Source organism: Astyanax mexicanus, chromosome 18 (assembly GCF_023375975.1).
Source record: "Astyanax mexicanus isolate ESR-SI-001 chromosome 18, AstMex3_surface, whole genome shotgun sequence".
NCBI classification, from domain to species: domain Eukaryota; kingdom Metazoa; phylum Chordata; class Actinopteri; order Characiformes; family Acestrorhamphidae; genus Astyanax; species Astyanax mexicanus.
In genome coordinates, this window is record NC_064425.1 from 32,564,692 (window position 1) to 32,620,496 (window position 55,805).

General features: G+C 39.4%; 2 protein-coding genes and 1 long non-coding RNA gene across 3 annotated transcripts; all 3 read right to left on the bottom strand.

Moving 5' to 3' along the window:
* Positions 1-5,016: 5,016 nt before the first annotated feature.
* Positions 5,017-10,872, bottom strand: LOC125782686 (uncharacterized). Its single transcript, XM_049467449.1, has 2 exons — positions 5,474-10,872; positions 5,017-5,081 (listed from the first exon to the last, which is right to left on the bottom strand). The coding sequence occupies exon 1, from the start codon at positions 10,870-10,872 to the stop codon at positions 5,707-5,709; it is 5,166 nt and encodes a 1,721-aa protein (XP_049323406.1). The 3' UTR covers positions 5,017-5,081; positions 5,474-5,706.
* Positions 10,873-11,845: 973 nt separating this feature from the next.
* LOC125782561 (uncharacterized) lies at positions 11,846-12,478 on the bottom strand. Its single transcript, XR_007425275.1, has 2 exons — positions 12,303-12,478; positions 11,846-11,910 (listed from the first exon to the last, which is right to left on the bottom strand). It is a non-coding gene; the product is annotated as an uncharacterized LOC125782561 (long non-coding RNA).
* A 6,359-nt stretch (positions 12,479-18,837) lies between these two features.
* LOC103026350 (calcium-activated chloride channel regulator 1) lies at positions 18,838-43,787 on the bottom strand. The gene is made up of 14 exons (XM_022663401.2): positions 43,590-43,787; positions 36,373-36,507; positions 36,102-36,252; positions 35,902-36,007; positions 33,265-33,430; positions 31,782-32,012; positions 30,525-30,749; positions 30,213-30,393; positions 28,105-28,211; positions 27,803-28,018; positions 26,640-26,910; positions 23,101-23,265; positions 22,585-22,812; positions 18,838-21,595 (listed from the first exon to the last, which is right to left on the bottom strand). The coding sequence occupies exons 1-14, from the start codon at positions 43,737-43,739 to the stop codon at positions 21,204-21,206; spliced, it is 2,724 nt and encodes a 907-aa protein (XP_022519122.2). The 5' UTR covers positions 43,740-43,787; the 3' UTR covers positions 18,838-21,203.
* Between the last annotated feature and the right edge of the window lie 12,018 nt (positions 43,788-55,805).

Here is a 55,805-nt window from a genome sequence, read left to right on the forward strand (position 1 = left end):
TGGGGATAGCGCCCCCTTTAGTCCTTTAATATAATTGCACAAAATATTCACAGAAGTGAGAACTGTGGTTTTTTTTATGCACGTGCACACGGCTGACCCACAGACGGAGGAAGTGGTGAAGGTACAGGGCGCAGACAGTGTTGCACAATCTGGGAAATTTGGTGGCGGTAAGCAATCAGACACTGATATTTCCCCAGACAGATTTCTGCTGGGAAAGAAATCCTAATAAAGAACATTTACAGTAGTACCCCTGATAATTTTCCTGATTTTGCGAAATCATTGGTTGTTTGGATCAGCAACTTCAGTTAAATATATCATATAGCAGATGAGCACAGTGATATTTGAGAAGTGAAATGAAGTTTATAGGATTTACAGAAAGTGTGCAATAATTCTTTTAACAAAATTAGACAGGTGCTTAAATTCATGGGAACATTCCAAGAGAACAATGCCAGATGTGGCTCAGCTTTGTGCAGTTCTCCAAATATCATATCATCAACCCAAGAAATTGGGGGAAATTAATGCCACTCTAAATAGAAATGTTGTGGTGATGTTGTGATGTCACAGGAACTCATAATATTTTATAGGGGTAAATTGAATGGATTTATTTTGTTGGTAAAACGGGGCCTGTGTGTTAACATTGCAGTTTAATATACAACAAATTCATCTTTGAGAAAAAAAAAATGATTTCAAATTGACAAGTATATGGTTACGATAATAGCGTTAAACGAGTTTCACATTAATTGTGTTTTTATGTGTTTTTAATTGTGTTTTAATGGTCAGTGGGGACGTGCAAATATGTTTACTGTCTATTACTGGACAGCAAAATATTTTACATCATAATGCTAAGATGCTTTATTCTATTAAATGATGACTTTAAAATGCATTTATTGGATTACATTCATTGAAAATTGCTTTTAAAGACTATAAGTCAAGTGGACTTCAGAGAATCAGCCATATAAGTAAAGTCTAGTTGCAGGAAACATACAGAAAAAATACTAAAATGCAGAAGAAATACAGAAGTGTGAGTAATGAGTTACATAAACACTTAGCAGCATCATCCTGTTATGAAGATCGTGAACATCTGGAGCTGCAACAAGTAAGCGGTAAGGAAGTTCTGGGCACCGCTGAAGCCGACAGGGCCAACAGGTCGTCTTTATAAATGTGAGAGAGACGGGAAGAGGGACAGAAAAGGAAGGACAGAGGGGTTATAGTTACAGCTGTAAGCAAGAACTCCCTTCAAAGAACCTAAGTTCCAGTCTCTATTATCCTCATTCTGTTATTCAGAAATTGTTCACTAAAACAAACATGTACACCACAATTAACATATATTATTTAACAATGAATTTACTACCATCTGAAATAACGAAAGAGTGAGAAATATATTTTTCTATAACACATAAATGCATAACTGCAGCTTTAAAACGTGTTACATACCTTCCTTTAGTATTCCTCATGTAGATTTTATTTCATTTCTTAGTTGCAATACACCACTTAATGTACGATTTTCTCAAAACGTACCTCCTTAGAGTTAAAGCTGTTATAGCTGTAAAGGGTTTAGGATTCGAGGAGATTTTATTGTCATTCGCATGAGATGTGGTACATGAGGTGGAACGAAATTGTGATTTCACGATCCAGTTTACACCCAAGAGCTGTTGTTAAAAAAGATATATAAATAAAATAAATAAATAAATAAATAAAATAATACGATGAAATAGAATATACAAAATAGATCAAGATAAATACCAAAAAAATAAAAATAATTAGGGAGAGTAGACAGGTAGCAGCAACATGAAGTCCATAGTGCAAGTTTGCTATAGCAGCATGATATGGAATTAGAGCAGTAGAAGATAAAGTGTCTCAGTGCGGTTTAAAGTGACCATGTTTGTAAACAGTAATTTTCAAGGATGTAGCTACATCATATTAAACCCTATGGATTAGGAATGTGCTGAAGTGATGCATCCATTATGTCTAGTGCCTACCGTACAAGTCTGTGGGGGTGGAGCTATAAACTTAGGTTTCTGCAGTTGGTCAGGTCTAGGTTCAGCAATGTTACGTGCCCAGAAATGAGGTCAGCTGACTACCCCATTATACTAAACATAGACCAGGTTATTCCATCAATGGATTTTTTCTTCCCTGATGGCACAAGCATATTCCAAGATGACAATACCAGAAATTAATGGGGCTGGAATTGTGAAAGAGTGATTCAGGGAGCATGAGATCATCATTTTCACACATGGAGTCCAGACCTTAACCTCATTGAGAATCTTTGGGATGTGCTGTAGAAGACTATGTTCAGGGCTCCAAATCTCCCATCATTAATACAAGATAGTGTGGAGAAATTATTGCAGCTCTGGACAGAAATAAATGTTGTGGTGATATTGTGATGTCACAGGAACTCATAATCATTTTATATGAGGTAAACTGATTGGTGTGATGGGGTTGATAAAACTAGGACATGTGTGTTAAAATTGCAATTTAATTTATCTTTAAGAGAAAAAATCTATATGTTTATTTCAAATTGATAAATATATGGTTACATTAGTAGCAGATTTTGAAATCAATTGTAGTTTTAATTTGTCTGATAGTTATTGACCATTAGCCTCCTAATCCTTGTGGGAAGTCTTCCCAGGCTGTCATAGCTGTAAAGGGTGTAGCCACATCATATTAACGAAATCTCAAACTCATGGCCCGCGGGCCAATTGCGGCCTGCAGAACGATATTTTGTGGCCCGCTACTTGAAATCAAATTTTAGTGTTTCTTGCCATTAAGAAAGACGCACACTCTTCCCATTCACTAGCACAGCGCACCCTATTCATTTCAGTGGAGAGAGACGCTGCATGCCGAGGTGTATGCTGGTGTTCTGTGGAGTTGTGCTAACCCGTCAAACCATGCTCCCCTAGTGTATACAAAAGAAATACAAAAGATGTACTATATTTGAGTATGTTTTCAGAAGAAGTCACAGTAGATGAAGCATTAGTATATTTGGATAGCATAAATCACTGTATATTTATATTGTAATTTGATTATTGTATTTATTATTCATAATATCCATTTAAACTTGCGTTCAATGACAGTGAGTCCAGGTTGTTCAATGCACAAAAAAGAAACAAAAAAAGATTTATTGTAAAAAAAAACAGAACAATTAAAAAAATGTAGGTATGTGCATGCGCATTACCTATAGGAAGCACATATTGACAGGTAACACAACTCGACAGAACACTGGCTTGAGCTGCATTAAATGCAGCCCTGTCTTTCGGGGAAAAAGTTCAACAAAGCTCAACATTATTCAAATGAATCCAGCCGCCGCGCTGCGTCCAGCCAATCAGGGAACAGTAGGCAGCGACTTCACACACATATGAGCCTCACAAACACAGAATAGGCGTCTTTCAACCATGGAAGAGAAGCTGAAAATGGCAAAAAATGGATTTAAAGACCTATAGATCACAGTGAGGTTGATTAAAAAATTTAAATCTTAAACTTACGATTGACTACATATGTTGTTTAATTTGAATTCAAAAACGTCACAGATATGACTACATGGCAGGCCGAGAGATCCAGCATGGCAGAATGTGTTGAAGAAAAGTGTTACTGAACACATTCAGTGAGTCCTTGTCCTGATGCGGGCCAGCCTCAACCAGACTCTACCTCCAGCGGCCTTCAGATAAAATAAGTTTGAGACCACTGGTGTACAGTAAATTCTAAGCAATGTAGAAATCTTTGTGAAATAAAGAACTTGGGAATTTTGTGGTGCTGATAGAGGAAGCTTTCAGAAAAATCCCTTTCTGTCAACAGAGAATCAAATGAAACAAAAGAGTACAAAACAAAAACGAAAGAAGATCAGTGTACCAGCCTGTCAGCCAGCCTGCACCCACATACTTACATCAGAAACACACACAATACAAAGCCAGCTGAGATGCTGAGATGAGGGTCATGGTATAGTATTAACTATCCATTACATCCAGAGAGTATAAGAGAGTTTCAGCCTCTGCTTAACCCAACTGACCCCCAACATCCTGTCCAGAGAGCTGAACATGCTGTGTGGGGAAATTCAGATCATCAGTCCAATCAGTGGAAATGGAGATTTTCTGAGTTGACAATCAGGATAAAAGAGGGATTTCCCTAAAGTAGGAAAAGGAGGGATTTACAATAACCGAGGTACTGACAAATCCTCATAGGCAAGTCAGTTCACTCTGCGGCCATATTAGAAATGTGGACATTCATGCGAGACCAGCATCTGTTTGAATGGGGAAAGACTAAAATTTTGGCAACTAAATGTCTAATTACTGTTGAAACAACATATTTAAAATTACCAGAGACGTAAAGTAACAAAGTAGAAGTACTTCACTACTGTAATTAAGCAGTAAAATGCTGTATCTGTACTTTACTGGAGTATATTTTTTTCTCCTATTTCCACTTTCACTTCACTACATATTTTTACTGAGTTTATTACTTTTACTGCGATACATTTTTTAAAAGTCGTGGATTTTGGGTTGTTTTTCAAAATTAAGGGCCACATCCAGATTCAAGTGAAAAAAAAATAATGTAAAAAATAAATAAAAAACAATAAATAATATTTGATTGCTTAGTATGAACAGATGACCTGAAAAAAATTTCAATCTCCTAATCTGCTAAAAAGATGTTTAAAAAGGAAAACACCTGCCCCCTGTACACCATAGTTTGTGTGTGTGTGATTGATGCAGTGTGTGCTCAACACCCCTAAGCCTCTGATCCTAGAATCCCCCTCTGCTCATTAAAATTATAAAAATGTTAGAAATCATTCCAAAACCACATTATCACTAAAGCCAGAGCGGGAGATAGATGCTCTGTATCTTTGTCTCTGGGTTTGATGAAGGTGCTTTAATCTGTTGACCTTTGACAGCATTAGTTGATTTTACAAAAGTGATGGATCAACTAGTGACTTTTTATGCTGTATTTGTTCTGAAGTTTTTCAGTGAACTGGTTAATGAGGATCTTGGCCGCTACAGGGCTCCGATCAGAGAGCACAGAGTCATCAGGGATGATTTAATTAGTTTACTGATATAAATGAACAGCCTCAGTAGCATTGACAACAGTAGCATTTTCTGCAGATAAACACAGAAAACAAGTACATAAACACAACTGCAGTATTTCTAAATTATCATTACACAGTATTAGCTAAACTAATAAACTGACTTCAGAGAGGTAAGTGGGCAAAACTGTAGAAGCTGTTAATATAAACCCTCACAAGTTTCAGTAAGATCATAGCAACATGCTCCAGCAGGGGGAGGTAAAATCTAGCCACATATGCTGCAGTTAACTAACTAGTGAGCAGCCTCAAACTTGGCATATTATCCCTGTTTACTTCGCATATTCATGCTCCACATAACTACATATAGTACACACAAGAACTTGAGTACACTGTTTGGTCAACTGAATCCACCAAAACTCAATTTACAGCACAAATTAACAGTTTAAATGAGGAGCTGAAACTTACATCGTCTCTGACTGCTAACTGCTGCCTGTGACTCTAGCAGCAACAGGTACGTGCATCAAAATAAAAGTCCTCCTCTAAACATAAATGTCCATGAGGTACTGAGCAGAACAAGCACTGCAGATTGTAAGTAGCTAGACCAAACACTAATTATTTTACCAGTGAATGTCCAATATGAAGAATTCACAACAGCCGCCCCCACAGTTGAGAAGCAAATGTGCAATAGAGAGAATTCTTCAGAGATCGTCAGAACCATCCTCAATCTTTGGAAGCTGAATTAGGCGAGCAACTGGTCTTGTGTAGATCTTGCCTTTTACAAGGACGTCCGCTGTTCTGACACATCCATCCTGGCTAGTTATGGTCTTAGTGACCCTACCAATAGGCCACTGAGCTCGGGGTAGTTGTGGATCAACTATCATGACTACTGAGTCCACGGTCAGGTTTTCAGACTGCTTCTGCCACTTATGGCGAGTTTGGAGTGAGGGTAGATACTGACGTGCAAACTGAACCCAAAACTGGTCTACAATGTTCTGACAATGCCGCCATCTCCGCCGCCCCATATCAGCCGGTGCATAAGCAACTTGTGGCAGGGAGGCATCCCGCCGCCCCATGAGAAGCACATTAGGCGTAATGGGGTCAGGATCAGCGATATCCGTTGATGCATAGCCTAGTGGCTTTGAATTCAGGATGCCTTCCACCTCCACCAGCACAGTATGCAGAACATCCTCCGAGGTGGTTTGACTTCCAACAACCACTCTGAGAGCAGACTTTATAGAACGAACCTCTCTCTCCCACGTACCCCCAAAGTGTGGAGCACTTGGGGGATTGAATTTGAAGAGGATCTGGTAGTCAGCCAATTGTGCCTTGAGTTGTGGGTGAAGTGCAGCAAAGGCTTCACGAAGCTCACGGTCAGCCCCACGAAAATTTGTGCCACAATCTGAAAGAATTTCCTTTGGGCGCCCTCTCCTGGCTATGAAGCGCCGTAAGGACAGTAGGAAGGCATCTGCATCCATAGAACTGAGCAGTTCAATATGAACTGCTCGTGTAGTGAGACACTTAAAGATAGCACCCCAGCGTTTCTCAGTCCTCCTGCCAATCTTCACTAAGTATGGCCCAAAGCAATCAACTCCTGTGGAGAAGAAAGGTGGACAAAGTAGACGAAGACGCTCTGGTGGCAAGTCAGACATTTGAGGCACCTTTGGCTGAGCTCTCCATTTCCGACAGGTGGGGCAGTGAATCTGATGATGTCTAATGGCTTGACGACCCCTCAAGATCCAGTACTGCCTTCGAATCTCAGCATATACCCGTTCAGCTCCAGGGTGCAACAGACGTTCATCAAACTCTTTGATGAGTAGCTGTGTCACTGGATGTCGCGGATCTAGAACTATCGGATGGGCTTCGTCCATGTTGAGAGTCTGTAGTCTCCGCAGCCGTCCCCCAACTCTGATAATATTCATTGCAGAATCCCATTCAGGTGCTAGATTGCTCAACCTGCTGTGATTTGGCAGAGGTTTCCCTTCTCTGAGAGCAGCCAACTCATCTGGAAAGCTCTGAGTTTGACACTCTTTTAATATCAGTAACTCTGCATCTCGATAACTCACTGGCTGGTCAGTGGTCCCTAGTGACTCTGCAACTGCCCCATGACATGCCTTCTGGGTAGCGTCCACTAGCTCTTTCCATGTTCCGTATTCAGTTGCATCTGGAGTAATGCAGTTTCTCCCCAGTACCGTAAGGCAGCAGAGTGTTATGCCTTTCACCTCTGATAAGCTCTCCTGGGTCCCAGATTCAGGTTTCTTCGGCCAGTGCTCGATGCTTTGTTTGAGGAAAGAGGGTCCTTGGCTCCATCTGTTAGGTTGGGCCAGTGTTAAGAGTGGTTTCCCCCTAGTTATATCATCAGCGGGATTGTTGTGAGTGTCCACATACCGCCAAGCATTCCGATCTGTCATTTCTTGTATCTCCGATACTCGAGTGCCAACGAACACTTTGAACCTGCATGAGTCAGACTGAAGCCATTCCAGGACTGTCATAGAGTCTGACCAAAGAACTGTCTGGCGGATTGTCAATGTAAGTTCCGCCTGTACAAGTCTGGCTAATTGAGCTCCGGCCAAGGCAGCACAAAGCTCTAGCCGGGGTATGGACTGTTGTCTCTTCGGAGCAACTCTTGACCTAGCCATCACAAAGGTGGTATGGATGGTTTCCCCACTGTGTACTGCTAAATAGGCTACAGCCCCATAAGCCTTTTCAGAGGCATCGCAGAACACATGGAGGTCATACTCAAGACTTGCTTCCTGTGTAGAATCAGGTGAGTAGCATCGCGGAATGGATACTGCACTGAGCTGCTGCAACTCACTCTCCCAGCTCTCCCAGGCCTCCTTTAAGGAAGGAGGCAGATCAGGGTCATCCCACTCTCTTTGTCTAGACCACAGCTGTTGGATTAGCACTTTGGCTCGGGTGGTGTATGGAACTATAAACCCTAATGGGTCGTACTGGCTGGCTAGTACCTGGTAGGCTCTCCGCTTAGTCAGCACAGCATGCTCAATGGGTCGGTGCTGATAGCCCAGTGTGTCACCTGCGCAGTTCCATCTCAGACCCAAAGTGGGTTCCATCGGGCCACCTTGGTTCCGCCCTAGCCACTGCTCCGCAGTTGAGGACCTTGCTTCTGTAGGCAGATGAGCTATGACGGTAGGTTGGTTACTGGCCCACTGTCTGAGGTCAAACCCTCCTTCCAGCAGTAGGCTTCGCAGTTTATCTACCATTTCTTGAGCCGCAGCTATGGTAGGAAAGCTCTCCAAGTAGTTGTCCACATAAAAGCACTGCTGGACGGACTGAAGAGTGCCAGAATAGCTTTCTTGGTAATCAAGGGTGAGTTGCTGTAGAGCGAATATAGCACAGCAGGGACTGCTCGTCGTGCCAAATGGCAGTACCTCCCATTGATACACATCTGGTGGGTCCTCACATCGTAGGTCTCTCCAGATAAAACGCAGAAAGGGTCTATCTTCGGCTATGAGGCGGACCTGATGAAACATGCCCCGTATGTCTCCGCTAACAGCTATGCAGTGCTGTCTAAATCTTAAGAGAACACCTAGCAGTGATGGGCCCAGCACTGGTCCAGGCAAGAGTTGTTCGTTCAGAGAGATGCCCTGATGTCTGAAGGAGCAGTTGAAGACTAATCTTGGTTTACTGTTATGATGTACCAGATGGTGGGGAAGGTACCACTGCTCCTCCGATTTGTGCACTTCGTCAGGTTGTAGCTTGCTGATATGTCCTGCTTGAACAAGCTTATCTATTTCAGCTCTGTAGGTGCATTCTCTTTCATAATCTCGCTTGAGCCTCCTCTCGGTACTCCTCAGGTTTGCCATGACGGACTGGATGGAACCATTGAGCTTCGGTGTGCTGGACTTCCAGAGTAGAGGAGTTGCATATCGAAGAACTCCATTAACACTAACTCGTTTGGTTTTGTCCTCAAGAAGCTTAATAGCTTCTTGGTCTTCTCGTGAACGAACCACCAACTTCTCGTTACGATAAGGCAGGACATCAAGTTGCCACAGCCTTTCCACTTGTCGATAGAGGAGGTCATCAGAGTTAGCTGTTGAGAGCAGGAGACACTGGTGCACTGAGGACTGGTCTCGAATACAGCGTTCAGCTCCCTGTAGGGCCCATCCAAGAGCAGTGTGGATTGCAATGGGTCCACTTTGGTGCCCTTGACGCACTGGCTCGGTTGCTGTGATGAGATGAACGTTATCTGACCCAATCAGCACCAGTGGACGTGCATTATGGAAAGACTGTAGTGGGATACCTCTAAGGTGGGTGTACCTTTTCTGAAGGGTCTGAACAGGGTAGCTCTGCTCCATTAGGTCTAGTCCAGAGGCAGTAAAGGCTCCTTGTACTCTGAAACGCTTCTTAGGGTTATTTCTTGGAGAGATCTGAAAGGAGATCCTTGACCCAGTCAGGTTGGTGATATCAGATCGTACAGTGCGGAGGGCAAGAGTCTCACGTGTACCTTCTAGCTGTAGCTGTTGGACTGCTGCAGGCAGGATCATAGTTCGCTGTGCACCATCATCCAAGATGGCGAAGGTCTCCATAGTCTTGGACTTGTTATGTAGAAGGACCGGCACAACCTTCAAAAGTACCTTGCGTGAAGCTACAGAAGGTGTCAAGTACACTCGACTTTCTGAGGTGTTTGACTGGTGGTCGCTCAGGTGGCTTTGAGCTAGTCCATGAAGAACCTGGAGATGAATGCCACCGCAATCACAACATGGCTTCTTGAGGTTGCATGTGTCTGGTGCATGGGAACGTGCACACTTCCAGCAGCGATTTCCCTGTTTTATCCATTTGCTCAGCTCCCCCAAGGACAACTCTTTAATTTTACTGCAGCGACTGATATAGTGCTCTTTACTATTGCAAAAGAGACAGTGCACAGTTAGCTGTTTCTTTGTCTTGAGGTGACTGGGGGGATTACGGAAATTAGGTTCCACAGGTTCTGTACCATGATAGACTGCTGTGCTTTGTCCTCTAGGTTTAAGCACAGTCTTCTCCTTTCCACTGATCAGGAACCTTTCTTGTTGATAACGCTGCACCATCCGACTTGAGAGACGTTGCTGTTGGGCCTTGAGATGCAGCCAGCCATCAAAGTCCTGCAGATTGTAAGGGTTAAGACTTGCAGAATTAAGCTTCCCATGGAGCTGTAGGAATTCAACAAATCCATCTCTCAGATACTTAGGTAGTTTGCTAAGGAGACGGTCTACATGAGAGCAGCAGTTTAGCTCTGTACCATGGGGGCCTTCCAGAGAAATCAGCATACTGACTAGAAGGCGTACCCGTAAGGCGAAGCTCTGGAAACTAGGGGCATCGTTAGCTTTAACATCAGGTGTGGTGAGAATTGCTGCTATCTCACTCTGAGCTAGCTGATGGGGCTGGCCATACTGCAGCTGAAGGGCATACATTGTTGCTGAGTACGGATATTGGTGGTGGCGGCAGGACTGACCAATCATCTGAGCTTCAGGCAGCTTGAGGTGTTCCAGCAGTATGTGATATTTGTACTTTTCAGACAGCTCAGGGTGAGGTTCAAGCAAGTTGTCTAATGCTAGTTTCAGATTAGCAAATTCTTTTTCGCTATCAGAGCAGAAGTCAGGAATCTTAGGTTTTGGCACACTGTACGGTGGCTGTTGAGCTGTGTACAGATCTGGTGGGGCTACATGAGCAGTCACTTGTGAGGGGTGAGGGATGAAAGCTGGAGCACCTTGGCCTGAATCAAAGAACTGGGTTTTAGGTGGGACTGTCCATTGACCAGCAGAAGTATGAGGAAGTGGAGCGTAGCTTGTAGCTGGTGGTAGCTGAGAGTGGGGCCCAGAAGGATTGTAGCCAGGTACACTGTAACACCGTTTAATGGGAGCTGGAGCCATAAGCAACTGTTGCACTTGAGGCTGTACAGTTGGTTTAGAAGCTATAAAAGCATAATTCAACCTGTGAGGCTGTAGTGTGGGAGGCTCAAGCCTTGCATGTTCTTGCTGGTAGGGAGAGTTTATCATGCCAGAAGAAACTGATGAATATAAGGACTGTAGTGGGTTTGCAGGAGCTGACTGGATTGGCTTGAATGCTGACTTTGATTGTTGCTCTCCAGCTGTGGGGGTCAATACTCTTGCCTCTGAATGTTCCATGTCTTGTGTCCTTGGGTGATGTTCCTCATTGTGAATTTCTTTCACTGGTGAAGATGGATAATCACTTTGATGTGAAAAGGCAGAGTTTGGGCGTGTATTAGGCAACATCATAGTTGATTCAGTTTGCATATGAGGTGCTCCTAATAAACTTGGATGATCATCATTTGCTTCTTCACTCCTCAAGAATGACGTGATATGTTCCATCAGCTTTTGGCGACGGAGTTTACGCTGTTCATATTGATGTAGTTTGTTAGTAAGCTGAGCTAGTTGTGCGGTCTCTTCCCTCTGGGAATTGGAGATTGACTCAAGCAGTTCTCTCAAGGAACCTGCATCTAGTGGGTCTGTGGTCTTAGGGCTCTGAGCCACTGATCGTCCTCCTCGTTGGGGAGTCATACCTGCTTGACTACCACTCACTGCAGCTACTGCTCCTCTCTGCTCCTCTGGTTCGCTCTCGTTAGAGTGGGAGGAAAGGGCATGTTCAGATTGGTTATAGTCAAGGATATAATCTTCCAGATAGCGGGGGACATGACCATGCCTTGAGGGTCTTGCATGAACTTCAATATGAGGGTTGTTAACTGTTTCCTTTCCTGATGACATAATCTGCAGTAGACAAGAATCCGGCTCGAAGGACCGTTTTGTTCTGAAGTTTTTCAGTGAACTGGTTAATGAGGATCTTGGCCGCTACAGGGCTCCGATCAGAGAGCACAGAGTCATCAGGGATGATTTAATTAGTTTACTGATATAAATGAACAGCCTCAGTAGCATTGACAACAGTAGCATTTTCTGCAGATAAACACAGAAAACAAGTACATAAACACAACTGCAGTATTTCTAAATTATCATTACACAGTATTAGCTAAACTAATAAACTGACTTCAGAGAGGTAAGTGGGCAAAACTGTAGAAGCTGTTAATATAAACCCTCACAAGTTTCAGTAAGATCATAGCAACATGCTCCAGCAGGGGGAGGTAAAATCTAGCCACATATGCTGCAGTTAACTAACTAGTGAGCAGCCTCAAACTTGGCATATTATCCCTGTTTACTTCGCATATTCATGCTCCACATAACTACATATAGTACACACAAGAACTTGAGTACACTGTTTGGTCAACTGAATCCACCAAAACTCAATTTACAGCACAAATTAACAGTTTAAATGAGGAGCTGAAACTTACATCGTCTCTGACTGCTAACTGCTGCCTGTGACTCTAGCAGCAACAGGTACGTGCATCAAAATAAAAGTCCTCCTCTAAACATAAATGTCCATGAGGTACTGAGCAGAACAAGCACTGCAGATTGTAAGTAGCTAGACCAAACACTAATTATTTTACCAGTGAATGTCCAATATGAAGAATTCACAACAGTATTTGTTAAAGTACTCTAACGGCTTGCTGTTAAGTGTCTCTTTTTCCTGTTCTCGTTTTGTTGCCACAGCCAAAGGAATTTTGAGCATCCTTTAGCCTAAACATTTGAAATAATATAAACAATATGACACTTAAACTTTTGACTTTTTTCTGTAAAAATTACACAATACTTGTACTTTTACTTTCAGTACTTGAGTAGAACATTTTAGAATAAATTACTTGCAGTACTTAAGCAGATACAATGTTGAATATTTTAGTAGTTCTACTTAAATATGATGCTTAAATAAACTTTAACTTCTACTCAATCATTTTTTTTTTGACAGAGTACTTGAATCTTTACTCAAGTCTGAATCTCTAGTACTGTATACATGTCTGAAAATTACTGATAATTACATTTGGCTCCATAATGCTCAAAAAAGTAGATTTTCCAGCTTGGTGTGGCTACTTCACTTCTCCACTGCAGATCTCCACTTTGAGGTAAGGCTTCCCCTTAAGTACACTGACCCTCCCCTGCAAGCTGATTGACTTTGGGTAATTATTCTCTGGACTGACGTGACAAAAGTACAACTTTTTGGAAGGTGTGTGTCCCATTACATCTAGGTCTGGAAAAAAGCAAAAACAAAAGAAATCTGTATTCATGCATGAAATACTTTTCATGCCACTATAAATGGATTGGTTTTCATGAAAATACTCATATATGTTCTGAAGCATTTACATTTAAGTATAAATGATGCAAGATTAGTTGGCTTAATCATAGCAGATATTTTTCAGCTCTCCTAAAGTGACACTACATAATAAATACATAAACAGGGAACAGTATTCTATATTTAGCAGCGGATTAGATTATTCCGTTTGTTTCATAAACTGTCATTTTAAAATGAAATTATGAAATACAGTCTTTTCCCAGAACAGAACTTTCTCTTTTTAAAAGCAGGCCTCGCTTCCAGCAGTCAGGTCTATGAAGTTTAAATGAGGAACAGAAATAGCTGGCCAATAGTGACTTATTCTTCATTCTTAAACTGCAGTTACATGTAAAATATGTAGCAATGATAGCAATCTCTTGAGATGCACATATACAGCTCTGGAAAAGTACAAGAGACCAAATTGAAAACCTCTGGAATATAATGAAGAGGAAGATGGATGATCACAAGCCATCAAACCAAGCTGAACTGCTTGAATTTTTGCACCAGGAGTAAAGGCATAAAGTTATCCAAAAGCAGTGTGTAAGACTAGTTGAGGAGATCATGCCAAGATGCATGAAAACTGTGATTTAAAAACCAGGGTTATTCCACCAAATATTGATTTCTTAACTCTTAAAACTTTTAATGCATTATTTGAGGTTTGAAAGCTCTGCGTCTTTTTTGTTATTTCAGCCATTTCTCATTTTCTGCAAATAAATGCTCTAAATGACAAAATACTAATTGGAATTTGGAAGAAATGTTGTCTGTAGTTTATAGAATGAAACAACAATGTTTATTTTACTCTTTACCCTTTACTCTTTACTGCTGTCATTGATACATCATGCCATGTATTTCCACTGTCTGACCGTATAGACAGTGTGCAAGCCAGTCGGAGATTCTATATATTAAGGAATATGAAGGAGTTTGGGGTTGATAATAAACTCTCGGAGAAGTTGTATGTCAGTCTGATAGAGAGTGAACTGTTGTTGTTGATATCTGACATCACAAGTAAAAGCAAACTGTCTAGACTGATCAAGGTGGCAGGAAAAGGAATTAGTCAGCAACAAAAGCCAGTAGATAATTTTTTTTAACAGAGCAATATCTAGGAAAAACACAGTAATAGTTTTTGACCAATTTTGATGCTATTAGAGAGCCTTTGATGAATAAAAAGGTCTATAAAGGAGCATTTGCTTCCCACACCATCAAACACATTAACAAATTGCACTTCAAGTTGTATCTAGGTCTGTATATGTTTTAGTTATTTATTATATTTCTATTGTTATTTATTAATCTTTTGTCTATGTTGTGGCATACTGTGGATGTGCCTGTTATTTAACTGTCAATTTTATGGTGAAACCAAAGAAAAATGTCCTGCGTTCTGCAATGTCACAACATTTATTTCTGTCTTGAGCTGCATTAAGATCTTGTATTGATGATGGGGGATTTGGAGCCCTGCACAAAGCCTTCTCCAGCCCATTCCAAAGATTCTTAATGGGGTTAAGGTCTGGACTCTGTGTTGGAGAATCCATGTGTGAATATGATGATCTCATGCTCCCTGAATCATTTCCACTCACTGCTGCATGTGTTTCTCATTTGTTTACACTGTTTTAAGTTGTTTTCCTGTGTTGTTTTCACCTGTACTTTATTTAAAGTAAGACCTGACCTGGTGAAGCTACCGTTAGCTTAGCGGGTTAGCCAATTCACCTGTTAAGCTAAAAATGTTAGATTGATCAGATTTCTGAGTACCAAACACAGCTGGCGCAATAAGCCAGCCCCTGCTAGCATGCTAAGCTAACCCTGCTGGCGCCCCAGCAGCATCAGACAGTCGTACAGTGTGAAAGGTTGGACTATAAACTGCATTTTTTTACAATCTGAGCTTAAAAACAATCCTGGCATTGTCCTCACAGAATATACCATCATGAAATAACAAACACAATGATGGAATAACCTAGTGGTTCAGTATATTCGGGTAGTCAGCTGATTTCATTCTTTGGACACATAATATCTGCGTTGTATTCTGAAGGCAGCTGCCTAACTGGGCAGCATTTTTAAGCAGCATGTGTGCGCTCCAATTAGTGGGCAGCATATGATCCTTCATGTGCAGCATCCTTATTTTACCCCGATTCTTAAGGCAGGGTAAGATGTATCCTTTGCCAGAGTCAGCATTGCAGGGGGAGTTTCTGTACAAACGTTAGTAATTTTCTTCTGTATTTCCACTCACTGCTGCATGTGTTTCTCATTTGTTTACACTGTTTTAAGTTGTTTTCTTGTGTTGTTTTTACCTGTACTTTATTTAAAGTAAGACCTGACCTGGTGAAGCTACCGTTAGCTTAGCGGGTTAGCCAATTCACCTGTTAAGCTAAAAATGTTAGATTGATCAGATTTCTGAGTACCAAACACAGCTGGCGTGCTAAGCTAACCCCTGCTAGCATGCTAAGCTAACCCTGCTGGCGCCCCAGCAGCATCAGACAGTCGTACAGTGTAAAAGGTTTGACTGTAAACTGTAGATTAACCTGTAACTGATTGATTAAATGTGTAAATAGTGGATGTATGATCGAGTTCTCTATGAAGCGCTGTTACCAATCCGGATTATTTTGTCCCCAGGGATGAACACAATTTAAAAAAAAAAAATAACGGGGGAAATTAACTCTACTTGGACTGGCTGAAGGCAGAGTTAGCTCCTTTTATGAAAAGTTTTTCCTTTGTATTTAATACAATATTCTTTCTACATTATTCATTTTGCTTGTTGTCTTTTTATTGTCATTATGTTTATTGTAGTATTACTTCTGAACTAGTAGGTCTGAGTAAATTTCACACTTTTATTTGTGAATACATCAATTTATGAAGCATGATATGTTTTTGTTTAATGCAACTAAAATTTCAAAATAGATTTTCTGACTGTGTGAATTAGGGGTGTCTCATATTGTGTCGTACGTGATAATATCGCAAACATTTTTTAATAACGTGAATGATATTATACCCTGAAATATTGTGCCATATCACCCATCCCTAATCATCACATCAGGGTGCTTCTTTTTTGCTGTTTTTAGCAACAAAAAAAAAATTCTCATTTCCCATTATATATCTACTAGAGACAGATTATATCTGTCCAGTATCATTTATTTTACTTTAATCCTGGATATATGGAGATATTTGGAGTCCATTATTACTAGTATCATGACATTCTGGATCATTGACTTCTAAAATTCTTGTATTTTTTATAGCTCAGTTAGAGGAGCGTCATATCATATCGTATGCAATAATAAAATAACAATTTATTTTTGTTTCAGTAGTGTAATCTTTAAATATTTTTTTTATTTAGTGTTTTTGTCATATCGCATTATTGTGAAAATACCATGAAATATCGTAATATCATTTTAGGGCCATATCGACCACCCCTAGTATGAATGTATTATTGTAAGAAACGTAGATTAGTTTGATGATTTAACTTTGATGGCTTATACAAGCTCTTTATTATATGGTTGCATTACACATGCATTTCTACAAAGCATTTAATAATAAATACATAAAACTGACCATTCTCTGAGTATGAAGTGACAGAAAGTGTATAAATTAAAGTAAATCATAAATATTTAGGTTTATCTGTAATATTTGGATGAGTACATTGCTGTACATTAGTTGCTACTGAGATTTATAAGTAGAGGTAAGTGGTTAATAACTTAAATTTGTAAACAGATCCACGAGAACAACATGCTAGACGTGATGACGTATGCTGACTTCACAAGGTTGCTTATGGGCTTATGCTTTAAAGACAGTGACTTCCAAGACAGCTGCCTTCAGATTGGACCGTAGCTATTGTTGCTGAACCCAGACCTGACCAACTGCAACAACCCCAGACCATAGCTCCGCCCCCACAAGATGGATGCATCACTTCAGCTGCCTCTCTTTTTACCCTGATGCTTCATTACTCTGGAACAGGGTAAATCTGGACTCATCAGACCTTCTCATGACCTTCTTCCATTGCATTCCATTCGTCCAATCTTTATGCTTCATAGCAAACTGAAGCTGTGTTTGCCGGTTAGTTTCACTGATAAGTGCTTTTCTTAAAGCTGTTTAGTCCCTAAGTTCCCTTCAGGGCATTGTGTGTCCTACTTTCATTATTAAACATATCCCAGAGCTCTAGTGCTGTTTTTCTACCATTTGATTTAGACAAATTATTAAGTGATCACAACCAATAACAACTGTTGTAGAAAAGAAAATGTGAGATGGGCTACCCCCACCTCTCGTCCGGGGTACAACTCCCCTGCGTGTTCGTTTGATAGAGAGAGTCAGACAGTGGAGTGAAGTTGAAAGCAAACCAAGCATTTATTACAAAGTGCTGAATATTCAGGAGAACCCACACATGAAAGACCGTCTAACAGCCGTCCCAGCATAAGTTCTGACCCCCCTTCTAATCTGACTCCACGTTTATACCCCAAAATGACGTCAAGCCTGTTGATGAGGCGTTACTAACGATTAGCTCATGTTAATATGCATAATTTCACGTGTTAGTGCTCAAGTTTCACTTGTCTGACCGGACCACTAGTGTTTGGCCTTGACTGCGTTCCTCCAGAACGGAACCTCATGGCACTATCTGTGTGTGTGCGTCACCCCCCGCTTTGAAGCAGAGGTTTTTTAGGGAGGCACTCACTCACCAAAAGGCTGCTTTGATCTAATAGCCTTTTTTGTAGCAATTTAGCCCCGTACCAGTCGAATTAATGACCGTTAGTTAGGGTCCTGCAGTAAACAAAATACTTCAAGCCTGAGCTACATCTCATATGTTATATGTTAATGTGTTAGTAAATGTATCATGTGGGTTAATTTGTCATATAATAAAGTCTGTGTTAGTCACATGCCACATCAAACAATGTTCCACTATGTGTGCAAAGAATACATGGTGGCCATTGGCCAGTCCTCCATACAAATGCGTGCAAAACACACTGCGAGCAACAAAATGATCAAATATAGTGTGAGTATTGGTTAATGCATATAAAATACAAGGTTTCTTCATAAGTTTTCCCACACAACCGTTCAGGATTTTTTCCAACAACATTTTTGGACAGACAGTGTACAGTTTATACATACATTGTTGGTGTTTAATGAAAAACAAGTATCTCCATTTTTTTTTACTATTTTTAGTTTTCTACATAATTTGAACTCCAAAACTGTGCCTGTCCCCTTTTTCACTGTGTCAAAATCTCTTGATGGATGGACCAAAAGAAATTCTCCACAATTACCTGAAATAAACTCTTTTTATTGACTTCCACAAAAATTTTAGAAGGTTTTATCTCTCTCCTGTAAAATTGGAGATGTTTTTCTTTGTCAATATACAGTATATTGACTGATGTACTTTTTGTATATTAGAGACTTTCTTAAAATATAAAAATATAATAAACTAATTATGTTCTATAGTTTTATGCACCACTATGTTTATGTAACTACAGTCATGTGAAAAAAAAACATACAAAAAACCTAAACAAATGTATTCAAATGGGCATTTGAGCTTTATTGGAACAGCACTGAAAAATGACTCTTATTATGAAACATAAACTGCTGAAACAGAGACCCAATAGAGATAATCAGGAATTATATTAATGTTTAAAATGTGTATATCCTGATTCTTGTTATTTAAAAATAATAGTTTAATGATGCAACTGACAGCAATATTGAAAATCATTATTTTATTGTCTTCAGTGCATTGCAAATAATACATCCCCACCTTTTACCTGAACTTTATTAAACAAAATATGTTTATGATATTGATACAGAGGAAAGTATATTTGTATTTTTAAAAAGATACATATATCCTTCTGATTGACAATTATTCATTAGCAAGTAATTGTTACTGTAATTAAGTTTGACTTAAAGTTTGCAGAAAAGACTTATAACATATTTAATCATATATTATGAACAGTGTGATTGGTATTAATAAAGGCAGCATGGTCAGGGAGTAACAGCTGTATTGCCCTATAGAGAAACCCAGAGAAGGGGCGGGTCTAAGCAAATAAGTAGGGGAGTTCAGCTCTGTCTCAGTCCTGTACTGCACAGATTATTCCAGGTTTATTCCTGTAGAATATAAGGGAACAAACCATGGCCTCCACCTTTTTCTACAATGAACAGGACATTAATAGTGAGCGATTTTACTGCTTTATTTAATATTATTTCTTCCTTTTCTTCATTTTATTAAAGGCTCAATCCAAAAATGCTCATTTTACTAATAATGCATTATTAGATTAAAATGACCAGTTTGTTTATTGATACTCCTTGAACTTTCACGTTTCACATTTTGTCACCTTACAACCACAAACTTCAATCAATCACCTTTAGAAGTCACTTAATTAGATAAAAGGCCAGCTGTGTGTAATTTAGTCTCATTATAAACACCAATAGCAAGAAGAAAACCATTGTTGAAAGAAAGACAGAAAGAAAGAATTGACAATTGCAGTTTGTAGCCACAAGCAAACATGTGATGCTGTGGTCAGATGAGACCAAAGTTTAATTTTTTGGCCTAAATGCAAAGTGCACTGTGTGGTGAAAGAGTAACACTGCTTATCACCCTAAACACACCATCCCCACTGTGAAACACAGTGGTGGCTGCATCATGTTGTGGTGATGCTGTTCTTCAGCAAGGACAGGAAAGCTGGGGGAGATGGATGGAGCTAAATACAGGGCAATCCTAAAAAGAAAATTATGATGGAGGCTGCTAATGACTTAAAACCGGGTAAGAGATTTACCTTCCAACAAGACAATGACCCTAAACATACAATCAGAGCTACAGTGGAATGGTTAAGATCAAAGAATATTCATGTGTTAGAATGACCCAGTCAAAGTCCTGACCTTAATCTCACTGAGCTTCTGTGGCAAGATAATAAAATTTGCTGAGCTGGAGCTGTTTTGTAAAGAAGAATGGGGCAAAAATCCCAGTGTCTAGATGCACAAAGCTAATAGAGACAACCCAACCCCCCCCCATAAAAAATGTAATAGTTTTATTCCACTTTACAATTATGTGCTACTTTGTGTGGGTCTATCGCTTAAAATTTCAATAAAATCCATTTAAGTTTGTGGTTGTAAGTTAACAAAATGTAAAAAAGTTCAAGGGGTATGAATACTTTTGCAAACCACTGTACATAATTTTTTTAAGGCGTACTCACACTTGGCCCAAACCATGCTGGAGCACGATTATCCCTGCTCCCCCGCTGGCCTGACCTGTAAAATTTGCTGCATGTTATTATTTTTTTTGGAATGTAAGACTTTTCATTGTGCTGCAGCTCCTCCAAGCAACAGCCTTTACGTATTTGTTTTCTTTATGCAGGCCAGCACGAGATTGGCTGTCAACAATGGTGGATTAAGGTGATCGAGGCCCTTAGGCTACACTTTGAATGGGGCCCCCCATCTCAAACACTTCTACACACACATACACACAAAAATTTATTGATATTTATATAAGTGGTGTCAATCATTTAAACATTTAATTGTGGGGTTTCCGACTGGTTCAGCTGCCACTATGGTCGGGAGATCACTGGTTCGAATCCCGGCCTTGTCATCAGCAGCCAGAGTCCAAGAGAACACAGTTGGCCATACTTTCTCTAGGTGGGTAGATGGCGCTCTTTCCCCACATCACTCTCTACGTAATGTGGGTCAGCACAGACATCTGTGAGCTGATGTATAGGATGTACCATATGAAGTATGGTAATATGATAATGCTACGCTAGCAGCAGTAGGTAAAGAGGCGGTAGTTTATATGCATCAAAGGAGGCATGTGCTGGTCTTCACCCACCTGCTGTTGGGGCATTTCTGGTGATAGGGGGAATGCAGCCAAGTGGGAGGGGTAATCAGCATAGCTAAATTACAGGTGTAACAGAGCTTACCAGCACGCTGCAGGAGCAGGTTCACAGTACTGTATATGAGTACAGTTCACAATGATCACAATAGCTTTGGGAGGGAGCCGTGTCCAGACGTGGTACAGAGTGCCTAGTGTGAGTACGCCTTTAGTCACATTTATATCACTATCAATCAATTTTTCTCTTTAGATTTAAATGACTCCACTATTTCTCTGTCGTTTCTTTACGTATATGGCCACAGCAGCTATTAGGCACACCACCAGTGTTCCCACACAGACTGAAATGACCACAGCGCTCATGTTCAGGCCTGGATCTGGAGTTTCTGTAGATGTGGGACCTGGAACAAACTTCTTCACTCGAGCGATGTTAGACACATCAGACTTCACCGCCTCTTTGTCTTCTGAGCGAAGAGCGAAGAACAGGGTGGTGCCGTTTGGGATCGGGATATCGGGCAGGAAGTGATGCTGTTCAGATGAGCCCGCCTCTTGTGGTTGGAGAGCAGACGTGTTTAATACATTAGCACCACTGAAATTCTTCTGAAGCACCTCCAGATCCTCACTCCATTTAATTTCATAGGATCCAGCTGAAAAGAAAAGAGAAATAAAGGGAATGCTGGTTACACAAACTTTACTCACCATTAAACAAATGGTTGCACCCAGGATGATCTTAGATTGCAATGCTAATTTGAACAAATACAAAGAGTTCCAGAAACATAAAATAATAAACTGATATTACATTGATATTGGATTATTTGTTGAAGTACACATTCAGAAGTAACGTCTCTCAAATTGGGGTTTGAACGCTACATTTGCCAACACAAAATGCAAAGTCTCAGCATGTAGAGTTGTAGAGGTTCCTAATGTTCGTACTGTGATAATCCATCTCATGCAGCTCCAATATTCTCACACAGTTCCTGCAGATTGTGCGGTAGGAGTGAAGTGTGGATAGCACATAAAAGAAGATGCAGGGGGACATGGTATAGTATCTGTAGTGTCTTCAAGGTATGCTCTTGTTACACTGCAGCAGTATGTGGACGAGCACTGTCCTGCTGGAATAGTGCACCACAGTGTGCTTTCACTAAAGTTAGGGTCACTGGTGGCAGAACCTCATTAACGAAACGTTGGGCTGTTTAAATTCCTGTAATGAATACCAAATGTAAACTAGCTTTGTACAAAATTGCACCCCATGCTATCTTGGCACTAACCAAGTCTGTCCTTTGTACCAAGACAAATATGGGACTTGCCATATGTTTCATCATTGCGATCTATGTTTGTGGTGATGTGGTGTTCAAGGTAATGACTTTAATGGTGATGCATGTTGTCCTGTATATGCAGCCGTCTGATTCTAAACACTTTATATGAGGCTTAACACTTCACTTCAAAAGTGACACAACAGAACGAATGCAACACCTTAAAATGTCAATCAGGTACAGCGATAAGCCCTGCCTTGCTTATGTCAAAGGCACAGCTGAGCATGTTAATTTCTCCAATTCTGTTTGTTTCTGTCAGTTGATTATGAAAACAAGGTTTTAAATGTATGTGTACTGGACTTGGAATTATATATAATATATACCTGTTCCCTGATCAAGGTCCTCGCCCGGAGCTGTCCAGTTGAGAAGCACAGTGTCCTCCAGGATTTCAGCACTCAGATCTGTGACTTTGTTGGGAGGGAAGTTTGGTGGGGGGGCATTTGGGGGGACACTGACCACAAAGCTCTCTCCAGTGGCTATTCTGGTAAAGCTGCCCACGTCTGCCGGCTGCACATTTACAGGAGGTTTTGGAGGGTTTAGCTGTAATTCACCTGATAATAAAGAATAGAATCACAGTCTTCATGCTGCATTTTAAGAGATTAGACAAGAGATTAGATTTACACCAGTCCAAACCTGTCAGTTTATATTTTATTAAGGAGTCTAATTCAGCAGCACTGACTGGTTTAACCAGTACCAGTGCCAGACAACACACCCTTCACATCAATTATACACACTATACACTTCATCTTTCATGTATTGACTCTTTTTACTATAACATATCAATGTCCTAAAATTAATGTTCACATTATTATATGTAATGTGATGGAAGATCACCGTACCATCCACAATATATCCAGGGACATACAGTGAACCACCCTGTCTGCTGGGTGTAAAAGGAATGTTTCCACCTTCACGGGTCACCTGCACTTTCAGACTGTACCTTCCATTCTTTAGTTTGGTGAAATATCTAGAATAGACGCCATCATCCTTCAAAGTATCAGCGCCTGGAAACAAACAGCTAAGAATAGTGTGAAATATAAGTGCAGTTAAAGGAGAAATTAACTTTGGGTGTAGTAAAATATGATAAAGATTACTAAGCTTTGTTGACTAGCCCACCTTCTGTTCTCCTGCAGCTTTCCAAGATCCAGCATTTTTGGGCCTTTTGCCCAGCACTCTTTACAACAGGCGCTTCGAGGCATATTTTGTCCCTGATAAATCACTTTTTACATCTTTGCACCGGGGCTCGTGGTTGACTCCTCCAATATAGCATCCGGCTGCTACGCCATTAGGCAGGCTATGCAACATCTATGTGTATATGTCTATGGTCATGATCAGTACAGTGATGGCGGCACCCCGGATCTGCAGCTAACACTACGGGTTGAAGCTTCTTGTGCGCTTTTTAAGTTATTAATGCCTCATTTTAAATGTCAGGGCTCTCTGGATTCTACCAATGAGGTGTGGAGCTGCTTTGAGCCTGGATAACTGTGTATGAAGCGAATTGTCTTATTTCAAATTATAACATATGCCCAAGAGCACCGGTTGTAAAGAGTGCTGGGCAAAAAGCACAAAATTACTGGACCTCGGAAAGCTGCGGGAGAATGGAGGTGGGCTATTCAACTAAGGTTAGTACTCTTTATCATGTTTTACCACATCAAAGGTCAATGGTTTCTATGATATACCAGATGACTGTTATGGGGTTGCTTGTTTGTTGCTATAATGTAACTTAGTGGTTGCTAAGATGTGGCTATAGGTGGTTGCTAGGCAGTTGTTAGAATATCCCATTTGGACTCAGCATCAGCACCTTTGTTGTTGACTGTGTCAAGCACAGATAAATGTTCAAAAGAGATAAAAAGCACAGCCCCAAGCCTGGGGGAGTGATAAAAAGGGTATCATGGGCATTTCAGTTCAATTAACTGTTATTGTTATTATGCTAATACAATGTTGTACAGTGCAGTCTGTAAGTCTCTAGTGCTTAGAAGCTTTTTTTTTTTATAATTTTATTTCTAATTTTTCCCATTTTCTCCCCAATTTACACGGCCAATTACCCAACCCATTCATTAGGACTCCCCCTATCACTAGTGATACCTCAACACACCAGGAGGGTGAAGACTAACACATGCTTCCTCCGATACATGTGAAGTCAGCCACCGCTTCTTTTCGAGCTGCTGCCGATGCAGCATTGCCGAGCAGCCAATTTTGCTCCCTCTAACGCCGGCAGCTTGATGGCAAAGCTGCATGAGCTGGGGTTTGAACCGGCGACCTCCTGCTCATAGTGCCAGCGCTTTAGACCGCTGGACCACTCGGCGCCCCTGCTTAGAAGCTTTTAACAAAGCTCACCTCGGTTGATGATGTAGAGGCTTTCCTGTATACCTATAAGCAGACCATCAGAAAGAAGAATTTGGGGAAATTTGGAATTGTCTTAGTTTTTAACCCTCTATCTCACTGGAGAGGCTCAGTTGACCTACTGACTGCTGAAAGCTGAGATTTTGGTCAGAGTGGGTCAGTAAACAGCAGCTGCCACAGGTATCATAACTAGATCACAGTAGCCAATAAAAACTCTGCTCTGAAGCAAATCAGTGATCACCTGGTGTTTGCTCAGTCATGTGGTGTGCTAACACATGATGCTAAATATCTGACCCAGTTGACATCTGGGAGTCAAGAGCAGTAACTACCTACAGCCAATAGGATTACATAGAACGTAAGAACCTTGAGTACAAAACGCATCTCCCTCATGACCAGAGCTGTTTATGATTTAAGCCGTGAGATTCTCACTCATGAAGCTTCTTTAGGGCCAAGGACTCTGGTTAGAAGTTAGATGTCTTGGAGGCTGTTGGATGTTGCCAAGGAGACCTTACCCTTTTAGAAAAGTGGTTGACTATTTACAGAAGATGCAGGATCGACATTGAAAAAGTTGCCCTGCTACTTAAGGAGCATATGGAACAGGCTTAGCACACACTAGGGGCTTATAGGGACAGGAAGTTCCAACCAGGGGCCTGTGTCCTGATCCTGAGCACTGGAGCCTGGATCCATACACCATCACTGAGAGAGTCGTTACAGTTACACCCTCCTTTTTTGCCAGAGGTGGAGTTAAGGGGCCATAGAGCCTTCCAACAGCACCACCTCCATAGTGTATGTGCCCAAGCTTGATAGAAGCTGGATATTTTGAAAAGATCTCTGCCATCTCAAAAACATATCTAATTTTGACTCATACCTTCTACCTAAAAAACATGACCTTGTAGAGAGGCTGAGAAACGGCAGAGTTATCATTACCAAGTGCTACTGGGAATTATTAATTTTACACCACTTATGGTCATTGACAGTACTGATCTTTGTCCCTTATGGAGCTCCAGAAACTTTTCACTAGCTCATGCATGGGTTTCTAAATACCTGTAGAACCTTTGCAGTGGCCTATCTTGATGATGTAGTTATCTGTTCCACATTTAATCAGATATCTTAAGACGGCATGAACCTACAGCCAACCCTGCCGAATACCACCTAGGTCTGTCTTAGACGGGGTAGCTGGGTTATTCCACTCAAGGGAGAAAAGTGGCTGCCATCAAGGATTGCCCCCGACTTTTCCACCAAACCTATGTCCCTAACAGACATAAATAGCCACATGGACAGCGGTGACAGGGAAGTTCTCCAAACAACAGACATGTTCTAACCACCTGCACAACATTGGACTCCATGGCAGGTTCCAGCCAGCTGTACTTCCAAACAGGACCGACCTGAATCTGTTTGCCAACAAAGGGTTAGACAAAGAAAATACGCTGTGGAACTCTGAGTCTTGCGGAAAGCCAGGGCGCTATCAGCTAGCGGTTCATCCCATTAAGCTAGTGCTTAGCACGGTTAGCAGCAAATGCTAATACTGCTGTGGCACTGAACTAAAACTCCTGTGTAACGCTGAACTTCAGTGTAGTGGTTTTACTGCTCTTTACAACCTGATTGGTAAAATTTATGCATAAGGAGCATTGGATTATGACAATTTATGGGAAAATTAAAGGATTTTAAGTGCGCCATATAGTGTGAAAAATATGGTAGTTCTCCACAGAGCAGTACAATAACGATACTGATAAAGATTTTCTGCAGTGTTCTGCCTTGGTTTCAACATCTGCTGTATAGTTTTTTGTGGCTCATTAAGGCTCATTTTAACAGTTACACTAGAATTCACCATAAGAAAGGCATTTTTTCTTGATTTCAGGCCCAATTTATAGTGGTTGTTGCACTCAAAATGATAAATACCGCATATGCTCATATTATTAAAGGACATTTTTGAATATTAAAATCTGAAATTTTCTTAACATGTATGTAAATGTAGCATAGTTGAGGTGTCTGGATGATACATACAGTAAATGCACAGTGTTTTAAAGAGGTTTACCTGCTCCGTTATCCAGGAGGTGTAAGAGTTCTGAATGCCCAGTATCTGACTCCATGGTGGCCATGACCTTGGCCCCAAGCACAGGCATGCGATTCTGTTTGACCTCAGCATAAACCACCATCGGTTTACTTCCATCAGCAGATGGCTGGTTCATTTCGGCAGTAACAATGATTGGATTGACGTCATCGTGGGCTGCTCGGCTTGTCACTGTTAGAGACATAGTCTGAGCAGCTGCTCTTATGTTAAGAAAGCTATATTTCCAGTCTCCAGGCTGCCATGCAAAAAAGTGGAAAAAGAACTCAATAAATGCATTATATTTTATAGTATGTAATTTGTTTATATATTAAAGGGTCCATATTATGAAACATATTCATATAAGAACACTGTAAAGGGGCCAACACTGTCACGTCAGCTAAAGAGCTTACAGCTCTGTTTACACCAGCTAGTTAATGTTAGCTATCTTATTGTAAGTAACTACATGTTTACATCAGATCTCTGGTGGTTTCCGGCTTGACAAGGCAGCACAGCTCGGTCACAGCGGGCGCCGTTTGCGTCAGATTTTATGATATAGAGCGGACTCTGGGGCGACGTGGTGAAACTGCCCAAGCACCTAATCATCAAGTCTGAGGTAAGAGCGTCAGTTTAGCTGAAAGAAATGTTATCAATGGTGCGGGGAGAGCAGCATCGTTCGGCAGCACGGTGAGCAGCCACTACTCACCCCTCGGCCGAGCAACGCTGCTTACCTCGTTGAGCGACGCTAAGAGTCTTACGTTAAGTGAAGTTTAAGGGTTAAATTTTTGTTTGTTCTTTGAGTTTTAGAACTGCAAAATTTACTGTGGGAGAAGGCAGGTATGCTTCTCTGCTGCAGTGCTGTTAGCCAATCAGAGGCGATATATTTGCATGTATGAATATTCATGAGCAAGAGCCGAAATCCTGTCCTTCTTCAGAGACCACTAATTCAGTGAACTAAAGCAGGGTTATACAGAAACACCGTCTCAAATGACATTCATTCATACTAGAGACCACAACTTCACATTTTAAAATGATTAAAAAAACAATAGAATGAGACATTTAAAATGTTTTAAAAACTGTCACAATTCATTTTACACATTCATTTTTCATCTCCATATATTTTTAAAATAATAAAGGAAATTCTGTGATACCTCTGCAGTTCCAGGAATATTCAGAGTGATCGTTCTTGTTTCTTGGTGATTAGTGACATGAGCCTGATTGTAGACCCGCCCACTTGGTGCCTCTATGTGCACGGTGGGTATACTTTTTTCATAGATGACTGTGAAGGTGGTGCCGTTTCCTACAGTGCGGTCTATGGGCACTGTCCCATTGAACCAATCAGCAGTATTCTTTCCAATGCTGACAAGCTGTTTAGAAAATAAAGAAATCAGTGAAAGAGACTCACAAAAAAGTAAGTTTGACATAATTCAAAATGATTATATATTTATCTCACCTGGATTGCCTGTTTGGTGGGATCTCCGTCTGACAATATAAATGAAGTGAAGGCGTCCACAAGCTGGTTGGAAAGCAAACTCTGATCTGCTACAATGAACTTTCCATCTGTTAAAATGTTTAAATGGCATGGAAAACTCAATATTATGTTGCAAACAATAAAAAAGTGTATAACGCTAGTCATAGATGTAACTGAGGTCCTAAGATGCATAAACCTCCAGAGGGCGTTAAGGTAGTGGATGGTATCCTGTGCACAGCATGGACTGAGACTTTATATATCTACAAATCTTGTGACATCTCCCCACAATAAAAGAGATGTGCACACATAACTCATATTTCTGAGACCCTTCTCACAAAAGGTATCTACCTAAGTAATAAATTACAGCTGATAACCCCCATGCCATGAATAATCTCTTTATAGGGAACATTGACAGTGAATAAACAAAGAGGCTAGCTGGGCTTTTAAGATGAAACTCCCTTGGAGAAAATTCCTCAGTGGTTAGAGCCACAGAGGAGTTTGGTATCTGCTTTGGCTGCTGATGGATTTGTAGGGCTTTGAAATGAACAACACAGGCACAAAAACCATCCACTGTTTTGACAAGAGCCAAGTAAAGCTGGAGAGGCTTTAATTTGAACGTTTTCTTGAATATACAGTGGGGGGAAAAAGTATTTTATACGCTGCTGATTTTGCAGGTTTTCCAACCTACAAAGAATGTAGAGGTCTGTTTTTTTATTGTGGGTACACTTTAACTATGAGAAACCAGACAATCACATTGTATGATTGTTTTTTTATAATTAATTTACATGTTATTGCATGAAATAAGTATTTGATCACCAACAACCAGCAGGAATTCTCTCTTTCACAGACCTGTAAGTGTTTCCTTAAGAAGCTCCTCCTATTCTGTACTCATTACCTGTATTAAATGCAACTGCTTGAACTTGTTACCTGTATAAAACACACCTTTCCACAAATTCAACTAAACACTATGACCACGACCAAAGATCTGTCTAAGAACACCAGCGACTAAACTGTAGACCTGCACATGGCTGGAATAATCTACAGGACAATATGCAACAGCTTGAAGAGAAGCAACAACTGTAGTTCAATTAATAGAAAGTGAAGGAAACACAAGATGACAGTCAGTCTTCCTCGTTCTAGAGCTCTATGAAGAATCTCTCCTCGTGGGGTAAAGATGATTCTGAGAAGGCATGGGACATGGGAGGACCTGGTCAATGACCTGAAGAGATCTGACACAAGAGTCTCAAAGATTACCGTTAGTAACACACAACGCCGTCATGGATTAAAATCCTGCAGGGCACGCAAGATCCCTCTGATCACGCCATTACCATTAACTATCTGGATGATCCAGAAGAGGCATGGGAGAAGGTCATGTGGGCAGATAAGACCAACATAAAGCTTTCTGGTATCAACTCCATTTGCCATGTTTGCAGGAAGAAGAAAGATGAGTTCAACCCCATAGCACCAACCCAACCATGAAGCACTGGGATGGAAACATCAAACCTTGGGCTTGCTTTTCTGCAAAGGGGACAACTGCATTATACTGAAGGCAGGATAGATGGGGTCATGTATCGCAAGATTTTTGGCCAACAACCTCCTTTCCTCATTGAGAGCATTGAAGATGGGTTGTGGCTGGGTCTTCCAGCATGACAATGACCCGAAACACACAGCCAGAGCAACTGGCCTAGCCAGTATCCAGACCTGAACCCAATAGAATATTTTTGGAATGAGCTGAAACTCAATCTCAGATATGGAGAAGATCTGTATGGAGAAGTGGGCCAAAATCCCTGCTGCAGTGTGTAAAAAACTGGTCAAGAACAAAAGTTTCTGTATGTTAAGTTCAAATGTTAAGTTCTTATTTTATATAGTATCAAAAAATTATTTCATGCAATAAAATGCAGACTAATTATTTAAAAAGTATACAATGTCTACGATTCAAATTACATACCTCTACATTCTATGTAGGTGGAAAAACAAGATGGGCAGAGAGTGTTCATCCACTACCACACCACCCTCTGGCTGTCAGAAGGTGTGAAACAGAGTTTGTTGATATGGTTAGCTTTAGTGACATTTTTTACATTGTTACCTACTTGTTAGATTGGCCATGGTTATCAGCACGGAAGAGGCACTTGGCCCGAGTGCTATAGTGTTAACGATGGCACCACTGTCCACCACCGACTGTAGACAATCCTCAACTTTATCTGTCGCTTCCCCATCTGTTAGAAAAATCAAATCATCTCCTTTTGTGCTTCCATCGTCTTTCTTAAGCACCTGTAAAAAGCAATAAACCTTTTACATAGTGAAAGCTTAAACAGCATGCCAACCTAATATTCAGATTAAGGCTAAATAAGATTTCAATACAGAATGAATGCAACACATTCTATATTAAGAGTGAGCCTTACCTCAAAGCCTAGATTAAGTCCGTTGCACATATTTGTAGATCCATCTACAGTTTTGGGTAAGTGTCTGATTAAACCGTCTCTGGACTCTTTACCCTGTAGTGTTGTCAGGGGGCTCACAATTTCAGCGTTGGTACTAAACTTAACGATGCCCACTTGCGCTCCCTCCTCCACAATCTCGCTCAGGAACAGTGTAGCAGCCTGCTGTAGCCGAAGAATTCTTTCACCCTTTAAACAAACAACAATATTAATAACTTTTATGACCAGAATCATCGTCCCCACGGGTCTATTTATACTCAGTAGTTCAGTTCCTACTAGTCTGGATCCTACTAGTCATTGCTGCATTTTTTTTTTTTGTGTACACAAACTGATATATTTTACTCTGAATCAAAAGATGATCAAAAAAAATAATTGAAAAAAAAATAATAATATTGTTTGGACTACTTATTCAATTTATAAGATTACAGACTAGATATTAGTCACATGTTCCAATTTAATCTCTTTCTTAATCACTTATGTGCAATGTTTATTTCCTGTCATGCATTGATGAAAACGTGGTTGACCTAGAACTGCCCAAAATTGTCTTAATTCTTAACAACACTTAAAGAGACAGTAGACAACGTCTGTTGACTTTAATTCTGTATATGTTCATATAAAACTAAACAAATGACATTTTTATTACAAAATAATTATTTTGATAGTTTACTATGACAGATTGGACAGCTTAAGCCATATCTTTTTAAGCTCTTTAAAGAGAAAATATGAAAAATATTTAGTGAAATTAATATTATTAATTTCTGAACATACAGGAAGTGTGAACAGTGTGAACGGGTTGTGATATCACTGATGATGTCAAAGGTTACTTTACTAAAGTGAGGGTGTTACATATTGTATACACTGTAAGTAAACACACATTTTTTTACATTTTACAAATTGTTGCTATTTAAACATGGAATTATTAAACTTCACAGAAAACTGTATAAAATACAACACAAAGTTCTTTAAAAATGACAGTTAACATGATTCCTCTATATGTGTATTTATCCATTTATTTCAAGCAAATATTGTGTTTAATGTATTGTTTGTATGAAATTTAAATAACTATGATACAAATACAAAAGTCATGTTTTATTAATATTAAACCCTCCTGAGTGTGTTGAGATATTAACTCCAGGCTTTGGCCTTTCATTCTTTCATTTTATCTCTAATATTTATCATGTAAATATTGTTTTATTAAATGTTTAAAGCACAGTAAAATACCTTCATGCTCCCAGAGACATCGAGGATGAGGCAGATGACCCGATGTTGCCTCTGGATCACGGTGAACGTTGGGGGCGGTGGTGGGGACGGTAGAGGTTGTAAGGTGTTAAGGGCGTCACTGTCGACTGAACTTTCAAAAATGACCGAACTGGTAGATCTGTAGTCACATTTCTTGTTCTGCATGTTCGGTGCTTCATAGTTGTGATCCATAAAGCCACAGAATGCCTTTACCTAAAGTGAGAGTCTCCATATTATACAGTGCATCAGCCTAAACAAACACTGACTCAACTATATACTGTCAAAGTGACAGCCTTCAGAAAAGAACTGTGGACAAAAAAATGGTTGGTACCCCTAAAAATGATTTCTTGGTTGTGAAATTCTGTGACACTGACACCAATAAATCCATAATTGCTGGTATTTAATTATTTAGGATTATTTTATCCTCTTCAGCAACACAGATACCGTGAAGTATCTTGTGATATATCGATTATCACACAATCACTGTCCCGTGATATCATTGTTATAGTGGGCAACATATGGTTCAGAAATCACTTGATTTTAGTTTCAAAAAGTGCAACCTTTGCAACAAAATATCAAGTTGAAGGCAACATTAATTTTGTCCAGAAAATTCCATTAGTTTTTTCCAAATTATTCTGTTGAACCTCATTTCGAGAGCAATGTTTGATTTTACATTCCCCTTCAAAAATATTAAACAGTGAGTTTTGTGTCTTCTTTAACATTAATGCACTGTGCTTCTGTCATCAACTGCTGTGGGTTTCCTTGGTCTACCTGTTTATCATCTGTTACTTAATACACCAGTGATGACTTTCTCTGGATGATGTGTTCGTGTACATTGGTACGCAGACACATCGCAATATGCAGATCAGTCTTTCAATAATACCGCCCCCCTGCTGACGTTCAACCATCTGCGCCTCACCGCTTTTAGAGGCACACTGCTGCTGCGGCTCAGCCAATCAGCTCTCTCTCCTGCCCTGCCTCTAAACCCATACATCACCCAGTGCCCCTCCCAATCTATTTCAAAATTTGAGCTTTAGATATTTTGTGAAAATGGATTAAAATTAATTTCTAATAATCAAACAAATAACATAAAAGCTCATAGACTCGCTGATTAATACCTGTGCTTAAGATATAACATATTACAATAATATTCAATTTTCTAATTTACATACTTTATGAAAACATACATAAAATATACTCTTTGTTTTTGCAGAAATTGTATTTTAAAGTACACAATAGAGAATGTGTTAATAGAGAATACTCATACTTTTTAGTCATACTAAAAAGTATGTTCCAATTAGAAATATTTGTAATTATGTGAAATGAAATAAATATTTGGAATGTCTCCACATTACAGTAGATTTAGTATCTATTTAATTATTTTTTTTCATGAACTTCAGTCGGCCACACCCTCTACTCTACATACCCACAGCTAGGAATAAGCTCAGCGATTCCACCCACTTACAGAGTCCAGGCTTTGCATGTACATGATCGATGCACTATTTTCTTGCTCTCTGTCTGGAAAGAACTGGCATCCCTTAATGGGTAAACCCGTTGCCACATCAGTGGGGCAGTGCACATGTTTTCCATTGGTCACTTTATAATTTCTGCCACGTATGTCCTTAATACATCTGAAGAAACAAATACACAATATGTTGATGTGTTTAAAACGATAATATTATACATGTTTATGATATGGATAGCAGTTTATTAACAGCACAGTATATACCTAGTGTTTAATAGGTACAAATTGGTCCACAGTACATACTAGTGTATGTACCTAGTAATTGGATTAATATATAGTGGCAAATATAAAGTAGATATAAAGTAAATCCATTGAGTCTGTCTGCAGAGCTCCACTGTAAGCGGACACAAGAAAGCTGATGGAAAAGAGGCGGAGTCTGACTTCACATGTATCGGAGGAGGCATGTGCTAGTCTTCAGTCTCCTTGTTTTGTGGCATCACTAGTGATGGTTGGTGGGGGATATACAGCGGGACAATTGGCAAAAAAAACAAGTAAATTAGAAAAAAAAAGTACCATTTTATCCTTTTCTGTCTTGACAGTTAATTACACATATTGCGGTTATTCACATATAGATGCATGTTTTTTTTTAAATTGTAAGTAAATGAAACCATAGCATGTATAAAATGCCATTAAATAAATATTATAAACGTTGTTATCAATATCAGACGCATCATCACTTTTGAAGAAAAAGCTCCTAATCTCAAATTCTGTCTGCCGCATATGATACTGTGAATCACCGCCTCCTCCTGAAAAAGATCTTAGAGATGACAAAAGACCTGGCGATCACAGACCTCATCAGAGCCATCCTCAAAGATAGGCGCTTCTATGTTGTCCTTAACAACAAACAAAGTCGCTGGCGACAACAGCAGAATGGCTTGCCTCAAGGTAGTGTACTGGCTCCACTACTGTATAACATCTACACCAACGACCAACCAACAGATCCGAACACTGAGCGATTCATCTATGCTGAAGACCTCTGTGTAACATCTCAGGAGAGTACATTTGAAGCTGTAGAAACAAATCTCACCTCAGCCCTATATGAGTTAAACCTCTACTACGAGCACAACCACCTACACATGAACCCTGCGAAGACCCAAGTCTGTGCGTTCCATCTAAGGAACAGAAATGCAAATCGCAATCGCGGAATATGCATGTCCTGTCTGGGAGAGATCATCCCATGCCAAAAATCTAGACCCAGTATTGAACAACACCTGCCGTTTGATTACTGGTTGCCTGAAGCCCACCAACACAAACAATCTGCACATCCTCGCTGACATTGCTCCTGCTGATGTGAGACAGGAAGTAGCCAGCCGAGTAGAGATGACTAAGGCAACCAATGATGAACGCCACGCTCTTCACGGACGTCTACCCCTGGCCCAGCGGCTGAAGTCCAGGAGAAGCTTTCTTAGCCATGTCCAGCCCCTATAAGCATCACAGGAAGAAACCATACTCCAATCCAGTCCGAGACCCCCCTCCCTTTAACATGTGTATTCACCCATCTGAAGCCCTCCCTCCGGGCTCAGAAGCTCCGTGGGTCCAGTGGAAGACTCTCAATCGCCTGAGAACAGGAACAGGGCGATCAAAAGCTGCCATGGCTAGATGGGGCTACAAAGTTGGCCAAACCACCTGTGAATGTGGAGAGGACAACACAATGCAGCACTGCCTTGTTTGCCCCCTACTACACAATCAGTGCAGCTTAAACGATCTTGCCATATTCAATAAAAATGCAAAAGACTATGTAAAGAAAACAATCAAAGGGAAACAATCATATAACCAACAAGCTTCAAGACACGAAAAGAAGAAGAAGATCTCACATTTTGATCAAATTTGATTTATCTCACATATTATGTTTACTTTTGCATTGTTATTTTCTATGCTTTTTCAGTGTTGCTGTATAAAAAGCAAAATCATTTAATATCTGTATCTCAAAAACCTTAAAATTTTAACATCTGTAAATTTGCCAAAATACTTTACAATGCTTTATACTTCTGCTTTTTTAATCACACAACAACAGCTAACCATGCTAATGTAGGTTATATTGGTAATCATTAGTTAGCAAAATATATTTATTAGACTTTGATTTTCAAAGACTTCAGTAACCTCACACTGGAGATCTGAAGCCAGAGTAGAGTACAGCTAAACCGAACTGGTAGTTCTTACAGATTACTGTGGACCAGAAATCTTCTTGATGACTTGAAGACAAAGCATCAATGTATTATTTTTAAGAACTAGAGATTTACCATTACCTGCTGTACATCCCCCATCACGGTGAAATTATTATTATTATTATTAGTATTATTATTATAACTTTACTAAATAAATAAAATAGCAGCAATTGTATATAGGAAAATGTAATAAAGTAATGTAATAAAGTGTCCCATCATAAGTTAGGATAATGTGCCCTCTAGACCTGTTGATAATGTGTGATAACGAGTGCCATCTTTTGGACCCTTCTATCTTTCCGAGTAGAAAGGGGTACCTTTCTACTGGTACTATGTACCTATTAAATACTAGATATTTATCATGGATTGTGTAACAGAAAGATGAGAAGTTGGAAAAAAACCAAGCTGATCTGACCGTGTAGGCTCTATGTTGTTGCCAAACAAGTAGAACGGCTCCTCCTCACTGTACTCATCAAACACCCCCCATCTGAGATGAGCCCATTCATGAACAAAGACCTTTTCTAAAAAAAAAAAAAACAGTTTATATCACATTATTATATGTTGGATTGAAAATGTTTGTTCATGTGTGGCCATAAAGCTCTACTGATCCCTCACCTCTCGTCCCATACGCATCGAGGAGGTCATCATCCAGGAGGAAATCTGGGGTGAAATGAATGTACTCCCCCTCTTCCCCACAGCCTTTCATCTGCTTAGTGTACGGCTCATCACCGAAAATTGGGTTCGGGCGATCAATAAAGACACTGGCCTATCATTGGAACATGCAGCACATTATAAATAACATTAGAAATAACAATAATCAATAGTTTCAATAATAAGTGATATTTTAAATAAAAACACATAAAGACAAACTGATCAAATTGCGTACCTTATCGTAGGTTTCTCTTTTGGCTCTCTCGTAATTTCCCTTCCAGGTTGGTGGAACTAGAATTTTCACCTCCTTGAAGAACACCTTATCTTCTACAGCATGAAAAAGATATTGTGACCCACTGGTGATCATATCCTGATATAAAAAAAGAGCAGAATGATACTTAATGTTACTTTCACATATCTGTGCAAATCTTTAAAATAAATATGAATAATATTATTTTCTGATTTTGTTTACTCTCTTTGATGATGTTACTTTCAGCTAGCATCTTTATGAGATTTCTAATAATGTGAGCCATTATAAAGCCATTATAAAGCTGTAGAAAAACATCTGAATGTAAACCTGACATGCTGAAGGAAATTAACTGTTATTTACAGTGGTGAGCTGCCATGGATCAAACTTGTCCCAGCATATCCTGCAGATCATTGATAAGATAAGAGTTCTGGGGGATTTCAAGTGGAGGAAACTTCAGCTCTTTATGACAATATATAACACACAATATTAATCACGGTCAGTTTGTAACCTTATGAAATTTCCAAGGCATGTAATTTGTAATAATATGTATGATTTTATTGTCAACTAAACACCATGGTTGGCCTAATATGTACCCACACATGCAATACATCAGTCTGAACTTTCATATAAAATTATACATTTTACTGCATGTTCTCTGTGGTTCCTACCAAATTAATCATCAATTTTAAGTAAATTCTTAAGAATTTGTTTCTATTTATTCATTATTAATTTCTATACAGTAATTAATAAGCAAAATAATAAAAACTAGCATTTATTACCTATCCCCACTGTCTAACTATAAACTATCATGAAATATAACTTCTAAAATCCTTCAGAAATTTATATTTTTTGCATTTTTGTCTGACCCCAAATCCCATTTATGCTATAATTTTTTTTTTCATAAGAAATCCAAAGTATTTAAAATAATACATATAAAATACAAATTTTAGTTTTCACTGGGTTTCACTTAGTCCTGTTAGCATAACACATTACCCCATCCAAAATATCTGGAACATTCTAAAAGGTAAATCTACAACAGGAAGTGACATCAGCTGGTTCTTCTGAAGATCATGGGAAGACCAAATTTAAGTTCCCTCATTAGTTTTTTCTGTATATTTGATCTTGTTGTAACTATAACTGATGAGGTCCTCCTAATGCCAGGTTCACACTACATGACTTTTTGAGTCTTCAGTCATTGTGCTGTTCACACTACACGACTGGTTGTGCTGTAATCACGAGTCCTTCAGTTGTTGAGACTTTCACACTACATGACTGATCAGGGACACGGGGTCACAAATTACACAATTTCTCACTGTGGGAAATCACTGAATCACCTGGCTGCTCTCCAGAAACAAATTTCGTCACGAGAACACACCTGAACTAAACACACACGAGAATTAGTGATGCCATGGCAGATAATCTCTGAACATCAGATAAGGAGAATTACAAAATTAACAGGTTCATTTGAAACAACTGAGCAACATCAGGATTTATAAATGTCTGATCAGTTTTATACTGAAATATGTACTTATGTCCTCAACACAGAACTATAGACCACTGAAGTCGTGTCGTCATTTTGTAGTCGGCGCCATGTTGTTTATGCCCATATTTGGGACTTCTTTGGGGTTCTGTGTCTAAGCGGTTCAAGTCAATACGGGATTTGAATGGGCTTTTCAAAAACTGGCCTCTGTCACATTCTGTGGTAAATAAATATGTTCAGAACCCTGTACGTTTTTTTCTGTGTAAATTTACCTCCTAAATATCACTGGATCCTCTGAATTTCGAAATCGTTTAAGGGGAGTAATCAGAAAAATGCTAACTTTAAGCTAATGCTTAACTGACGTCACAGCACCGCGGCTGGAAAATGACTCAGGCTGGATTCTGCACAACACCAGTGAACTCCCATCAGAAAGCGTTTTGGATTATTATGCTTCTTCACAGAGGATCATTAAAGCATTTAAACAGGTGAAAACTCTTTCAGTAATGGTGAGCAGTGTGATGTTAAGCAGTGTAGTCTGTGTTACAGCTTTAAAAAGCAGATAATAAGAGAAAATGGCTCTCAGTTCAGCATTAGTATTTAATTACGGTCATTAGTTTATACTAATTACAACACCTGACCCAAATAATCAACTAACAACTAACTAATCAACTAATCAACTAACTACCTGTCCTCACTGAGGCGACAACCAACCAGAAACACCCATTTATTTCACTGCATAATAAAGACGGTAAATGTTAAAAAGTGTTACAGCTGGTTCTGGAGTATCACTGACCTGTTTTAGTGATGTAATGCTGTGACACTCTCAGCTCTCCTCAGTAAGCGCAGTTAGTTCATTAGTTTGATCAGCTTGTGTGTAAAAAGCTCCTAACTTACGGCCGGAGTTCTCTGGTGTTGCGCCGAAAAGAGTCCCCTGCTAATCTCTGCAGCAGCGCCAGGAGTTCAGTTCACTGCGCTGTGGTATTAGCTTAAAGTTAGCATTTTTCTCATTCCACTCTTAAACGATCTCGAAATTCAGAGGATCCAGTGATGTTCAGGAGGTAAATGTACACAGAATAAAACGTACAGGGGACTGAACAGATTTATTTACCACAGAATGTGACAGAGGCAGGTTTTTGAAAAGCCCATTCATTTTTCTCATAGGGAAAAAACGCTTAGACACAGAATGACGCACGACTTCAGTGGTTTATATCAAATCAATAACCAGCTCACAGTAGCAGTAATGCTAGTGCTTTACAGCAGTGACGTGCAGACGCTATGGCCCAATGTGCTTGGGCAACTGCCCTTTTGCCGTCCTTGGCTGATATTGCCCTTCTGAGAGAGGGGAAAAAATAATATAGGCAAATATGATTTCATATTTCAACAAGATTTTCTTTATAATTCGTAATTTTGATTGAAGTTTCGTAAAACAAAGTTTTCAGAGTCAATCATTCAGATTCAGACACCTCGAGAGATAGACAAAAGGGAGGGGCGCGGGCGTAGCGGGGGACACGCAGCACGCTTCACTAGAAAAAAAAAAAAAGCGCAGCACACGACCGGGCGGCGCTTCAGCCGTATAGCAGAGACCCACGAGGAGTTTGAAGATGCCGTGGAAGTAGAGCGACTGCCATGAAGGTGAGCTTGAAATGTAGCCTTCACAGTATTACAAGACATGATTACAATCAACTTCTCTAAAATCCGATGTCGTCGAGTTTAGGACGTTTAGTGATCCTAAATAGTCTGACAACCACCTACTGTGCCACGTTTAGGTAGCAAAAAAACCCGACAGCCAGCTAGCTTGCAGTCAATGTTTTACATGGCTCAGGTTGTTTTGTGGGAGGCTAAGCAAACTAAGTTACATGCAGCTGATAACATTTCATTTTATCAACCAAGATGAATGACGGACATAAAGCACTATTCGAATTATTCACATGCACGTTGTGTTAATGCAGAAAATTCGAAATGCCCACAGAAAAGAGACAAATACAGGAGAGAGAGTCTCTTTTTTTTGCCCTTTCTTCAGGTTAGAGCAACTGCCCTTCAAGATTCTTGTGCACGTCCCTGCTTTACAGTGTAAAACCTGTTTTCTTAAGATGAAATATACAGGCATGCTTTCTTAGTTTTTTTTTAGTAAAATACATTATTCTACTTTCTAAAATTAAAGAAATATTCAGAAAAAGTAGTTCATAATTTTTTTTAATTTAAGGTTTTTAACATTTAGCTCCATTCACCACTATTCATAGAGGACTTACTCACAGGCTCCTTCTACAGTCATTTACTGATATAACAGGAGGATGGTAGGGTGGTCAGACTCTCCATAAACAGCTCTGATGTGTTTTGGACTCTTGGTTCTCTTTCTGTGATCTCATTGGCTGTATGTAGATGCTGCTCCTGACTTCTAGTCGCTGACTGAGTCAGATATTAAATATGTTGAATATTTGCCGGCTGTCTGCGACTCATCGGTGATCAGCTATTTTTCAGGTTTTTGTTCATTTTATGCTAAAAACTCATTCCTGTAACTTTAATTACTGTTATTCAAAACATAAAAACATAACAATATCAGGAATGAGTGCTAGTAACAGGAGTGAGTTCCAGTAGCCAGTATATGATTTTCCTTGTCATAAATATCAATTATTTGAACATGGGGTCAAACATTTATTTAAAATAAAGACTGTCTTGAAAAAAAAAAAAATCAAATGAATGAGTGGACTTGCTTTTAAACATGTTTTTTCAATATCACATTAGTTTTGTGACCATCTTCCGATTAGAAACCTTGTAAAAATTAAGTGAAACTGCTTGAGTTTGGCCAGTACATGTTTTGAATAGTTAACTATATGTTTTATTAGATTCAGAGTTAAAAATATATTATATGGTATATAAATAATTACAGTACACAACTAGGTTTTAGACTTTAAGACTTCTGAAGCGTCACTGTGTCATCTGGCACCACTGTATTGTACCATAAGATTTTTTTTTAACACTGAGGAATGATGGCCTCTGTGACAGTGTTAATTTTGACAACAAATTTGGATTTAGTTTTAGTCATAGTCTTGTGACGAAAATGGCATTTAGTTTTAGTCATAATTTAGTCATCTGAAATGTTTTTAGTTTTAGTCTAGTTTTAGTCAACTAAATATCATAAGAATATAGTAAAGTAAAGGGTGTAAATGTAAATGCTTTTCCATCAGTGCCCTTGAATTATTAACTATACACTTATAAAAAATAAACACATATTAACCACTTGTGTAATATTGTTAATGTTTGAATGTGAAATATATTTATATATGATTTAATGTATATTATTATTGTAGGTATGTGACTATAAATATTTTGCATTAAAAATTTTGTTCTAGAAATCAGATCATAAAACATCTGAATGGTTAAATTATAGTTTAAACAGAGCTGTAGACGTAAAAACACAGCTTCTAGTTTTATCTCCAGCACACCTACTGTAGCTACATTCTATAAATGAGCTCTAAAAACACACGTTCTCACACTGTCCTCTAGAGATGCTCTCAGGATGTACTGAAAGACTTCATGAGTTAAAGTGAGAAACTTATGAGAAAGTGCTGTAAGGAATTTTACACAGACTTTTTGGTTCATAGACTCACTTATTTTATTGTTATATTTTCGCTACATATTTTTCCTTTCTGAGCTGTTCCTGCTTTAACACTAGCTATATGGTTCCCACTGTGAAACTAAACAGATGATCTGATCTTAATGAGTCCTGTATCAGTAACATTAACTTTACAGAACAGAAGTGGTGTATGTTAGTACACAGTCGAGTTAAACACACCATCAGCTCATGAAATAACATCAGCATTAAAACACGGATCTCTGCATGGAGATCTGAGTGACTCTGGTCTGCAGAAGCTGAAAGATTAGTGGTGTTTTTACCGGCGATGGAGTCGCTCCACACGGTTTTTACACGTTATCTTGTTTTTTTTCGCGACATCAAAGGAGAAATATATAATCTCTCCTCTTCCTCTCTGCTGACTGTCGCGTTAACTTGCAGTCGAGCTCCGTAAATAATGACAGTTCACAGGCGAGTCTGTCCTCCCGGCTTTTGGATCTGCGCGCTGCTGCAGGAGAGACGGACTGATTGGTTGATTAACCCGCTTGTCCCGCCTCGCCACCTTCCCTAAAGTAGTAGTGATTGGATCTCTTCCTAACTGGTCCCTACCTTTCACAAAACTCAAAACTTTTCACCAAAAGCATGTTTAAATATGTTTTTTTTCTAGCAATTTAACGTTTAAATATTCACTAGGGTAGTATGGTTTGACAGGGTAGCAAAACTCTACAGAACACCGGATGGAAGCCTAGTTCAAATCCCAGTCGTGGTTTTATTCTCTTAATGTTTTTTTTCATAATGGCAATTAATGTTCTTATTCTTAAAAAATATCTATTAATGTAGCCTACATATTTCTACATATTTCCTGTGATATATACTATATTATTTAACAAAGACTAATTGATAACATTTGTATAGGCCTAGAAACACAGAAGTTGTAGTGACATAAATAACATGATATACAGCCAGGCTAAAATGTAAAGCAATAAAACAAAGAGATAAATATTAGAATGATTAAATATAAACACAATAAAAAAACAGAGGACTAAAATTACACCAAAATTATTAAAAAGTTAATTGATGGAACTAAAATGAATAAATAATAATAATAACCACATTAATAATAATAATAATAATAATAATAATAATAATAATAATAATAACCACATTAATAATAATAACAATAATAATAATAATAATAATAATAATAATAATAATAATAATAATAATAATAATAATTAAGAAAGTATAAACAATAAAGGGACAAAATAAATGAAATAAATATTTTTTAGTTAAATTAAATTAAATTAAATTTAAGTTAAATAAACTTCCCCTTTAGTTGTAATAACTTGATGTTAAGTTATGCTAACTTATGTTTTTATTACCCATTACCTAACCTTTTTAAGGCTAACAGGTTTGCTAAAAAAATCATTAAATTTAACTTATCCAGGGTTAGTGCAAGTTTTGCATAGAAATAAATCAAAATGTAACTCCTGGTTGCCTGGCTCCATTTTAATTAAAGCTGCTATACAGTATTTACAGTATTTACCATATAAAAAACAGCAACTTACTTGTCTTGATAAATTTAGAGAAGACAGGCATTACAGGTAAATACTGAGCCCTTATACTATGTGATTTTCATTTTATCCTGTGTGCATAAACACACAAAGCAATAAAATATTTGATGACAAGATCTAGTGTAGAGATAAAAACTGCAGGAAGTTTAATAGATTACAGGGTGAATGTGTTTTTAGAACAGTAAATACTGTTTTTTTTAACAAATAAACAGTATATAAACAGTATTTAATACTGTAGAATAGCAAGAATTAAAATGGACCCAGGCCACCAGGGGTTAGGCTATATTTTTATTTATTTATATATACAGTATTAACACCAGATAATGGCCCTACAAATAGGGTTGTAACCGCTTATCTATGATTTTAAGCATTCATAACCTAATTAATAACTATTAATAAACTTGTGGTCTAAATTTAAAGTACAATTTCTCCCAAGGTGTTCCACAATTAGCACTGGAAGTTTAATTAATCTAAAGCATTCAGATAATCATTTATTGCACATATTAAACAAGCACTGCTGGTATGAGGCTAAATGAACATTGCACAAATGTATTATATATTATATATAAATAGATACCTTGATTTGATTGATGAGCTTATCATTCTGAGGTACAGCTGGGTTGATAGCTATAAGAAGGTCGGTGTATCCATTTCCATCCAGTTTGATTCCTATAGCAGCTCCCAGAGCGCTGAGGACCAGCGACACCACAGCAACCACTCTCACCATGACTGCAGAACTAACTGAAACACAGAGCACGGAGTGGGAGCTTTATGAGAGACGTTGCCTCACTCCCTTTTTTTTTTTTTACACAGAGATAAGAAGGAAGTGGTCTGAATTTATTGAAATACCCCTTCTGTGTGTGGGTGTGTGGGTGTGTGTGTCTGTAAATGTTTTGGCACCTTATGTACATCCTGCTTCTTGTGTTTTTACTAGGGTTCCACCTTTCAGAAATGAAAATAAGGGACGTGAAAATTAAGTCTGTTCAGGTAAATTTCTGATGTATTGCTATCTTGGTGGCAGAAAACACAGGTGCCCCACTGACAGCTCTTATAAAGTGCTGTTAATTTACTCTTAAAAGAAATCTGTTTGTGTGGAGTGAGCAACAGTAAACTTTTAAAATAGAGAACTCTATTATGAACTCTGTGGACATTGTTACTTAAAGAAGCCTAAACGGACTAAAAGAAGCCTAAACGGACAAAAACACTTACTAACTTAAATTAACTCCCTTAAAAATATTTATTGATTTATTCATGAACTGTTAATCAATTAATATGATTAATTCTTTAAATTGCTATATATAATATTTGTATTGGCTAATACTACTTTATATTAAACAAATAATCATTAATTTGACTCAACATCCCAAACAATCCATCAAACCACAATAGTATACTAAAATAAGCCACAATCCTCACTGACATCGTCTGGTCAAAGCACAACCAGATATGAAATCAGTCATAACATAATGACTCATACCTTATTAATGTCAGGAAATGATTGGGGTATGAGAAACTGTGACTCAGGGCTTCTGTGTTCTTACATGTCTGCAGTGTCATTTATGTAAAAATATTTTACAAGCAATACTTCAAGTTTTATCTGCTCAAGTGTCATTCAATTTTTTTTTGCAGTTCAGACCCAAAACATATTCCAAAAAACTGTGAATGGGGCAATTCAAAGGTAATAATGAGGTAAAACCTAAATAAGGATAATGATTTTAAACAGGTGATTGTAATCATGATTTGGTATAAAAGCAGTATCCAGTAAACAGCCCATAAATAATTAAACCATTGAAGGAATGTGGAGGAGTTTTAGTGTGTAAAGGGTAAGAGCACAAGCCTAAGCTAAACCCTCATATCTTCAACCCTTTAGACGCACTGCATCAAGAACTATCATTCAACAACAACTGATAGAACCACATGAAAAAGATATTACTTTATTAACCATGTTCTTCAGACCAAACATGAAAAGGAGCATTAAGACTGTTCTCAGCAAAAGTCCAAAAGCTGTCAGGTTCTGTCATGGTTAGGGGGGTAGCTTATTTGATGCAGCATTAATCAGAGGTGTCAAGTAACGAAGTACAAATATTTCGCTACCTTACTTAAGTAGAAATTTAGGGTATCTATAGTTTAGTGGAGTAATTAATTTTTAGACGACTTTTTACTTCTACTCCTTACTTTTTTACACAGTTATCGGTAATTTCTACTCCTTACATTTTAAAAATAGCTTCGTTCATCATATTTAATTCTGGCTTGTTTTGATTCCAGCTTTTGGTTGGATAACAAGTATAAACATATACTATTCAGATCCTCTATTGATTAGAATTTGATCCATCCCACCTGCACGTCACGTCAAACTCCAGATTCATGTAGCCTTGTGGAAGAGACTGGAGAGATATTTCGCACTCCAACTAAGCCCCAGTGAAAAAGTTGGTAGCAAGGAAGACCCCAATTATGCGTTGCCAGCTGCAGCGAGTGCATTCGGAATGCCTGGATGCAATAACAACTCTTTTTGCTCCAAACACCACAAGCTAATGGCTTTCAAAAATACATTACCTAATTTGAAAAAGCATATTGCGGTAAACTGAGTGTTCCCTACAGTCAATTGTTGACAAGACATTATAGTAACCTACTGATGCACTAATGGTGTATTTGTAATGTTTGCCATGGCTTGGTACATGCCAAGACATGCCAAGGATTGCTTTCTAGGTCTAGGCTATGATTCAGGGTTGTAAGTTTGTTTGGAGAGCGTGTGTGAGCTTTTAATTTTATGAGTTTAGGTGTAGAGGTGTAAAAACCCATCCCAGGATATTGGTGAGCCGTCAACATTGCGGCTTGATTTAGCTACGCAAATAGCACGTTGTGACTGCTCAAAGAGCAGCCCTCTTTTCAGAGAATGTGGACATTCTCATCTTCTTAAAGAAAAACTTGAAAATATAAAAATACCAGTTGTTTTGTCTAGCCTCAAATATGTTAATAGTTTTGGTATCTTAAGAAGCATCTTTCTCTCAGATAAACTTAATAATATATCTTTATTAAAGAAAAAAAATTGTCAATCTCAGTGACCGAGTCTTATTTTTTATGTTTAACTGTTATAGTAGAATAGAGTTCAGTTTGTTAAGGCTCTAATTGTTTTATTATTTTGTACATGACTGTTCCTGTATTCTTTTATTATTTATTTTGTTATGTTGCACATTGCTGTTTTAATAGTGCACACTGCTGCTACCAAAAAAAGCCACTAGATGGCATTACATATATATCTTAATTAAATGATTTAAATTTGACCATTAGTGCCTAATGTGGTGTATTACAGATCCCTTTGCATCACTTATATCAAAACCACCTTTTGAAATAAGATATTGTTAATTTGATGAATTAAACCAATGACTGACCATAGACTAATCTAAAACTGGCATAGGCCTCTCTGCTGTAAAAAAAAGAAAATCGAAAATCGAATCGAATCGTGACCCTAAAATCGGAAATAAAATCGAAACGAGGATTTAGAGAATCGTGACACCCCTAGAAATAGTACACTTTGCATGGAAACGCACAAAAGGCATTTATTAATTCTTGTGAAATAAACAAATCAGTGGTGGGTTGCTATTTTAACTGCACAGCTACCTGCCATGTCCAACGCTTCTCAGGGAACTGATCAGCTCATTCACGACGTGAAGGTGCGCCAGCAGCTCATTTGCCGTAACAGCAATGTTATTTTTGTATTTAGTATTCTGTTTGTTGTTGCTGTAAAATTTGGGTTTGTTCTGCTGTGTGTTCATGTTTGTGTAATAAGCGGGGACGTACGCTCGGAACGCTTGTGTTTCCATAACGGCAATAAACTTCTGACTGTTGTTTAAATTGGTCAAATTGGTTAAATGCTTTACTGTCTCAACTTAAATTGGATAGATTGCAGGCCTCAAATGCAGGAATGTTCAGTGTCTGACAAAAGTGTGTACAGTGTACAGTTGTATACCAGTACAGATTTACAGTCCCCTGAAAATAACTCACACACAGACTGAATGTATACATATCTGCAACACAAGTAAGACTAAACATGGAGAAGCAACAGTTAGATAATTTGCAGCTGTTAAATCGAATCTTCTAACAGAGAGCTGTGGAAGAGTTCGGCCACTGGACAGTTTTAAATCCAGGCTGAAAACTCTTCACCCTTTTCACCCCATTTGTATCTTGACTTTTCTTTCTTTTAAATATACTGTTTTATCGTTTGTATTACTATCTTTTTAAAATTATTTAATACATTGTATTTTATTTTGAAGCTGATTTAGCGTGCCTTTGGCACCGTCAGAGGTGCGTCAGGCGGAAACGCCCTGCAGGTAGCCCTTACCTGTGCTTATATTTATTTAATTAATTATGAGTGTTTTTTGGGCTTAATAATAAACCAATCAGTGTGTCACTTGCCATTGCCTTTAAGAGTCAGGTGCACTCTGACTCTGGTGGATTGCTGTTTGAACGGCACAGCTACCTGGACGTGTCCAACGCTGTGAAGATGCACCAGCAGCACATTTATGGGAACAGCAGTGTAATTTTATTTAGTATTCTGTTTATTATTGACATAAAAGTTGGGTTTGTGCTGCTGTCTCTTCATGTGTGTGTAATAAGTGTGCCTGAGTCGCCAAGATAGCAATGAACGTCTGACTGGTGACTGTTGTCAGGGTTCTAATCAGTCAACAGAGCACCTGTGTTTTCCGCTGCCAAAATAGCAATATGCCAGAAATTTACTAGACCACCACGCCCATTGGTGTAGATATAGTCACAAGCACTGTTGGTATTTTATGGAGCAGGTGGAAGGCGTGATAATAGACTGATGGCAGGGTGTAAGATTGGGTCCTTAGATTTTTTTCCTTGTTAATGTAAAGTAGACTTAGTCATGGTCCCTAATTTTATAGATATTTCAGTCATGGTCTCTGATTGTGTACAGTGAATATCTACAGGTTTATGGCGTGTGATTATTGTTCTTGAAGCATTTATATTTCCTCACATTAAAAAAATTGTGGTCTCAATTAATTAAAACATGTATTTAGATTAATCACAACAATATTCTGTGATTAGTCATGCAATTAATCACACTTGTTCTTTTTAAGACGTTTTTATAGTGGATATTTAAATGTAATGAAAGAATGAATGTAAGACATGTAAAATGTAATTGAATGAATAAAGAATGCATGATAAACTGGATGGAGGAATTCTTTACTATACTGTTCGCATCTCAGCTTGGTTGTAAGGATTTCTAATTTGATGAACAGAAGATGAAATTTACAGTCAACCAAGTAAAGAACACTTACAGAATAACGTCTGTAAACAGCTGTAAAACTAAATGTAAACAGCCAGCCATTAAACTGCAAATCAACTCCCCTAAAGAATGCTACAGTGAGAATAGCTATTAAAGAAACGATATAATTTTCTGAAGAGACAAAGTGAACAGTCCCTTTTTACACTAGTTGAATAAGAATTTAAATATGACAGACTGGCACAATTGCAAACACTGCAGGAACCATGCTAAAGTAAGGTGACGTCCCTATCTTCCTCGTTTAATTTTTTAATAAATACAATTATTAGGAGTCTGTTTAAGGAATTTTATTGCATTTGCTATATGGGTGTAATTTAGGTTACCTTAGGTTAACTTGCAATATTGTGATAATGTTACTCATTGTTTTTAATAGGCAAGGAGAGTCCATTAATGTAGCTTCACTTAAAACAGTTTGTTGTAGAAAAGAAAATGAAAGGTGGGCTACCCCCACCTCTCGTCCGGGGAACAACTCCCCTACGTGTTCGCTTGATAGAGAGAGAGTCAGACCGGTGGAGTGAAGTTGAAAGCAAACCAAGTATTTATTAAAAAAAAACTGAATATTCAGGAGAACCCACACATGAAAGACCGTCTAACAGCCGTCTCAGCATAAGTTCTGACCCCCCTCTGATCTGACTCCATGTTTATACCCCAAATGACGTGAAACCTGCTGATGAGGCGTTGCTAAAATCATCTCATGTTAGTAGGCATATTCTCACGTGTTAGTGTTCAAGTCTCACAGGTCTGACCGGACCACTAATGTTTGGCCTTGACTGTATCTAGCTGGACAGTGTGGTATTGTCTCAGGACTGGACTGGATCCAGTTCAAACAGTGTGATATTGTTTTAATAATTACACAGTGCGTGCTCTCATCCCGCTTTGGGAGATGAAAAACAACGCACACACAGAGTGTAAGGCTGCACTGTTTGTCCCTAAAGTCTCTTTTGTATCAATCCAGTTCGCACAGAGTGCACTTAGCTGATGATTGATTGTTAGTCAGAAACATGCAGTAAAATAAATGCTTCAGGCGTAAGCTGTGTGCGTACCACAATGGGTTCTATATGTTATATGTTACTGTGTTAGCAGCGCGTGGTTAGTCCGCCATATAATAGATCCTATGTGTTAATATACGCCTTATGTATCATGTGGGTTAATTTGTCATAATAAGGGTGGTGTTAATCACATGCTTGATCAAACAGTGTTTTACTATATATGTAAAGAGTATATTGTGATTATTGGTTAATCTTTTATATAAATGCGTGTAAAATACACTGTGAGTAATACAAATGATCAAATACAATGTGAGTATTGGTTATGCATATTGAATACAAGGTTTCACACAATGATTATGTCATTACAGATACTAAGATAAGTAATCATTAACTGAAAGATATTTGTCAATAAACCCAACGTATAATAAACAGTTACTCCTCAATTCCCGCTTTTGACGTATCAACCAGATACGTCAACACATCGTAATTCCTCCAAATATGTATAATTACATATGTTCAACACTTGATCAACATGTGAGTGAACATTGTACTAACGGTGGGAGCGAAAACCTGTTCTGGCAGCCTTCCAACCAATTTTTGACAGGAAAAATTCTCCCACAGCCCCTCTGCCACCAGGCGGCTAATAATTCGAACTCTATCAAAGGAGGAAGTGACATCATTGCCTTAAAGTCATCCCCAAGACTGGTTGGTTTACAGCATTTCCTCCTGCTGTTCCTCACACTCCAGTATAGGTAAAATACATGGTGGTTTATAGTCTTTATTATCATTATACCCATTAGGGCAACGGTTATTATTATCTGGAGCCATATTGGAATAGCTAGAGGAAATGCTGGTTGGTTATAGTGTCCGTACTTTTACCTGTCCCACCCCCTTTTTCCGTACCAAGCCATTATTAAACCATAAATGTGTTTTCCCTGTAAGTTTCCCACTATTTAGTAAACTTGTTACCTATAGCCCTATATGTGTAAGTGTTAAGGTTACAGAGTGTATATATATATATATATATATATATATATATATATATATATTTTTTTTTTTTTTTTTTTTTTTTTTACAATTTCGTTTTTTCAAGAGTCTTTCGGCCACCTGTAAAGGAAAGCAATGTTCAGGACAACCTGTAAAGGAAAAATAATGTGTTTCCCCCCCTAATTTAGCAAATCACAGTTTATAACCCTATATGTGTAAATGTTAAAGTTGCAATGCGTGTTGTTCTTTTCTTCTTTCTTCTTGCTTCAGGGTTCTGAAGGTAGACTACCTCAGCCCCACGTACGAAGAGCTTTATTCTGGCTCTTGATGTCTGCAATATCAGTGAATGAAAAGTATGAGTTGATGTGTGATAAGACTATGTGTGTTCTTTAATGAGATGTGTTTAAGGGTCTCTGTATGTAGTGTACTTTGACGCAATCGAAACGTTGTTGAATGAGTCACTCCCTCAATTCCTCTACTTGGTCACAGCCAGGCTGTGTGCTGTCTGCTGCTGTGCTCTTGAGAAATCTTTTCTCTGCTGTGGCCAGGCCAGGCCCGTGCTGCGGGGGTTCTGCTGCCCCTCCTTCCTGCTGCGGGCCTCCATCTGAGTCAGACGATTCAGCTGTTGTTTTCACCTCTCCTTCTGGCTCTGTGAGCGATCTCTGGGCTGGGTGGCTGCACACTGGCTCCAGTTGCACCATGTCGAACACTCGCCTTTCAGTTGATCTGCGTGCATTGTTCTCTCTGTCACCCGGAAATGCTCAATCCAGCCATGCTCGTTCCCCTTTCGTGCGTAATGGCGGAGGAGCACCCACTCTGTGTCTGGACTGGTCCACCTTTGCACCACGTTCTCCTTCTCCCCCTGTGTAAACAGATCTGAAACGAGACTTTTGTATTCGTTATAATCATGTTTAAGGTTCTCTATTCATTTTGGAAGTCTTTTAGGGGTCCTCCGTGTCTCCTTCCTGCAAGTTAAAATACATGGTCAAAATACATTTATCACACTTAACTTGAGCTCTAATTTCCCCTTGGAAGTTAATTATTTCATATTTAAATTTTGTCTGTGCACAGATTTCAGCCCAATTTTTGTTTTCTTACCTTAAATAATAACTTCCGGCGCCGTGCTGAGCGGCAGCCTTTCCAGTAGCTCCGTCTTTTGTGTACGTTTTAGCCTTTTTTCCTTAGTTTTACTTTATTTTAGACGCTTTTATCACTCGTGTAGTGATTACTTGTATGTCCTATGGACATGGAATCCACTTTCGTGAGCGCACGGGGAACTAACCTTGTTTACACGAGGGAAGAGCTGCTAGCGCTGCGAACAAAGGAACACGCCGGCCAGACGCATCACATCCCGGCGGAGCTCCGCCGACCCTACCGCGGGTGTAGAGCTGGAGCCAAGCTAAAAGCTAAGCGCATGGAGAAATGCTGGAGGTTTAAACCATCTGTTCCTTCCGTGGTGATGGGGAATGTGAACGCTCTGACCAACAAGACGGATGAACTGGCAGCGTTGGTTAGTACCCAGCGGTTGTATCGGGAGTGTAGCATTTTATGCTTCACGGAAACGTGGCTAACCAGCAACATTCCGGATGCTAACGTGGCTATCCCCAGCTTCACCTCCGTGAGAGCGGACAGAGACCCCAAACGGAGCGGCAAAAACAAAGGTGGGGGTCTCATGCTGTTTGTGAACATCAGATGGTGTAACCCAGGACATGTAACTGTGAAGGAGATCATCTGCTGTCGGGATGTTGAACTGTTGGCGGTGAGTCTCCGACCCTATTACATGCCCAGAGAGCTTTCCCACGCCATTGTTGTTTGTGTTTACATCCATCCTCGTGCTGATGCCGAGACCGCATGTGACGTCATTCATACAACCATCGCGAGACTTCAGACACAGCATCCTGAAGCTTTCATTGCCATCTTGGGGGACTTTAACAACGTCACGCTGGACTCAGTACTCCCTGCTTTTCACCAGTATGTGAACTGTCCCACCAGGAAGAACAGAACTATTGATCTCCTTTACTCCAACGTAAAGGATGCATACACTGCCACACCTCTGCCCCCTCTGGGAAAATCGGATCACAACCTGATCTACCTGCAACCCCAGTACAAGCCCCAGGTCCGTAGACAACCTGCATCTACACGCTCCTTCAGGAAATGGTCTCCTGGTGCTGAAGCAGCTCTCAGGGACTGTTTTGAGTCCACTGAATGGAGTGTATTGCAGGAGCCATATGGGGATGACATTGAGGGGGCTACACATTGCATGACGGACTACATGAACTTTTGCATGGACATTGTTGTTCCTGTGAAAACTGTGCGTTGCTTTGCTAACAACAAGCCCTGGATAACCAGCAACGTTAAAGGCCTTCTAAACAAGAAGAAGAGGGCCTTTAAAGATAACAACCAGGAGGAGCTTAGGAGCGTACAGAGGGAGCTCAAAGTCCATTTGCGAGAGGCCAAGGAGTCCTACAGGAAGAAGGTGGAGCAGAAGCTGAGGGAAAATGACATGAGGGAGGTATGGAATGGAATGAAGACAATCACTGGCTGTAAGCAGAGGATGGACAGTGCCGCAGATGGTGAAATAGAGAGAGTCAATGAGTTCAACACCTTCTACAACCGGTTTGACTGCCCTGTTCAAGACCCTACAGCTCTGGCAGACACCTCCTCCACACCCCCCCTCATCTCATCAAGCAACTCAGCCCCCGCTCCCCCCTCCTCCCCACACTCAGCTGTCCTGACCACCAGCACCACTGTAGTCCCCCCTCCTCCTCCCCCTCTGCACACCTTCACTGCTGACCAGGTTAGAGGTGAACTAAGGAGACTCCACCCAAGAAAGGCAGCTGGGCCGGACAAAGTGTGTCCCAGACTACTAAAGTCCTGTGCAGCTGAGCTGGGGGCTCCCCTGCAGCACATCTTTAACCTGAGTCTGCGTTTGGGGAGGGTCCCCACGCTGTGGAAGACATCATGCCTGGTTCCAGTACCCAAGAAGACGCACCCCAGTGAGCTCAATGACTTCAGGCCTGTCGCCCTTACATCACATATCATGAAGACCCTGGAACGTCTGCTTCTACACCACCTCAGACCCCAGGTTCAACATGCAATGGACCCCTTGCAATTTGCCTACAGAGAGAAAGTGGGAGTGGATGATGCCATACTGTACTTTCTCCACCGGACCCACTCTCATCTGGACAGAGGAGGCAGCACTGTGAGAGTCATGTTCTTTGATTTTTCCAGTGCTTTCAACACCATTCAGCCTCTCCTACTGAAAGACAAGCTGGTGGGGATGCAGGTGGATTCATATTTGGTCTCCTGGATCACAGACTACCTCACTGACAGACCTCAGTATGTCAGATTGAAGGACTGTACATCAGAGACTGTGGTCTGCAGCACAGGAGCACCACAGGGGACTGTGCTCTCCCCGTTCCTGTTCACACTCTACACCTCAGACTTCCAGTACAACTCTGAGACATGCCACATGCAGAAGTTTTCAGACGACGCTGCCATTGTGGCCTGTATACGGGGAGGAAAGGAGGAGGAGTACAGACACCTGGTGAAAGACTTTGTGGCGTGGTGCAATAGAAACAACCTGCTGTTGAACACCTCCAAGACCAAGGAGATGGTGGTGGACTTCCGCAGGGCCAGGCCACCCATACAGCCAGTATCCATTGTGGGAGTTGATGTGGAGATGGTGAAGACCTACAGGTATCTCGGACTGCATCTGGATGATAAGATGGACTGGTCAGCCAACACAGACATCCTGTACAAGAAGGGGCAGAGCCGGCTCTACTTCCTGAGGAGGCTGGGGTCTTTTAACATCTGTCGGAAGCTCCTGCTGATGTTTTATCAGACTGTGGTGTCCAGCTGTCTTTTCTATGCTGTGGTGTGCTGGGGAGGAAGCATGAAGAAGAGAGACGAGATGCGTCTGGACAAGCTCATATCTATGACTGATTACTTTCACACTTTGTATAGTTTTTTTTGTATTTATATATATATTTTTAAGTCTCAGTTTATAATTTTATAGTTTAGAGTCTTATATTCCTCACTGTGCTCTCTTATTTTATTTTACAATACTTATTGTTTGTTTCTACTGTGTACTGTTTGTTTCGACTGTGTTGTGTAACTGCTACTGGCTGCTAAATTTCCTTCGGGATCAATAAAGTATCTATCTATCTATCTATCTATCTATCTATCTATCTATCTATCTATCTATCTATCTATCTATCTATCTATCTATCTATCTATCTATCTATCTATCTATCTATCTATCTATCTATCTTCAGTTGTCCTGATTTTCAGTTATACTCGATCATGATCTTTACTGTCAAATGTGCTTTACACTCTAAAAAGTGATTCTGTGTTTTAGTCAGTGGAAACTAATATTATTAAGTGGAGTGAACTTATCGGCCAGTATAACTCAATAAAATGAGTTCAGAGAACTTCAACCTGAAAACTTAAAAATGTTGGTTGAACCAATGAAAAAATGTGATTTGAACCAACTTTTAGTCACTACATGTGTCAATGCTCTTTCTAGAGTGTTGGTTCATGCAGCTTTCCTATAGACTCCTGGCACCATATATCTGCATATTGGGTGTGGCCTCTTCCTTACTTACCATCTTTGTGTTGTCTGTTGCCCAAAGCTACCTTATCCTAGGCGTGCAATATTATAATATAACTTGATTGCCAGGCCTCAGTGTTGTAGAGCTGTAAGAGCACATTAACTTTATTCTGTGTTTCTAGTGATCACAGTATGCTGGCTTTGAGCTACAGAGTTCACTCTTTGCTGAGTTTACTCCAGTATTATGCTGTCAGTATTTGCAGTTAAATAATAATATACCAAATATGTTGAGAATACCACATTGAGTTAACTCAGCCTTTTAAGGCAGCAGGAGAACTTATATTGCTGAGTTTAAACAACTTGAAATGTTTTACATTGTACTTTAAAATTATGAAGCACGTAATTAAGTTGGATAAACTGGATAATTTAAGTTGATTTGCCTTAAATTTAAGTTGAGATAATGAAAACTGTCAACTTGAAAGTAATCAAATAATTACGTTGAGCTAACTTAAAGGAATTGTGTTGATCTAACTTGTTTACTTAATTTGTAAAAACTTAATTTATTTATGTGTTACCAATTGAAGTAATTTTTTTTTAAGTTGGTCCAACAATTCTCTTTTTTCAGTGTAAATACCTAACATTTAGTAATTTTCAATTTTAAATTGCAACATTTAATTATCATCACCATTAATTACTGGCTTTTACCTTACTTTTGTTCACATCCCTTTCCCTTTTAGTGTAACTGCTTCCCTGTGGCTCTGTTATATCCAAATTAGCTCTTACAAACACTACTAATGTTCACCACCCAGTTTACCACTAGACACACACTATTTCTCATGCATGCGTACACGCTCATACACTTCCACTCTCACAAACACTAACCAAGCTAAAGATCACACACCTCAACTCTGCAGCATCATTGTACAGACCATATTTTACTGCTTCACAGCCCAAAGCTGCTGC

What these genes read in the sequence shown, in the direction of transcription:
- LOC125782686 (XM_049467449.1), bottom strand. Translation starts at nt 10,872, where the DNA reads ATGGCTCCAGCTCCCATTAAACGGTGTTACAGTGTACCTGGCTACAAT.
- LOC103026350 (XM_022663401.2), bottom strand. Translation starts at nt 43,739, where the DNA reads ATGGTGAGAGTGGTTGCTGTGGTGTCGCTGGTCCTCAGCGCTCTGGGA. An exon ending in AACCATGGCCAATCTAACAA is followed by an intron (nt 28,212 to 30,212) that starts GTAGGTAACAAT and finishes ACATTTTAACAG; the next exon opens with ATGGAAAGTTCATTGTAGCA. An exon ending in CCACCAAACAGGCAATCCAG is followed by an intron (nt 28,019 to 28,104) that starts GTGAGATAAATA and finishes TTTTCTAAACAG; the next exon opens with CTTGTCAGCATTGGAAAGAA.